The following is a 72,089-nucleotide window of genomic DNA, read 5'->3' as shown; positions in this document are numbered from 1 at the left end:
GCCTTGAGCACGTCAATCAGCTGTGGCTTGTTTGCTTATATCGGGGATTTCACGTTGATCGACCCAAAGTCGCACAATCTCGGTGGCCAGTGAGTAAAGTAGCGAAGTTCTCGAAATTCTCAACTATTAAGTTAATTTTTTTCCGTGAAGTATGGCAAGTGGCATGTCTGGGTGACAAATAGTTTGTTATCATCATCAGATGTCAGCCACCAAAGCTTAAGTGAGCGACAACTTAGGCCCACAATGAACAAAGGCACATGGCTCAATTATATTACTGATCAGAACCCAAAATATTTATTTATTTGTAATTTATTTTTTATTTATTTTTTATTTATTTTGTGGCAATTATTGTTTTTAAGTATTAATTTATTGTAAAATAATTAAAGGTCCCGGTACCAATTGGCAGCGTGGCTTGCACACACTAACCGCCCTGGTGAGGCCCAAGGCAAATCTAAACCTTTGCCGTTCTATGAGTTCCGACACCCAGGGGGCGCAATGCAACTCCACATCAGACGAAAGTTTACCCGCGCTTTAGGTATTAACCACAGCCTCCACTAAAACCTTCCCGAAGGGCCATGCCCAAGAAAAGGTCAGAGCAAATTCTGAGTGATCTTGTTCTCCATGGTACCGAGATTAAGTCTTTGGTCTAACCTTGTACCCAAAGATACTACCAATTGAGCTTCGATACTGCTCAGGGACTGGTAACCCTAGATTTTAGACGCATTTTACGGCAGACATAATTTACTTCGGTCAAATTCTAGCCTCTGACCCGCTGGGCGACCAATGAGGTCCATAAGTCAGGGCCGATAATATTACTGCACATCCGCACCAAACCGTGACTTTTCAGGAATATAAATGCACCTTATAAATCTGCCGCAGATTTTTGTCGCTCTACATCTGAGATTAAGGTTTTTCGATAAATTGGATAGTCATAGCTCTGCCATTACGGGCATTGCACTACATCAAAAGCTTGAGCACACCTATTGGAAACCTTTGAATTTTTAGTGATATAATTTTGTTCAAGAAATTATACACTTCTCACAAAAATTGAGGGAGCAGTAAAATTTCTTAAATTTCTTAGTGATTTTTGAAAAGCTATATCTCGGTGAAAAATGGTTTCTAGTTTTAAGATCTTTAAGCAAAATGTTTTTTATTTAACTGTTATTTTGTCGGTTAAAGGGCGACGCAAAAATTTTCCTTCTTTTTTTTTTTTGATTGCCCGGGCTTGGAAAAATTTGTCCTTTTAACACTATCCATACAGTCAACTAGCTTGATAATTTAGCTTCAATTTGTTTTTTTTTTCATTCTCGCCACGATCATTTCTCTCTGAGATATCCATCATTTTACAAAAAACGACCATTTTATATTTGGTCATTAATAGCTTAACAACTAATAACCCCACAATAAATCGAACAATGGAAAGTGGAATAAATTTCCTATAAGATCCTAATTTAATTTATTCAGAAGAGAAACAATTTTTTTTTACCCTTAACGTTGGTTTGAAGTGAACACAAAAAAACGCCTTTTTTCGGTTTTTCGGAAAATCTGTCGCTCACTTACAAATATTAATGCGGAAACTCATGTTTTCAGGGATTTCTACAGTTTAATACTCCACTAATAACCCTGTGCATTTTTATATCGATCCATCAAGCCGTTTTTCCGGACCGATTGATCAAAATTTTACAAAAGAATTATAGGTGCATTGTTTTTAAATATTGGCTAAACATTTTTGCATAAAATTGAAAAACATTTTTTTTTTACTTTTTCGCATTTTTGAATTAGTATCTTATTAAATTAAAAAAAAAAATTCAAATACAGCTTTTCAAAAATCACCATTCGGAACTCACAGAGAGATAGTTGGTTCGAATCTCGGTAAAAGCAAAATTAATAAAAACATTTTTCTAAAGCGGTCGCCCCTCGGTAGGCAATGTCAAATCTCCGAGTGTATTTCTGCCATGAAAAAGCTCCTCATAAAAATATCTGCCGTTCGGAGTCGGCTTAAAACTGTAGGCCCCTCCATTTGTGGAACAACATCACACCACAAATAGGAGGAGGAGCTCGGCCAAACACCTAACAGAAGTGTACGCGCCAACTATTTATTTATTTTTTTTACCCATACAAGCTGATACTGTATCAAATACTTTCACCGCCCGAGAAAAATTATATAAACTCAACGAGAGTTGTTTTTCGTAATGTTTTATTTGATGACCAAAGAAACTTCGCCTTGTCCTCGTTTGCTATCATATCCCTTCGCTTCGCTTCTTTGTCTAGCTTAGAGTTTACCTTTGGAGCTTATAGCCTATAGAACTTTAACCCCTTGCCGTGCTATTTCGCTCGACGAAACTTGAGTCCAAGTGTTACGCGTCAACGCGTGGTAAACAGATCAGACTGATGCGCGAGATGATGTAACAGCAATTATGAGACTCGTGAATAACTCTGGTAGCGTACAGATAGAAACTAATATTCAATCACGACCTCGACTAGTGATATTTACGTTTGGCCCAACGATCTATTCACGAGCCTGGCTCGTCATATTCATGGTTGGGCCAAAATTTTCATCACGAGTCAGATTCGTTAAAGCACGGCAAGGGGTTAGAATAATAAAAGGTAAATTTAAAGTTAATTAAAATCCCAGTTGATTGTGTACGATTTTTTTTTTCTTTGTTGGCGTTGTTGAGTTTTTCTTGTGTGTATGAAATACCGAGCACTTCGGAGGACGTCAGCAAATAAAGAGTATGATGGAGCTAACATATTTTTTCAAAGCATGAGGAGGTTTAAAATGCCGAATGCATAATCAAAGCTGCCATCGCAACAATGATTTGTCCGGAAACTAAAACACTCCTCCTCTTTTGGAACCCTCACCCACCTTGCAACTGCTTTCGCATTACTTCAAAGAGGCGCTCCATCTTTCTCTTTACGAGAGTTATGCTTTTTGACTGCGTTCAGATCCCAATTTTTCTTTGGGAAAAATCTTTCCTCGAAACCATTGTTAAGTTTCTAAGCTTCCTCGCTGTTTAGCAACTTGTTGACTACATTTTCAGTGGTTTTGTTACCGACTGCATTCTCCAACGTTCGACGTTCTTGGTCTCAACTCTTGCATTAGAAAAAGGTATGTTCCGCGTCATCTTCGGCTGTGTCACCGTATATGCATGAATGGTGTTCGCTTTTAACTAAATAATTTGAACTGGTATTTTTGGAAATAACTGTGCCTTGAAAGCACTTTGGTTGTATAAAAATTGACATCACCAAAGATCCTGTTGTACCAAGTAGTAACGTCTCTTATTAGCCTGACCGTCCATCTGCATGCTTTGTCGTTTCAGCGGATTTGTTTCTCCATAGTCTTATAGTTTAATTTTTTATTTTGCACGCTGCAAGTTTACTTACTCCTTCTTCCATCCTCTCGTTCTTTAATACTTGCAACTTTTTCCTCTCAAAGGCAAGTAAATCGATCGGTATTGAACCACTTGTATCTTGAAGAACTGGAACTGAAAAAGTTTCAGAGCTGCTGTTCGTTGTTCCAATTCTAGGCCCTTTCACCGGTGGTTTGCCTTTAGCGTATTTACCCACAGTTCAGCTGCGTATAAGAGAGCGGCGAGGGCGGTAGTCATCATTATTTCTCATTTCCTTTGGATTGGTCACCCTATGTTTGCCAAAAGTCTACTGAGCAAGAATGCCATCTTGGCGGCTTTCTCTGCTGCGTGTTTTATTTGGGTCCCAGAAAGTTGGTCTTTAGTCCACTACCTAGGCACTTTAGAACCTTTTTTATGGTTAGCCTATTTTAGCAAGTTTTCATGCTTAATTCTAACGGGATGTGCTTTTTGGTTAGAATTTGTAGTTCCGTTTTCGCTGTGACTAATTTCAGACCACGTGAAACCACGTTTGTGTCCGTATCATGGCTTGCTTAAGGGGCACCTCTTATCAGTGGGCTTCAAAAAATCGATTTTTTTACTGCAATCGATAGATATATTATAGTAGAATATGCCCTCAAAATTGTATAGTGGAATTCAAAGTGATTTCGGAGTTACAGGTCTGTGTACCGTCCCTCGTGTGAGTATACTGCCTACCTTCTGAAAACTTTGAAACACTTTTTCTCAAAACCATGTTTTTGAAAATGGCGTGTAAAATTTAAAAAAAACGATAATCTATATAAAAATAATTAAAATCCGCAAATAATTAACTAAAAAAATACAAAAAAAAAATTAATTGTTTCCAAAAAAAATAGCGAAAAAAACACTTGTTTTCAATAATTAATTCTGTGTTCATTTTTTCACATTTTTATACAGAGTAGTCTATTATATGCGGGAGAGCCTTCTGAATAAGGTAATATTTTTCTTTTGTGTTTCATGTAAAGACTACGTCCGCAATCTTACACGCCGTTTTACTAGCGCGCAACGAGAAGCTGTGCGAGATCCCTCATATGTTCGCCATTTTGTTTTTTTATTTATGTTAAAAAATTGTTTATTACTCTTCAATCATGCCTTCAAATAAATGCAAAAGATTATTCCTGTGTATCGCTTTTTCCGCCTCGAAAAAAAAAAATTGAGAAGAAACACCTGTTTTTGAAGCTATTAAGGGGTTATATACCTTGTGTTTTTCAAAAAAATCAAAATAAATTTTATTTCTTTATCGTAAAGTACAATCCCTTGAGAACATTTTCCAAAAATTTCATAGAGATCTGAGCAATAGATCGAAAGTTACAGCGTTTTAAATTGTGCGTCGTCACGTCCTGAGCGTACGGCCTCATGCGGCGCTTGAAACTTTAAACGCGATTATCTCAAAAACGTGTTTTTCCAAAAACGCTTTTGCGGTGGACGCGATTGCAAAAAAAGTATTCAACCGATTTTTATAATTTTTTTTTTAAATTGTTCGTAATTGATGTCGCCTCTTAGTGAACGATCAACTTTTTATGTATAAATTTTTATTTTGCAGATATGAATTTTTTAATGCCAATTTTAGGACTGTAGAAGTGGAGTTTTTTAAAAACATGTTCCTATTTTCACAAAAATCAAAATATTTAATATATTGATCGTTCACTAAGAAGATATAACCCTATACTAATGAAATCTTTTGGATTTTTTGATTTCAGTTGACTTGGTGGACTTGAATCGCGTCCACCGCAAGCCTCTTCCAAAAAAAGGGTCTTGGGGGAAAACGCCATAACTCCGCCATTTTTAAATATTTTTACACAAACAAAGCCTTTTTTTTTTCTTTAAACTAATATAATATCCAATAATAAAAACTTTTATACAATAAAATTATTGCTACATATCTTTAAAAAAAACCCAACTTTCGCTCATTTCACCGGACCACAAGGTATATAACCCCTTAATAGGAGGCTCCCCTTAAATTTTCAACGAACTCCTTTAAGTTTTTCTGCTGTGGGTATAAGTCAATCCCATTTTTCCGTATTCGTTTTTTCAGTGATATCAAATCTAGCCATCGCGTGATATGCTCAACTTTTTTCATTCAATCGAATGTGGGTTAAAAATAGGCAAAGGGGAAATGGGGTCTTTTGATTCTTTAGTGTGTATAGGTTCTTGTCAATGTGAATTTTTACTTATTTTCAGCGTTTTTTGGAATATATTAGCAACGGTTGATAAAGTCCAATCAATACGCAAGTCGTGAGCTCCAGTTTTTCACATTATACACTCGGTAGGAACTTTTATGCTATGCTTAGAAGACAAACCTCTTAACACGTTGAAGAACATAGAAACAGGCAGCTAATTCGCGATCTGTAAACAACTGCATACTGACACAGAAAAATTAATATTAACTCTACTAAAAATGTATTTTGTGTTACATTTTTTACCCTTCTTCCCTTTAAGCACTTATGTGCCTAACTGCCTTCAAATACTAAATTCAAAATGTGGCACATTAATCAAATGCAGGTCAACGTACTTTGGGTTCCACCAAATAACGAAAACCAGAAAAGCTGAGTTATCTCAAAGCAGCGAAATAGATCTAACTAAAATGCTAAGCACAAAGTTCAGTTGTTTAGGGGATTCTTCTAAAAATTAAAATTAAGCAACGCAAAAAAAATTACAATACCAAAAATAAAAATAATACGCATTTGGTGAAAACGCGCAATAATTCACGCCGAGGTTGCTAAAAAAGCAGCCAAATAAATACCACCACCACAAAATGCGGTGAAATTTGTAGCAACAGTTTTTGCAGAAGCCCTCAATTTCACTGAAATTAAAGCGGAAACGCTTAAGAGTGACAACGATTTTTATGTACTGACAACAGTAGCCACCATTGGTGGCATGTTTGACAAAAGCAAGAACAGCATGGAATTTTATCGTAATTGGTTGCGGAAACCACCAAGCGTACATGGTTATATTCATATGTAATATATATGTATATGTGTGTGTGCATGTGTGCTGAAGCCAATAAATTTCAAAATCAAGGCAAGCTAAAAATCCCTTTTCTATTTTTTATTAATTTTTTTTTTTTCAAAAAGTTTGCCAACTTAGAAATGTAGATTTCCTCCCAACCAGCTGGTTGAAAATATTTATTGCAACATGTGGCAGAAGCATGTAACGCATTACTCAACACGCGTACCAGCCAATTGACTAGCGCAAAGGTGCTGCTTTCGACTAGCTCATTAACACTTCTCCACAAGCAAACTTCACAGCCAACAAATGGTGAAGTTTGGTATACGAAAAAACAACTGTTTACAAGTAGAAAAGTAGTTCTTAAAACGATCGTAACTAGTGAAGTATACACATGCATATGCATATATACATTTCTTCTCCTCTATATGCCCTTCTTTACGCCACCTCACATAGTCTTTCTTCTACTCGTACCTCACTTTGAAATGCAAATTAGTTGTTGGCTTTTATTGCCCTGAACACAAACATTCTGGTTCGGCATTACTCTTTCTACGCTTAAAATTTGTATCCATCCCTTTTCGTCTGCTGCTTTTCTGCTGTTTCCTGCTTTGCCCAATGTCTGCCACAAATCGCGACAACATAATTAAATTTCATTAAGTATTTTGTTCATAATAAATTGTTGTCGATTAGTTTAATTTGCTTGCCGGTCGAAATGCATTCGAAGCAGGCCTGCTTAAGCCCATCTCAACTTACTTTACTTCAGCGCGCGTCACCACTCTTTCATCCCCTTTGGTACCCTCAGAAGTGCTCCATTTTTTTACGCTGCTCATACGATTTATCATTGCATTTGTTCTTGTTTCGGTCTTGGCTTTTGCCGCCTATTTATTTATGGCTATTGTGGTATTTGTCGCCTAAATTGTTAATGTCTGTCGGTTTTTCTGCCTGCTTGCCTGCCTGCCTGCTTACTTTTTCTGTCATTTCGCTCAGCATTTTGTTGCTTTATCAGTCAAGCTTTCCCTGCATCTGCATAAGCAGCAGCCATTGCCATCGAAATTATCGCCACTTACAGGAAATAAAGTTATCGTCGCATTTAATGTGGCACATTCTTATTATTTGTAGCTCGCAACGTGGACAAGAATAAAAAGTTAAAAATTTATTTACCCAGTCTGCGCTGTGTAAAAAATTTCATCCATTCCGCAAATTAATAACCATCGATTAATCAAGTCATATTTAAACAAAAGACTTCAGACACAAACGCGTTTGGCCGCATTCGAGATGCATTTATTAAGTTGTTCACGGCAAGAGAACTGAAATATTATTATTATCGTTTTTTTTTTGTTTTTTTTTTGTTTTATTTTTTGAATAAAGTAAATTTACACATTTTTCAAAGGATGAGTATGCATTTGAATACAAATTAATGTGGAATATGCTATGCAGTTTTCTTGACACTAATTCACTCAATCTCTGTTGCCTTTTGCCTAAGTAGGGATATGCAATAGTGTTTTTATGAAAATAATTATATATTTAATAAAAGTAAATGTTGAGTGAAATTCGTATTAAATAAGTCAAAATGCAAGTCGAATGTTTGCAAATATTTTCAGAAATATTTTTTTACGAATTTTTATTATTTCTTCGGGCTTTTAACTTCTCTGAAGTTGTTATTTATGGAAGCACATGTTCGAGTTTTTTTCAGTTAAGCGTAGGCTACTAAGCACACTATTGCTAGGTATGAACACTTTTTATTGAATTTCCTATAGGCAGTTCTTAAAAAAAAAAAAAAAGCGTTCGATTTCTTTCAAATGTTTTTGCACGATGGGCTTGAACATGAGATAAGTTTGAATAAATGTCATACAACTTGGCCAAAGGGGAATCGTTACTGGCTATTTATAAATGTGAAATAAATTGAGTTTGAAATTCTATATGCAGCTAAACTCAAAAGGTCTCAATTTTTGTGAAAAAACGGAAAATGTCCAATATTTCGTACTGATTCAAATTAAAAATAATTTATATTGACAGGATTTTAAAGGAATAATAAAAGTATTCCCTTATCATTACTTCTTTTATCATAAGTCACTATATAATGAGCCATTTTATTATTATTCTTTCAACTTAAGGGGTTAGGGGTAGTCATAGGCCCGAAGAAATGATTATTTTCAATCTTTTTTTTTTTGCTAGTCAATTGCTTTATTTTACAAAAATAAAAACATAGCATTAATACTTGACTTTAGACAAATTTCAAAAAAAAAAAAAAAAGAATTGTAAAAGTTATCGCTGTTTGTGTGGAGCCCGTTTCTCCATAAGTCCCTTGCGGTGATCCTGACAAGTCCTTGGAAATTCATCTAAAATCAATCGGACAAGAGAAATTAGTTTTATTAATAGATATTCTTGTGCCTGATCGAAGCTGTTTTGACAATTAACAATATGATGGCTTCAGGAAAAAATTTTAAGATTTTCGAGAAAAAAAACCAACAAATAATCGAATTAAAAAAAATCCTTCGATTAGGCACTAGTTTTTTATGTTTTTGAAAAGCAATATACATTTTATTGAAATATACCAAGCGGTTTTTAAGTTCCAGTGATCACCAGTACAAAAAACCTAGTTTTGAGAAAATCGTAATTAAAAATTAATCCGGAATAACTCTAAAAGGGTTTTTCAGAATCACTTCACATTTTCACACAATATTTTTAAGATATTGTGATTTAAGAAAATGCAAAAAATCCAATTTTTTGCAAATTCTAATTACCCCCAACCACCTAACTTCCTAATTCTACTCTATTTGCCTTCACCCGTCTAATAAAAGTCTTATGAAACGAACTCGAATGGCAATGGCTTATCGCAGCAACTTCTTTCTTAGGTCACTGAATTATTAATATGAACTATGGAACAAACTCAAATATTAAGCCAGCAAAGCACGCCACATACACAAATACACAAAACGAACTGATTTACACAAGTAAAAGTCGCTGAAAAAAAGGTATAGCAGATTTGGTAAATAATAAAGCGCGTGCGGTGCCTGCATTTGTTTTGCTTGCACTCTCTTTCACTTTGTGTTCGTGCTGGAGTGTGCACTTAACTAATATAGCATTGCCTTGTTTTCAATATGTTCGAACTTAATTAGTTTTTAATTATTTACAACATGCGGCTCGTACTAATAAAATCATGTAAAATTATGGCAGTTTTAAAGTAAATTTCGTGCACAAGCTAAACTTTTTTGTTTTGTTTTTTTTCCTTAACTATTTTTTAATAATTGGTTTTTACTTTAAACGCATCTACATTGCTTACATTAGAAATAAGCTTGCAATCTATATTTCTTGTGTGTGCTTTTGTAGACTAAACAAATTGGATTTGGAGCGCAAAGGCGCTCGGGTTGAAGCGAACACTGGCGCCCTACTTGCACGCTGTTTCCACCCACCATTTGAAGCAATACGCTTCCTTGAACTTTATTGCTCTTGTGGATAGTCGCTTGCAGTATTTGTTGTTGGTGATGTTCTTGTTATTGTTATGCATTCGCTGCCTTTGCACTGACAAGCCGTGACCCTGTGTTTAGTTCGCTTCGTTTATAGGCCTATTTAATGTCGTGCACCATAGAGTTTTATAACCATTACTTAATTTTTTTGTTTTTTTTTTGACTGAAGCGCAAATGTAGTGAAGCTAACTAATTTCTTTATGTAAGCTATTTTCGTTAACAACTAATAAAAATTAAATGAACAATGCAGGAAAAATAACTTACTCGCAAGCGCATATATTAAAGATGGAAAAGTATGAAGAACTCATACACACATGCACACATTCATATATGACCTTTAAGGGGGAGTTTTAGGAACCACCGAATAGCAGCCACAACGGGTATTAATTTTTCTAATACTTTTGCATAATAATTTGTGTATTCCGGTACGAATATTCGCATCGTTTGGTGCCTACTAATCATGCAGTTCGATATCTGGTGGCTCGGCATGCATAGTCAACCAAGAGCATCCAAGTTGGAAGTGAAAATGTGCAAGAGAGCAAAAATGGACGGTAACAGAAACGAGTAAAGTAGTTGGTCATTTCTCGACGGATCCTTTGAAGATTTTCGACCAACGATTTGAAGCTTATTCTGTACAAAATTCGGATGGTTCAACAGCGTGCCAACTCCGTTGAACCACCTCTGTTCAAATTTGAACAGTAAGCCTCTTAATTTTGGTAGCCCATTTTTTAATATTTACACGAATTGAGTTGTTGTTGTTGTAGTTGTAGAAGTGGTTGAGTATTTCTACTGAAATAATCCTAGTTAGCAACCAGCTCCTGCTTCTTTTTGTTTGTTTGTCAAATCCTTCTTCTAAGTCAGATCCATTTGGCGAGAGCCAAGTATAGCAACAAATTCTTTATATAGATGTCTGAGATCTCATTAATTTCCTGTAAGAAAGGCTTACCGAAAGAGCGGAGTCGTGCCCTAGCTAGCCCTGGACATTCACATAAGTACTGGTAGAGACTTTCCTTCCCCCCTTCCGCTTAGCAGCTTCTGCAGATGGGATTGAAGGGGAGGTTGAGTCTGGCTGCATGATCTCCTACCTTCCAATGGCCTGTAAGGGTTGCAGTGATGCGTGAAATGTTTGGTCGAGAACATCCTGACAGGTGATTCGTCGCATGAATGGAGTAGTTATTTAATTTTCTGCAAAAATTTTTACAAAAATGTTGCCATAAACTTTTAACTGACTTTTGACTACTGAGCTAAATATCTAATTCTGTTAATGATTCTATCTTTACATTCCATTCCTCGTTACACCCATTCTCGGCCATGAACATGAAGTTTTCAGAAAAAACAACAAAAAGTATAACATCAAACTGATTAAATTTACGCTAAAAGAAAGCCATCAACACTTATACTTGTTATGTTTACCTAGGTTTTGCCAAGCTATTATCAAAACAACTGCTGAAGATATCATAATTTTTGTCTCATCCCTCTCAACTATGTGCTTTCGGTCTTCACAACTGTTCTTAAATCTAAGGAAGTTATATCGACCCGATCAGTCAAAGTGCTAATAAGTCTCAATCTCTTCATTTCTCTTAAAGCTCCGCATCTGTAACACAAACATCGTAAATTTTTAAATCCACCACGAAGAGGTTTTTGAAGTGAAACTTCTTAGGCGTCGATGGACGAGTGAGAATGGAGAGTAGAATTTCAAGGCCATGCAACGTTTTGGGTATTTTCGTTCCGCGAGAGAGAAAAAAGATATAACGTAGAGGAAAAGGAGAGAGAGAGCCTTATCTTACAATATATATCACTTAGATACACTTTAGGCTATTTTTCCTGAGTTTTTCCTTGTGGTTGCCAATTTCTAATGAGAAATAACACTGCCTACTTTTTGGCTCTTGTTTGTTGGTGTACCCTTGTAGGAAATATATTTTTGGTGCCTACTTTTTGGCGTTATATTTCCTTGGTGCCTCCTATTTGGGGCGTTTTTTGGTCCCAATTTTTTTGACGTTTTTTTGCTGCCTAGTTTTTGGCGCTTATTTCTGTTTCCTGGCTAGTGCTTGTGCGTACTATAAAGTGCTATCCATTCGTCGGCGTCGAATTTATTGGTATTGCCTTATGGTAGTTTGAGCCGTTGCTGCAGTTCTGGAATCGCTGCGTTTTTGCGCGTGATAAACGCTCGGAGTAGTGCGCGTTGTTGCCATGGTCTGTGTCCGGCGTTTACCTACACCGGTCGACCCGTCTCCCTTTTTTTATAAATTTTGTCTATTTGTATTCTTTGCAAATGTTGCGAATTTATTTAGATATGTATTTTCTTTCTCTTTCTCTCTCTCTCAGACTCTCTCGGGTCTCTCCCTCTTTCTTTGTCTAGCTTGAAAGTTTCACTTCTGTTATGTGTTCTACGCTGCACCCACTTTTTTTTTAATTTAATATCCCTGAAATTTCTATGGCGTGTTAATAGTTCTTTTTATATATTTATTGTACTTGCAGAAAAATGCATTTAAATGCACTTTGGAGAGTGAATTAGAGACTGTGCCCCGTTCATGCCTAGCGTGGCTCTGTGCTCAGTAAAAATCATTAATTTTCCAGTGTTAAAGGTATTAATTAAAAACTTCCGTATTTCGTTACAGTGCTGCCACTTTGACTACTTTACAACTTAGAAACAAATAACAACAAAGAAAAAAAAATAACGGTACAAATATAGTACCAGTATATAAATAAAGGCACGCAACATAAGAAAGCAGCAGTAACAAACATTAATAACAAACCGAGAAAAAAAGTTCAAACGTCGACCCGTGAATCTCAGCAATCGAGCTGCTAAGCATGTAACCCGAGCTTGTACAGCTAATTAAGTAGAAATTGGAGGAAGGTAAGCGCCCAGTCAGCCTAGTGCCACTCACCCAAGGTGAGCAGTTTCACACAGCAGCAGGAGTAGCTGCAGTGGCGGAGTGCTGATTTTTTTTTTAATTTTAGTTCGAGTCGGGGCTTAGCGCCTACGTCGCAAGCCGGTGACGTTGGCTGTCCAGCGTCAAATATCAAAGTGCATAGAATGCACTAATGCATGTAAGGGAAACCTAAATATAATTAACTCGAAAACCTAATTGCTTAACGCACACTTGCATATACCTAAGTAGTTGCATGGATGCTTACACACCAGCACACGTGTGCACATATAAAGTTGAAGGCAGCTCCACTTGTATGTGCATATGTACACAACAAATTTGTAGTGTTTCATTACAAATACACAAATACACATATATCTCTATATATATCCCTATGCTCAACTGGCCACCAGCCACTACAACCTCACCGCAACGCAATTCTACCTGCCCACCTGTTCCGCTGTAACAGACACTCCCAGACGATCATCGCCAGAAGCGCTTTGAGTTTTTTCGCTTCACTCCACCTTTTCCCCCCTCCATTCGCACATCTTTGTTTCGCTTTGAGCGGCTCTGAAAAATTTAATTTTCAATAAATCACACGCATACAACAAAATGACTGTGGCGTAAAGAGTTGGCAACGCCACTGAGTGACTCGTGCAAGCAGCGGTGGGTCTATTCTGTTCGGTACGCACGCAAACTACACCAATGCACGCTGACAACGATTTACAGTTTAAAATATATGCGTACTTGTGTACTTCAGCGCTCAAAGCATAAAACACATACATACACACATATTTATATATATATAAATATATATAAAATTACATATGTTTTGAGCGAATTGCTGGTGGCAGTTAGTATTAAGCCTGCAACGGCGGTAAAATTAAACCATTTACGGTACAAATGAGTTGCATTAAGTTTTGCCAAAAGCATTTTACATATCCCACTTGTTGTTGTTGTTGTTTATATCGCGTGTTGTTTATTAATAGGTAGGTGATTTCGTTTGGGATGCATTTTGAGGTTTTGTTCTACTTATTGATGCCTCTGGTAGCAGAGCTGAGATTAGCCTTTTTTTGGGAAAACTGTATCATATGGATTAGTGATGTAACTTATAAAGGGTTTTTCAATTGGCGCGGGTCGATTTTGACGCCCTGTGGCAGCCATTTTGTTTTGGTGACATCTGTCAAATCTTTTGTTTATTATTCAGTTGTTTATGCCAAATCATCATGGCAAGTTACACGATTGAACAGCACGTTCAAATGATTAAACTTTATTATCAAAATGAGTTGCCATTAACGCAAACGTTGCGCGCATTGCGCCCATTTTTCGGTAGACGTGGTGGCCCTTCAAAGTCGACTCTTCAACGTTTGGTGGCCAAATTTGAGACGACCGGGTCAGTAAACAATCAGCCAACACTCGTACGTTCAAGGAACGCAAGATCAGCCGAGAACATTGCCGCGGTCCGTGAAAGTGTACAGCAGAACCCGAGGCAGTCTATTCCTCGCCGTGCAAAAGAACTTGGCCTTTCGCAGACTTCAACTTGGCGAATTTTGCGTCGGGACTTGGGCCCGTACAAGATCCAACTGAGGCAGGAGCTCAAAGTTGATGACCATAGACAACACCGTTTGTTCGCTGACTGGGCTTCGAATCGTTTGGAAGATAACCCCAGTTTTGGGCGAAAAATCATCTTTAGTGACGAGGCGCATTTTTGGATGAATGGCTGTGTTAACAAACAAAATTGCCGTATATGGGACGACACCAATCCACACGAGGTTCACCAAGTGATAATGCATCCTCAAAAAGTTACCGTTTGGTGTGGATTTTGGGCCTGCGGCGTCATTGGTCCGTACTTTTTTGAAAACGACGTTGGTGAGGCGGTCACCGTCAACAGCGAGCGCTACACGACGATGATAACCAATTTCTTATGGCCCCTATTGAACCATATGGACCTAGACGACATGTGGTTCCAGCAGGACGGCGCTACGTGGCACACAGCAAACGCCATTTTATTCCATTTCAACATCTACCCGCCCTTATTGAAAAACCCAATGGCCTAAAATATTCTTAAGAATAAGCTATTGACAAAAAAATTAGTCAGCTCTATTTTTCATTTTTCTCAAAGCATTAGTTAAGGGGTTAAACATAGTTAGAATTTTCAAAAAATTGATTTTTTTTTATTTTTTGTTCTTAATGTGCATATATTTAGGAATACACACAGAAAATTTAATATCGTTCCGGTGAATATTTTCGAAGTTACACGCAAATTTCTAAAAGCGTTTCAGAGTGCTTTGCAAACTTTAAGCGCGTTTTTCTCAAAATGGAGTGACCAACATTACTCGAAAACACCTAATCGGTTTAGTCTCGAATTTCAACACGAGCTTCGTAAATACGTATTTTTAGTAATTAATCCAAGTTTTTTTCTCACCGATACCTTTTTTTTTTATAAACAGTTTAAGTCCAAAATTTTGGTCAAAAATCGATTTTTTTGGTTTGAGAAACAGCCAGTTTGTTAAAAAAATTTATTTAGCTTATTCCTTCGATTAATTACCAGATTTAAGATCACTTTAACGAAATCTGTTTTGGTTTTATATTTCAGAGGATCCTGTTCAGAGTTTAGTGGGCACCGCAAAACGTCTTTTTTGAGAGGAGCTCTCGGAGATCAGCTGTAACTCCTTTCCAATACATATTTTTACGAATATGTATACAAATTTTTAGATCAATAAAAGTTTTCGTAGAAAAAATGCTGAAAATTTTGGCCTTCTAACCCCTTAATTATTAGTTTGGAGAAAAAGAAATCCATTATTTTTGAGCAAATCCAAATTTTTGCGCAAGTGGTTTAAAACTGTTTTGTGCTCAATCTGTAGCTCCTGGGCGATGCTACGACTACTAACGTGCTGATCAACTTTCTGTGATTATTTTTGTGATTTTATCATCATTTTTGACGACGGGCCTGTCAGTGCGAGGCGCTTCTTTAACACCAAAAATGCCTGAATGGAATCGACGAAGCCGAAATTGCACGTAATATTTTGTTACAGTAACGACACCATAGACACCATTCACAATTTCAGCGGCCTGGCTTACATTTTCGCTTTTATCAAGGAGGAACTATAAATTATACCGAGTTTTCTCTTTGTTGACTTCCGTTGTTAACACCCTGTAATCCACAACTGAATGGAACAAACAAAAAACAGCAAACGAGTTTATTTAGGTGACTATTTTTCTTTCCTACTCAGAAGGTGCAATTTTTTTTTATTTTGTTAGGCAAATGACTAGCTTGAGTCACTAATTAGTTTGAAAGCGGAAGGATTTTGTTTTCAGAAAACTATATTTAAGTCAGATGCGATGCCAAAGAATTGTAAAGATAAGTACAATAATATTTATCTGACAAAGATTGACTCAGAAAGTAATTTTTTTTAAATATACAGCGGTCTCCTTTTAAGAGCGCTGGATTATTAACAATAAAAACTTGGTAAAGCTACAGAACTACCTAATTAGTCTTGGTATTTAGCCATAAAATGTTGCATGATCCAACAAAATTTGAGCATCACTTCCTTTGCGCTTTCCAAAATGTATCTACTTCGGAAATAATTTTGGATGATGTGGCTCATTTTGGCTTAAGTGGCTTTGTGATCAAACAAAATTACCAGATTTGGGGTGACAAAATCCCCGGGAGGTCCATTTACACTCCGAAATACTCGTTGATTAATGTGGATTTTGGTCCAAAACTAAAAAAAAACAAAAAACAAAATAAAACTTAGATACACAGTTTTATAGCCCATCAAATTTTATAGTTTTTTTTTTTTTTTTTTTTTGTCGGTACAACTAGCAAGTATATCACCCAGACACAATTAAGTCCATTTTACGGCATTTGGGTTCTCTTTTAATTTTCTTTAAAACTACCCGACCTCGGAAGAAATCTGAGTAGATCTTGTGGTGCCAAGGAGTCGAGGTGGTCGCTTCTTAACACATCAGTGCCAAAGAGCTCAAGCCTGATTCGAGCGAAGGCGGGGCAGAAACATAGAAAGTGGTCCGCCCTCTCATCTTCCTCTCTACAAGCTGGGCAGAGTGCACTATCTGAGATGCCTACCTTTTCCATGTGCTTTGCCCATAGAAAATGGCCCGTCATCAGTCCACTCAGCTGCCTACAGTTCCTTCTGAGTCAGTTGGACATGACAGGTAACATTAGTTTTGTTCATCTGCAGCCTCTCTCAGCCTGCCAAGCTCATTTGTGGGTAAGAGTAACCCGTTTGCTAACCATGGCTTTGATGGCTGCATAAGGGAGTGGCAGAATGGGCCCCGGACCAAAAAAGTTGGCCTCAGAGCCCATCCTGGCTAAGGAGTCAGAAGTCTCGTTACCCACGATACTCACGTGTCCCGGGACCCATATTAGCATCAGGCTATTATGTCTACCGATATAGTTCAGCCTGGATTTACAGTACTCATTTACCCCTGATGTGGTTGGGGGGCTGCCTAAGGCCATGAGCGCAGCTTGGCTGTCGCTATAGACACACATAGATCTGCGTCTCTAACTGTTGCCTACAACAAAGTTCATCGTTTCTTGTACAGCATACACCTCCGCTTGAAGCACAGATGCATGCATTGCAAGAGCAAAGTGTAGTTTTATTCCGCTGGATTTCTTGTAGCCACCAGAGCCGGAGCCGTGCTCGAGCCATCCGTAAAAATGTGAAAACATCCGTAAAAATGCCAAAAAAGATTTTATAGTACTGAACTACACACTTGAAGTGGTTAATATTCTCATTGATTTTTGTTAATTTTGCTTCCAAATGGTGTTGAGTATTTTCTTCATATCCAAAACAGTCATGCATTTGTGATATGGAGAAACTGTTCAGCATCATCGAGAGAAAAATTGTAAAAAATTACGATATTTTTAGCAAATTTAAATTCACCATTTGCTTTTACACAAGCCTTCAACTATTGAAGCGCGCACGGTTTCTAAGATTGTTTGGGACACTCGAAATTTTTGTAAGATCTTCGACAGGCCATGTTTTCCAATTCTGACCACAAACTGTAGTCCAATGGGTTCAAAACTGGACTTGTAGACGGTCAATCTTCTGCCGCTATGAACCAAGAAATATTGTTTTTAGCCGCTGCTGGGTGGTTTTTGCCTTGTGGACTGGAGCGAAATTTAGAGCTGAAAGGTCCAACGCTTTCCATTGAAGAGAGTACTGATCAACTGCTTCTACACGCCTTCTAAGACATCCTCTCGGAACACTTTTGCCCCGGTCTTGACCCCTTTTTCGCAGAAACGAAGAGATGTCACGCCTTTATAAGACACTCTCCACCAAACCATTACGGAGGCTGAATGGTGGCCCCACTGAATCATTGGAACACATTTTTTGCATCTTTAGAAGTTTCAGCATAGATTTTGTCGTTTTGCTTATTAACAATTTTTTCAACAGTTAAGATTTTCTCATCTGTGAAAAAAATACTTTCATGGCTATTGACCGCGTGCCACCGAAGAAGATGCTTGCATCTGTCAAGTCTAATTTTCTTCAAGCGCGTTGTCAAATGTGGAGATCATCTCGAATTAGACTTGACATGGATCTGGTCGACACATTCAAAAACCTGAACAAGATTTTCAGCTTTCTAAGAGAATTTCTGCGAATTCTTTTTGCGTTTATGCATTTTTCTTAAAAAATTAAATAAATAATCGAAATTGGTTACCTGGTCGTTTTAGAAAGTTGCACAATTAAACTTGAAAAATATAATTTGAATAAAAAAAATTAAAATCAGGTGAAGATAAATGTTCTATGAAATTGAGTCGCATATATGTAAACGGCAGAAAATCCCGGCTATGTAACAAAAAAGTATGCACTTTTATTATATTTCTAGTCATAACTGATACTTTAATGGGAAAATTCGAAATTAAATAGTAAATACGAGGAAAGCAGAGAAATATTTTATGTATTTGTATGCTTCAAAAATCAGTAGTGCTACATCTACGTTGATCCCCGTCTTCTGCTTCGCGCCCCTTTTCACCCCACTACTCATAGGATTTTTGTTTTCTTGTTGTCCTACAAAAAATAGGTGTTGTCTGCGGCGCAACTTCATATGAAAAACTAATCGAATTGGTCATCAAATGACCAGCCAAATAAAGCAGGCGTAGCAGTGAAAATTGGAAAAATTGGCAAAGGAAAAAGTCGAGAAAAATATACTTATATTTACAAAGCGACAAGCCGAATGTTAGCAGTCCGTCCGTATCAGCTAGCCTCCCAACTGCCTTGCAGCCAACGCAGTTTACCCAACTGTCCACCGCCACTTTAGATGCGCTTGGTGGCCTGCTTGCTGCCTTTGAACTCTCCACACACAGAGTCAACGGCTGAGGCACAGCTCGTATCGTCGATGTTGCCTAGCGATGGATGCGATGACGCTGATGTTGGCGACTGATACCTGTGTTGACGACAAACGCTATAGCAGCGACAACAGTAATAACAACAACAAATACAACAACAACAACACTAAGCTTAGACTATTGACTATAGCTGAAGCTAAATTGACCGTTGCTTTGCTGATCGTTGGTCATTGATGGCTTTTGGCGCGGTTTGCATTGACAGCGCCAAAACGACGAACTGAGACGCAAAAGGAACGAAAGGCACTGGTGTACCTAGCCCCAGCCTCAGCCTAGCCTAGGTGAGGGCGATCAGTGCAATTCACCTGTCGCACAATTTTGTTGATTTTACGCAAATGCAATAGCAAAAAGTAGTATACAAATAGTGGAGAAGAATGGTCGAAAAACAGCAACAGCGAATTCCATTGAATTTTTGCCCATTTTTGTGGCGCAGCAATTTTTGTATTGGCAATGGTTGGGGCGTTCGAACGCAGCTAAATACATGAAACAACAGTAAAAATAACAAGCAATAACAACAGCAGCAACAAGTCGCAATTTCATGGCGAACGGTAAGTGCGCATGCGCATGCGCGTACACAGCCAGCCTCATCTCAGCCAGTCAAGCAGCCACGCCGACTATGCGCGTTCGGCCACTTTTTGGCGTGCCACACCAATGCACAAGGCAGTGCAAAGCAATGCAAAATATGGTCATAGGGGTCACAAACCACACGTGACCTAATGTGCAGAGTACTGTGTACTAACGCGCACGCGCACACGCACACATGCATGTGTGCAAAAAAAAACAAAAACAACACAGAGCTGCATGCTTGGGCACATGTGGTATTGGTATGCACTTGCTCATGTCAATATGTGCGCTGCCGCCCCTTTGCCAACTGACTGGCGAACTGTCGAACTGTCCAACTGTTGGACTGTTGCACTGTGAGGATGTGAGGCTGTGAGACGGTGAGACTGTCGTACGACGGCTGCGCGTGGCCTTACGAAAATTGCATTGTCGCAATAATGTGGTTGTTGCTATTGCATTGCATTAGTTTGCTTTGTTTTTGTCCTGGCATATTGATATTTCTTCGTCTGCTGTTATTTGCAATGGTTATTGCACATTAGCTCGACCAACTGAAGATGCGCTGCAGTGTGTGAAGAGCTTTTCTGCGCTGCTGATCGATCGATTGATCTTTCGCTCGCCCGTTACTTGTTTCGATCAATTTTGTTGTCTGCATATTTTTTTCTAATTTTTTTTTGTTTTGCTTCTGTCTTTGTTTTCATTTGTGGTCATTTGGGCTGGACGTTGTTATGTTGCAATATTTTGTATGCGCAATATTGCATGTCTATTCATATGTTATTTTGATATTCGATTTTGGGGTGGATGCAATTGACATGTGCAACATTCCGCAGAACGGTAAAATTGAAGTTGTATAAGCGAATAGCGACAATCTTTGTACACATTTTTCAATGTACTTATACATAAATCTATTCGCATATCAAACCGAAATTCGAAAAGGTACTAATTATGTACGACAAGTAGTATTAAAAAAAAAACAATAAATTTGGTAGCGAAGGACCGAGGGGCACTCAAAGCTAACAAATCTTTCGTACATGAATAATAATTTTCAAAAATCATCTACTGCTTTGGTCAGCTTCAAAATACGAACAGTCGTTTTTAATTTCTTACTGAAACAGTTTTTCTCAGCTCAGAGGTCTTTGCCTTTTAAGGGCCATAGACAGCTAGCATGTAGACAGATTTTGGAGCTGAAGCATTCAAGTGCATTCCCACTGGATCGAGGTCTTGAATCTATTAAGGCTATGTTTCGCCTTCTTAATTGGCATTACAACCAATTAAGCAATAATGGCCGAATCCAACAAGGAAATCTAGTAATTTCTTATATTATTTTTCGGCTTACATTCAAATACTCACAAAGAATCAGTTAAAAATACTGCTCTTGCAGAATGCTAGCATCCATAGTTATATATTGCGGCCTTTTTGCAAGTCAATCGAAGCTTCGCTACGCGCATTAGTAAGCAGATAACCGCTTTTTTTTAACTGGTTCGTAGGACGTCGTAAAATATAATTATTCTTATTATTAAATTTGTATGCTGAAGATGCCCATGCATTGCTCGATTCTTAGTTGAATATAATTCGGAAAGTTATGGGAGTCCCATTATGACGTGTTTGAAAATTGTACTGAGGGAAGACCAAGGCGGATTCATTAAAGGTGGTGTTCTGTACGTTTGATTGTCAAAGCAAAGTATTGAGAAACTAGAAAACAAGTAATGAATTCGCCTTGTTTCATTCTGAGCTGACAGCCACATGGACACGGCGAAAGATAAAAAAACAACTCAGCTGATTTACCAACACCTTACCATTTTCCTTAGCAAAGAGTCGGCTATTAATAAAAAAAATAGGAAACACAGTTTCAGGTGAGGGGTTTTTAAAAATGATAAAAACTAAAAACTCAAAAATTTGGAATAAACAAATTTACCCCAAAAACTTTGAGCAAAAAAAAAGTTTTCCCAAAAATATCAAACATAAAAATAAATTTTTTGGGCAACATTTTTACCAAAAATAGAATTTTTCGCCAAAACTTTTGAATAAAAAACTCAATTTTTCCCCCGAAACTTTTCAACAAAAAAAAACATTGTTTCCCAAAAATTTTGAATAAAAAATTGACATAAAAAATGACAAAAATTTTGTAGAACAAAATATACTTATATTAAAAAAGTATATTTTTTTATTTATTTGAATTATATGAAAAAACCAATTTTTTGGTGAATTTTTTTTAAATAAATTTTCTTTTTATTCAAAATTTTTTAGAAACAATTTTTTTTTAGTTTTTTTGTTCAAAAGTTATGGGCAAATTTAATAAACATAGAACCAAGAAATTCATAAAAAAAAATTGTTTAATATTTCAGAACAAAATATGTATGCTTTAACAATTTTTCATTTCTTTCTAATTTTTTTTAAATTATATGAAAAATAATTTTCTTTGGTGATTTTTTTTTAATGAAAAAAATTTTTTATTTTTTGAGATACAATTTTTTTTTTAATTTTTTGAGAAACAATGTATTTGTTTGGTGAAAATTTTCGTAAAAAATTCAAATTCAAATTCAAAAATTCAAGAAACTAAAAAAAATGCATATATTTTGTTATATTGTATATTTTGTTTTAAAAAATTTTAATTATGTTAAAAAGCATCGAAGAAAAAAATTTTTTTTTAAGATTAAATTTTTTAAATAAAATATCTTCGTTTTTTTTAATTCTGTTGTAATTATATGAAAACAAACTTTTTTTGAATTTTTTTTTTTTAAATAAAAGAAAAGTTATTTCTCAAAGTTTTTAAGAAACAATGTTTTTTTTTGTTGTAATTTTTTATATTTTAAATGTTTTGGGCAAACTTAAAAAAGTCGTATACATAATTTAAAATTTTTAAAAGAAAAAAAATTTTAAGTATATTGCGTTCTAAAAAATTTTAATAATATTAAAAGGCATGAAAAAAAAAGTTTATTTATTCCAATTTTTTAAATTTAATATCTTCGATTTTGGTTTTAATTTTTTTGTAATTTTATGAAAAAAAACTTTTTTTGCGATTTTTTTTTAAATGAAAGAAAAGTTTTTTTCTCAAAATTTTTTAGAAACAATTTTTTTTTTTTTTTTGTGAAATTTTTTTTAGTTAAAAGTTTTGGGGAAACTTAAAAAAATCATATAATTTGAAATATTAAAAAGATAAAGAAATTTAAGTATATTTTGTTCTAAACAATTTTAATAATGTTAAAAAGCATCGAAGATATTTCACTTTAAAAAATTATATAAAACTTTTAAATTGATTGAATAAAAAATTTATTATACTTGTTTCAATTTTGTTTTTTATTAAATTTGTGGATGTAGTGACGACCAGACGACAACGGAGTTACTGTTACATGCTGCCGATGAAGTTAATCAGATTGCTAATATGAAGGTCTGCTATATCAGCAGGCGTAGGGAGGAAATGAGAGCGCAGATGCCTAAGTTTTAACACTGCAAAAATGAGACTACTAAGAAGATGAGTCCACCGCACCCACCATGCAGCTGACGCAGTAAGGACTCGAAACAATACCGACTTTCCCTGCATGCATACTTCATGAACACGGACATATTCTATAAGGGCACCCACAAAATATGAAAAGTATTAGGAATATTTAAAAATCTCGCGTGGCTAGCAGCATCTCGCCATCTTACAAATTTGCGTACTTACCCAGCGCTCGTTCAGTTGACGCGAACCGCCCACTTTTTCAGGAGTAGACCACAGGTATCTAAGGCGATCCTAATCCTCTCCTTCCGCGGAGATAACTATTACTACTTTAGATATCTTAAAAAACAATTTTTGTATGGGAAGATGGCTATACTATTCATTTCCTGTACCACAAATAAGAGAAGGAGCTCGGTCAACACCCAAAAAGAGTGTACGAGTATTTTATATTCCGAAATTCCAAAAATGTTTTAGCATTTCTTTATCGAAATTACTCAGTAGGAGACTGTTCACTTTTTAACTGGTTATAGATGGATACTTTTTTGTTATTAATTTTTTCATTTATTAAAACAACCTTCAATATTTAATAATTTATATCAAATTTATTATATTTGGGTACTAGCGCAATTTCGAATACGCTAAAAATTCAAAAACAGTACCATTTTTCTAGTGGCACGCAATTTTTGAAGAACCAACGACTATAAATAAGCAAAAATCCTATAAAACAAGAAACATCAAAAAATAGACTAATACAAAGTGAATAAGTGGAAAACAATTGCTTGTAGCAACATCGAGCCCAATATTCGGAGACGATGGTATCAGGTGCGAATTGCATACCCAAAGGATTTGCTACGCGGCAGCTAAGTGGCGAACCAGAAAAGTAAGAATTTCAATAAGAAATTCCACCAAACAAGAAGAAGTAACCATCACATTTTTGGCAACAACTATGCAGAGAGCATGAGTGCGACTAAGTGTGTGTGTGTGTGTGTGTGCGAAAAATTTGTTATTCTAAAACACGAAAGATCAACGAGCGGTGCCAATTGCGGTGCCGCCGAGACTGTCGACGATGCTGCGCTCCTTTTGGATTGCTGGAAGCGGCGCGCGCAATTGCCTTGGCAAAGATCTTCATTTGCGCCACACGCACGCACACAATTAAAACGGTGATCAATTGTGTGACGCAGTATACCCTAAAAGGATTACTAAGGTAACAACAAAAGCAATAGCAAATACGCCAGCGTTCTCCACTTTGGCGAATACTTAACTCGCATTGCACATCGCGTTGCGCCACGCTACACTTTATCCATTTATGGGGCACGCGCTGGCTTTGCGCTTGCACGCCACACGCATCCACGCTTTAACAGCTGACTTTTGCACTACGTTGAATACGAATATGCGCGCGCCTATTGCAATTTGCGCAAGCGTTCTGCACAAGATGCGTGCGTGAAGCTGAATGTGTTAAATGCAAGCGGAATCGCCTGCCTGCTTTGAACGTTCAGTTGATTTTTGCGATTTTGTTGTTGCACTGTTGTTTGGTTTTGCTATTGTGTGTGCTTTTTACGCTGCTAGTTTCGTGCGTTGCTGGCGACTTGCCTTTTGGGAGTCCGAGTGTTAATTAGTGCCAACAGCTAATTGCTGTGCGCGCTCTCGCATACGCTCGCAACATCACGGCGAGCACCATATACCAAATTCAATATACCACTACATACATAAGTAAAATATATATGTGTGTAAAATGTTAGTGGCACATAGTTAAGTGGTTTTCCTGCTGATTTGCGGTTTGCCGTCAATTCCTTGTATTTAATTGCCATTCGGTATTAAATGTGGACGATTGAAATCTAAAGACTTAAGCTGCGAACTCGATGCATACGAGTGAAGTGGGAATCAATAAATGTCATCAACGCAATATGCCCAGGGTGGTCTGCCAATTTTTTCGTTTACTATTATATATCAATATAAATATGTTTCTTAGTAAGCCAAATTTGTTACATATAATGTAAATTTTAGGGGTGCACCTAGAAAAAAAAAAGATTTTACCTAAATCTACTAATTTCACCAACGGTCATTTTGAAATAAAACGAAAAATCGCTAAGTGGTTTAGGTCGCCTGCTATAATCTTTAATGTATGTAAACCAAAATTTTTTCTGATTCACGTCATCTCGTGGTTCTTGTCGATTGGGTGTTTTCTTCCATATAAAACATTTCAAGCACTCGTTATTAGGAGAAGACCGCCACCAAAAAAAACTAAAGTTTAAAACTGCATACTCGAAATTTTTCTTCCACTTCCAGCTTCCGCTTTTGGGAGAAAGAGGATAGACTATTGTTCAAAAAGGGAAAAAGTAACGTCATTGATTGAACTCAAAAGCAAATTAAGGCGTATTTACGTCATAATTTCACATTTTTCAAAGTGAGTTGCTTTAAGGGAGGAGCCAAAAAAATCATTTTTTTTCGTTTTAAGCGATTCCTTATATATTTCAGAATATTCACACAAAGTTACAGAGCCTAATTCTCAATATTTCCGTAGATACAAATCCAAAAGTAGGCGAGCGTTAGGTAGTTACAGTGTGACCGGACAGCTATAGTACAAACTTTATCTTCTTTTCTCGACTTTTCATTTTTATAATTTCTTTGAATTGGCGTACATGAATGAAAAAAACTAATGAACCTTTTGTAATGAATCATAGCTTGTTCCCTTCAGTATTAAATTCTCTTCTAATTGAACTATCAAAATAGATAAAAACAAAATTTCAAGTTTTTTATACCAAGTTGAAGTGAATTTTTTTTTATAGAAAGGCATTTTTTTCTTTAAAACCTCCAAAAAGTTGAAATTTTGGAATTTCTCTCAGTTTTCTTAGTTCATCTAGAATAAAAAATCATGATAATTAGAAATTCTATAATTTTTTTGCTTTAGATAATAATTACGAGCTGTATCTTGTACGCCAGTTGAAAACTCCAGCGTTGCAGCGCTCTACTAATTTCTATGTTAAACATTTTTTTCAACTTATTTTAACCAGTACAAAAATTGTGTATACTTTTTAAATGTTCATTAAAAGATAGAAAAAACTTTGCAGTGCTAAATTAATTTTTTCCTTAAAAAAAAATCGCAAAGAGATGCAATTTTTAGACCTCATAAACCAGGCCCCCTCTCTTAATTGGCCGCAAAAAACTAAAGGAGATTTAAAAAATTAATGGAGCAACAATTAATGCAGAAGTAGCTCTAAAAGTAGCTTTGTGCAAATGAAAATTAATAGAAGGGAATCCACATTATCAAAAACTGTCATAAGCCAAAAACTAAAATAAAATAAACTCCGGGAGTTTTTTCGATAAAGCTGCGTTTATTGGACTAAAGCAAGTATTATGATTAATTTTATAATATTTTCTTTAGTACTTCGATGATTTTTTGTATTTTATTTTATTTTTTCTAACAGCTGCAAACTATAAAGTACTATATTTTCTTTTTTTATAATAGTTTTTTCAACGATGGCATAACGTCGTATTGGACGTCTTGTTCCCAACGAATTATAAAAAATATGTTTAAACCATAAAAGCATTTTCCAAATTTTAGCAATGTGAACTGGCTTCTACAAGTAAATCAGCATAAACGCTTACATTTTTAAAGTACAAGAATAATTTTTAGGTAGTACTTCTGCTTGCCTTATTTGTTTAGAGCTAAAATTTATATATGGAAGCGATTCCATGTCAAATAATGAGGGCATTTCGTACATTGTTGTAATTTTTTCTGGAATTCGATTTACTTGTAGGCTTAGGTTAGGTTAGCCTGGTTGGCAACAAGCCACGCATAGACCTTTTGGTCCCTAGCGATACCAGATGGAGACCGACCTCTATGAATACCGAAAGTAGACATCATGTAGGATATCAGCGCTTTTGGCAAATCTAAGCAGAGCTGGGAGATCCGCTTTTGTAACGTCTTCCAGACCCTCAAACAATGGGGCTCCCAGGCATTTTAAACGCGTTTTTAATAATGCCGGACAGATGCACAGATGGTGTTCTAAAGTTTCCTCAACAGCCTCTCTACATTTTCTGCATTTGTCCGTGTTAGCAATCCCTATCTTGTACGCATGAGTAGCCAATAGATTATGACCTGTCAGCATACCTATGATAGTCCTGCACTCCTTTCGCGAGATCGTAAGTACGAATTGATTCGGTTTTTGTCGTTAGTTCTACACATAACTTTTGCTGTTTTGCATGTGGTCAAGTTAGTCCACCTAGCTTCCTTTTCATGTAGTCGTCCATTTCATTGTATACAGTATTTAGCGGTTTTGGTATGTCGTTCTCTTGTTCAAAAGGTGGTCTAACAGCAGTTTTTGCTATCTCATCTACTATTTGAAGTCTTTTGGTAAGTGTAATAAAAAGTAATTGGAAGAATTTAAAAAAATATATCGTGTTATCACTATTTGTTTTAATTTTTTTAATAATAATAAGTATTGAGAAAAAACATAGATAAAATATTTGAGAAGAAAAAAATTTTAAGAAAAAAACGGTTAACAAATTTTGAAAAAAAGGTTCAAAAATGTTGAAAAAAAACCAAATTAAAAAAGTTTTGAGAAAAACGCATAGCTAAAAACATTTTGAGAAAAAAACAAAGGCTCAAAAACGTTGAAAAAAAACCAAATTAAAAAAGTTTTGAGAAAAAAACATAGCTAAAAAAATTTTGAGAAAAAAAAACAAAGTTAAAAAATTTTGTAAAAAAAACATGGTTAAAAGAATTTTGAGAAAAAAAATGTTTTGGAAAAAAAATTTCAGAAAATACATAGTTAAAAAGGTTTTGAGAAAAAAAGTTAAAAAAAATTTGAGAAAAAAAATTTAGAGAAAAAAGATTTGAGAAAAAACATATTGTAGTTAAAAAATTAAAAAAAAAAAAATTAAAAAAATTTTAAGAAAAAACAAATTTGAGAGAAAAACATTGTTAAAAAAATTTTGAGAAGAAAAAAATTTGAGAAAAAAAATTTTGAGAAAACAAAGTTAAAAAAATTTTGAGAAAAAACATTTAAGACAAAAGAAATTGGAGAAAAAACATAGTTAAAAAAGTTTTGAGAAAAAAAGTTAAAAAAATTTCAGAAAAAACAAAGTTAAAAAATTTTGAGAAAAAAAAGTTAAAAAAATTTTACACAAAAACTAATTTGAGAAAAAAACATTGTTAAAAAAATTTTGAGAAGAAAAAAATTTGAGAAAACAAAATTAAAAAAGTTTTGAGAAAAAACAAATTTGAGAAAAAAAATTTTGGGGAAAAAAACATTTAAGACAAAACAAATAGGAGAAAAAATCAAAGTTAAAAAAGTTTTGAGAAAAACAGTTAAAAAAAAATTGAGAAAAAAAAATTTTTGAGGGAAAATAATTTGAGAAAAAAAATTTTGAGAAAAAAACATAGTTAAAAAAGTTTTCAGAAAAAAAGTTAAAAAAATTTTCAGAAAAAAAAAAATTTTAGATAAAACAAAGTTAAAAAATTTTGAGAAAAAAAAGTTAAAAAAATTTTAAGCAAAAACAAATTTGGGAAAGAAACATTGTTAAAAAAATTTTGAGAAGAAAAAAATTTGGGAAAACAAAGTTAAAAAAATTTTGAGAAAAAAAATGTTGGAAAAAAAACATTTAAGACAAAACAAATTGGAGAAAAAAACATAGTTAAAAAAATTTTGAGAAGAAAATTTTGAGAAAAAAAGTTAAAAAAATGTTGAGAAATAAAAATTCAGAAAAAAAACTTTGAGAAAAAAAATTTTGGGGGAAAAACTTGTTTGGTGTTTTTGAAAACTAATTTTTTTCCATTAATAGTTGAGCGAGTTGATTTTTTGGAAAAAAATTTAAATTTCATGAACCTAAAATATCCAAAGTTTCCCTTTGTATTAACTACATACTTTTTATCTCTTCGCTGATTGCTTAGTCCAACTTTCCTATCTCCTTCGGGCGCTACAAGAATACCATACTTGCCACTCGTTGTATGAAGCATCTTCAAAAAAATTTTTTAAGAAAAAAATTTTTTTATTGACTGATTTTTTTTTTGTAAAAAATTTTTGGGTAAAAAAACTTGTTTGGAGTTTTTGAAAACTTATGTTTTCCCATTAATAGTTGATTGAGTTGAGTTTTTGGAAAGAAGCTCAAATTTCATGACCTCAAAATATTCTATTTCTATCTCAAAGTTTCCCTTTGCTAACTAAGCGAATAGCAAAATAGGAATAGTTATTCGGACACACGGCCTAACTTTTTTGTTATGCTAGTGGAGCTTGAACTCAACTACAGCGAAATTAAAAGCATAACTGATTAATTATATTTTTTATAAAATTCATAGTATTTTTCATGTTATTTTTTCATAGTATTTTTTTTAGCCATCAATAAACAACATTTATATTTCCATTTCCTTTTAGTTAGCAAAAATTGCGTGTTAAAAGCGGCACATAACCTCATTTACCGGCCCAAAAAGCGACTTAGCATAATTCGTGAGCGATTAAAATGCCATTAACAAACACTAAAAGCTCATAAAAAAAAAACAGATTTCTTTAATTTTGGCACTAACGATGCCCTCATCTGCCAAAAATTAGAGCCTTGCACGCAATGAAATACGAATTAAATAAAAACTCGCATAAATTGATTGACTTAAAGCGCGTTAAATAATAAAAATGATTCGAAAATGCTTGGCAACTATGCGTCTTTATATAAACATTAGCACGTGGCTTGCGTGAGCTAAAAAATTGCTGGCAGCCAATACGAAATATTTTCTTTTTATGATATTAGTCTTGATTTAAATAATTCGCTGGTACATATGAAGATATTTGCATGCTTCGAAAGTCAAATTTGAGTATTGGATTCACTGAAATGCAATGTAGAAAGAAGGTGGAAAAATATTTATCATACATATCATTACCTTAGTAAAAAAGAGACCCCTATTTTTACAAGCTCGGGGTTTTAAACCGACAATAAACATTTAAAAACAAATCGAAATTAAAAAAAAAATCCTTCGATTAGGCACTATTTTTTTATGTTTTTCAAAAGCAGTAAGAATTTTATTGAAATCTACCAAACGGTTTTTAAGTTACAGTTTTGAGAAAAACGCATTCAAAAGTTTTTCTTTGTTTTTGCCCGAACGCCCTTTGTTAATTGTTGAATAACTCGAAAAGTATTTGTCGGATTCACTTCAAATTTTCACACAATATTTTTAAGATATTATGCTTTAAGAAAATGCAAAACAAAAAACCCAATTTTTTGAAAATTCTGACTACTCCTAACCTCTTAAGGGACTTTGTTGTGTAACTTAATTCAAATAAAATTTTTTTTCCCTGATTACTCCTTGAGGAGCACAAGGTTGCTCCAATGTACGCGATTACTTGTTATCGTCTTAGCATTGATGAGGCTTGGGTTTATGGAAGATAAGTCATGTGGAATGGATCTTTTCCAGGTATTTTTTGGCCAGCCGCGGCTTCTGGTTCGCTGAGGATTCCAATCTAGAACACTTCTTGTGATTGTGTTGGGAAGTTTTCTAAGAGGGCGTCCTATCCAATTCCTGCATTTTAGCTGGCAGTTCTCCTATAAGATATTCTTGGACGGCCATTCTTGCGAGCAATTTGTGGATTCCAATCCAGTGCTGGACGAAAGATTTCATTTGCCTCCTTGCGAAGCGTATGCCCAATTCACCTCCACATTCGCAATTTTATCAAGTGTGCCAGGTTTCCGATCCATACAAGAGTACTGATAGTGCATTTGTCTTAAAGATCCGTAATTTTGTAAGTACGCTTAGGATGCTCGAAGACCAAATAGCTCGGGGTTGTGCATACGCGCCATTCGCTTTCTTTATTTGGCGATAACGTATAGTTTCGCATTGCCTTCAGCGTCAATGATATTACCCAAGTAGGTGAAGGTGTCAACGTTCTCAATTTGATCACTATTTAAGATGTACAGCTGGCTGCTAGTTGATCGAATTTTCATGGCTTTCGTTTTCTCGTGATTTATTTTTAACCCTGCATTGAATGCTGAAAATTACAACCAGCCAAAATCGTGTTGATTTTTTTAGTTTTTTTTCTTTTTTGCTGTTGGTATTGAATTTTCTTCCACTTAAAAAAAGCCAAGTATTTAGGCAGACGACAGCCCATATGAGCGCCAATAATGAGGATTGCATAAACTTAGGCGCACAAAGTTTCTACTTCCAAGTAATTTATGTAACTTTGCACAAATTTCAAATATTATATTCAATATTAAATATACTTTGCATAGACACTGGCATTAAAATTAATATTGCATGCGTTGAGAAAAGTTTTACAGATTAGATTAATTGAATTTAGATTAATTGATTGCTGTTGGAGTTTTATTGGAAAAATATCTGTATATCTAAAATGAATTCAACCAGTTTATAGAAAAAAAAAATTAACTTATGTAAAAATTATTTGACTGTATGTACTAAAATACTACAACTGCTTATGCTTTTTGTATTGCTCATGCAAGCGCCTTTGCATATGCAACGTCCATTGATACCCACTAATGGACACCTTTAATGCTCCAAAATAGGAAATATTTTATAATAGGAAATATTTTATAATATTATATCATAGTATGACATGATTTAAGTCCCAATTTGTCATTTACAGATGGTTTAAAATACAGAAGATTTAAAATTTGTGCAAAAGATTTAAAATTTTTGACACTATTGAATAAAACAGCTGCAGTATACAAACAGACAAGCAATGGAGCACGTAATGGTAATGGTTGTACGGGTTAGACTAAGACCTTTATGCACTGCGACCAGATTGATCTATTGTGCGCCCCTAATTACTTAATTATAATTATTTAGTATACCGAGCAATCGAACCATCTCCTTAGGAGGGAGCAGTTGTAGGTCTTCCTCCTCTAGTAGGTAGGAGCCCAGGATTATGTGTCTCTTGTGGCCTAATGACTTACAGTTGGTGATTAATTGTTCCATAGACTCCTCTTCATCACAGCAGAACCTGAATGATCTTGTAGTGAAGATAATCCCATTGTGTTAAAGTGTTTATTACAGGCAAAGTGACCTGTAAGTACTTCACAGAGAAATTTGAGGTCCTTTTCATCTAGGAAATTTTGCTCTGTTGGCATTCAAGTTCAAAAACTTTTTCTTGTGATTAAGGCCGCTTGTGCTGTTTCAGTGTTCCCTGATTCTAGTTTGAATCCATTTATGGGTTTCCTTTTTTATATTATTTTTGTTAAAGCCGAAGAATTGGGTTGGTCCAACAAATAACCCTTCTGCCCCTTTTTTTGCATAAAAGTCTGCCTTCTCGTTTCCTTCGTGTCCCTCATGTCCTGGTACCCAAATCAGTGAGACCTGATTATAAGTGGCCAATTTGTTGAGTGCATCCCTTTACTCCATTAGGACTTTTGACTTGAATGTGAAGCTATTCAAGGCTTTGAGAAAGTATTTTGATTGGCTGTCCGAAAGTATTTTAATTTTTACTTTCTCGAACCCTCTTTTGGATATGATTTCCACTATTTCCATTATGGCATTGAAAATTGTAGTATTTGGACTTAAGGTTAGGGACTCTAGACCCCACTATTCCTGCTCCTACTACTTGGAGCGTTTTGGAACCATCTGTGTACCATTTTGTGAGTCATCATTTAGCCATGTTGAGTTAGTGTTCCACTCTTCCCTAGGCGGGAAGATATCTCTTTATAAAATTGAGTATTGGTTCCGTGTGGTAATTTGCCTGGGTTATGTATACAGCATGTTGAACTCTCTTCAAGATATTGAGGTGTCCAGTAAAATCTCCTGGTTTAAGTTTTTCTTTTATATGATAAGAGAGTGCTTGCATAGTAGCTTCCTCTTGTATTGCTAAATGTAGTGCGGCAGCTGGGGTAGTTCTCATGGCCTCTGTTACGCTTAGGCACGACAGCCTTTGTAGTTTACACACTTTTGATATGGCAGTAGTTTGATTTGTTTTAATCCACCATATTAAAGCTCCATTTAGTTCGATAGGTCTTACCATTTGGGTGTAGATCCAGAAGGTCATTTTAGGTTACAGGCTCCAAAATTTTCCCAAGAGTTGTTTTTTTTTCGTTGCCTTTTTTATTACTGAGTTGGGGTGGGCCTCCCAAGTAAGTTTTTTATCCACGATATATCCTAGATATTCCCATTCGGAATTCACAGAGAGGTCGTTGGTTCGAATCTCGGTGAAAGCAAAATTAATAAAAAAAAGAAACAAAAAAAACATTTTTCTAATAGCGGTCGCCCCTCGGTAGGCAATGGCAAACTCCAAGTGTATTTCTGCCATGAAAAGGCTCCTCATAAAAATATCTGCCGTTCGGAGTCGGCTTGAAACTGTAGGTCCCTCCATTTGTGGAACAACATCAAACCGCACACCACAAATAGGAGGAGGAGCTCGGCCAAACACCTAACAGAAGTGTACGCGCCAATTATTTATTTTTTTTTCCTAGATTTAATTCCTAGATATTTAACCTCTTCCTTTAGAGGTACGTCTATTATATTTATTCACAGAGTGAGAATATTTAGAACCCTTTTCCTGGTAAATGGAATAATAGTAGTTTCGGAAGGGTTAATTGATAATCCCTTGGAAGGGTTGATTGATAATCCCTCTTTTCTACATCACTCCCAGGTTATATTTAAGGCATCCTGCATTAAGTCCTTTATGGTCCTTTCGTGGTTGCCTTTAATTATTACAGAGATGTCATCTGCATACCCTATGGAGCACGTAAAAATCGAAGTAAAGATTTCCATCACTCAAAATATTTTTTTAGTCAAAAAGCTATTAAAAAAATGGATAATTAATTTTGCGCCACCTTATACATCTAAGCCATTTGGTAACTCAATATTGAGCTCTTTATCTGCATTTTTAGGTATTCCGCAGAAAAGTATCGAAAAGTAAATAAACACAAATTCGATACATATTTTATTATACAAACACAGACTAAATTAAATCTTTATTAATATGAAATAGAACGGCTTAATGTCAACGGTTCCGTATAAAGTAAAATATGCTTTTTGAATAAAGTGGAAAACCCCAAGCTAAGAAAATTAACAAATCCACAAATAATGTCCTCCCAATTAAACAACCCAGCCACGCTAACAGCCGCTTTCCCAATAATAATTTAAAATTTTTCATAAATACTCGTCCACAGTTGAGCCGCCGCAACCGCGCACATTTTTTTTTTTAGCCAATATTTCGCGGCACTTTGCAAATTTGATTGCATTGCAGTCAAAAGCGGTTTTTAATGCGCGTAAATAAATCGTCACATATCGAAATGGTTGTAACGGTTTTTTTCCAATAGTAACTAATAGTTCGAGATGTGCACGCCGATGCTTACATACAAATGTACATATGTGCGATATGGAAGTGCGCCCGTATGCTAGCTGCTTGTGTGTGCGTATGCAGGTATGTGCGTATGTATGCGAATATATTTGTTTCCATATCATGCAGCAGCGGCTTAGCGTATTAATTTCGCATATTGTCGGTCATATAATTGCATATTTGTGCGAAAATTTCACCCGTTTGTGGGTAATAAATTTGAAAATGACCGCAAACAAAAGATTTAAGCGACAAACGTGAGTTAAGCTGCAGGTTGCAGCTGCACAAATGCCCGTACATACACACACCTATACATATATATTTAGGTAGAGGTGAAAGAAATCTTTGACAGTTGAATTGATAGTTTAATTTTGTATTTTTTGTTTCTTTTTCTTCTTTGAGGCGAAGTAGATTATTATATATTATAGATTTATTGTTGCTTAAAAATTTATATGAAAATATTATTGTGACATATTTTAATGGGGCAAGCTCAATAAAGCTAAATTCCACGTAGAAATATATTAAAGAATACTTTTGGGGTAATTAAGGCAAACCAAACGCTGAAGATGAACTATCCTTCGCCATGATAATGCGAGGTCTCACTTATCAGCTCACACAAGAGAGTTTTGGAGCACTCAAAAAATCGGAACCTTTTTTTTGTTTTTTTCCGGGATGACCCCCATGAAGAAGAAACTCTCATGAGTACTGCTATACTGGCATATCAGTATGCACGACTTGTAGCCTCACAGCTACACCTACGTACTAAACACTCACCCACAATCAACCACTCTCCCCGCATTACAGTCCAAAAAAGGAGTTACCTCACGGCGCTGGTTAGCTCATAGGCTGCTAGTTATTTCGTCTACGAACCTCCACGCGTCTTAAATCATTGTGGATATGTTTTACATGCGCGCTGAATCGCTTCCAGTTATCACCCGGTTTTAGTATAAAATCTATAATATTCTCTCCGTTTAATAAGCTACAGCTTTCGGGAGCATAGCGTGGGCATTGAAACAAGATGTAATCAGCGTCTTCTCCCCTCTCCTTGCAGATTGGACTATTTGGTGAACTATCATAGCCGAATCTATGGAGGTATTTTCGAAACACTCCGTGCCCTGAAAGGAATTGGGTTAGATAGAAGTTTGTTACACCATAGTTCATTTCTAACCATGTCGCAACAATGGATATTAACCCATGCGTCCATCTACATTTCTGTGATCTGTTTCACCGGTCTTGCCAGTGGGCGATCGAACGACGCCTTTCTTCTTCTGCAATATTTTTACGCCTTGCTCTACCGTCGGACTCGGATAGCCTTAAAAACACTCTCTGCATTTCTTTCACCAAAATGTCTACGGGGACTAGACCGGCTATAACGAAGGAAGCATCGTCCGAAATTGTACGGAAGCCGCAGATAGTTCGCAAAGCACTTAGCCCATAGACGGCTATAATTTGTTTTGTGTAGCTATTTTGTTTCAGTGCATCAGCCCAGATTGATGTGGCATATAAGAGAACCGAGCTGACTCCCACTCGTCTAACACCCCTCTCCCCCTGGACCCAACCTGTCGAAACAGGTAGTTTCCTGGGCCTACCGTTAGATGGGTTAGACGAAGACGACCGGTGATTACACTACACTGACTGGGCAAAGTTATTGCTACAACAAGAACCGAGCTGACTACCTTGCTATATATGTAGTATTGTTTTGCTGTGGCTAGGACCGCCATGTTTGTTTGGCATGATTCGCGACAGACAGTACTGCACACTCGATGCCTTCTTCGCAGCATACTCCAGCTGCGTTTTGAAATTTAAGCGACGGTCATTCATCACTCCTCGGTATTTTATAGCGGGGTTTGAACTAATGGTTACAGACCCAACATTTACATTTATAGTTTCTACTACCTTCCTGCTGCTTATTAGGACCACATCGGTCTTATGCTCAGCTAATTCCAACTTCATAGACGTCAGGCGATCCTTCCAATTTTGTCGGTTTGCTTTGCCACCATTACCACCGCGATGTCATTCTCGAATCCAATGGCTTCTAGGGGGCATATCCAAACTTAGAACCCCGTCATACACTAAATTCCATAGTAGTGGACCCAGAACTGATCCCTGAGAAACCCCTGCTGTCACGATATAGTCCTCAGCGCCTTTGTCACTTCTAAACCGCAGTTTACAGTCCGTAAAATAGCTCTCAATTATATTGATAATATAACTACACGACCCTATTTTTGCTAGGGTTTACAGTATACGTTGCCAGCTAGCTGTGTTAAAAGCGTTTCTAACGTCCAAAGTTACCACAGCGCAGTACTCTTTGTTCCTGCCACGCCATCTCTTGCCTTCAATGGTTTTTGTTGCTAAATCTACCACGCATTTGATAGCGTCCACTGCTGAGCGGGATTTCCTGAAGCCAAACTGGTATGTGGATAGAATACCTTTATCTTCAGCGAAAGATGGCAATCTGACGCAAATAATACTCCCGAGAATTTTTCCCATTGTGTCTAGTAGACACCTGATGATTTCATTTTGTTCTCGAACATTAAAAAAAAAAACGAGAGGTCAACGTTTTTCAACGCCTAAAGAATATATGAACCCACTTTCCACTTTCCACTTTTTGTTTTCTTTTGCAAACTAAGTCTTTTTACGAATTTTTTTCTACAGCTGGCCTAAAAGGTTTCAATAATATTCAGAGTTTTTTTGATTACTAATCAGGTGGCGGCCACAAAAAATCGCCTGAGTTAGAATTGAAATATTCAAAAAGCTAATTAAATTGCACCAGCAATTCTCGAGATAATAAATACGATAAAGTCTCTAAAAAACTGCAAAGCTCCTGGGTCGGATAACATCAAACCGGAACTACTAAAAGCTGACGCCAAGATAAGCGTTCCGATCCTTTTTCCCTTATTGAAAAACATCTAGAACTCTGATAGAATACCATCTGAATTAAAAGAGGAGATTATCACCCTTCTCCCGAAGAAAGGTAACCTATCTGAGTGCAAAAATTGGTGAAGAATCACGTTGCTAGGCATGGTGAACAAAGTAATAGTACAAGTAATTCACAAAAAGCTTATCAACTCATTGAATCAGGGACTACGGATAGAACAAGCAGGCTTTCGTCCCCACTGCTCTTGCGTCGATCATCCTAAACTCCTTGAGAGTGATCGAGGAGCAGTCGGTTGAGTGGGGCTCGCCGTTTTACTTCTGCTTCATCGACTTCGAGAAAGTGCTTGATACTCTCATGAAGCAATCTGGATGTGTATTATCGCCCCTCTTGTTCAGACTAGTCCTGGAACTAGCAATGCGACAAGCGTGTGCGGTCAGCAGGGGCATTTCGTGGGGTTTATGCGGCCGGCTTGAGGACCTAGACCCATGCGGACGACATTTGTTTACTATGGCACAAATAATCACATGCATCAGCTTAACTACAAGCGGTATGTCCTGCAGTAGCACCAACACAAACGAAATTTAACATTGCAAGGACCAAAGTAATGCGGATTAACACCACCGAAACGCAAGCCCTTCAAATTGCCGACATGCCGCTTGAAGATGTAGATGAATTTTGCTACTTTGGGAGCATAATTTCAAAAAAACGGCGGATCAACAACTGACATATGCAACCGCATATCTACTGGTCGCGTTGCATTTGGACTGCTTGACAAGGTTTGGAGATCAACCCACATCTCCAGTAACACACAAAACCGAAAATATTTGATGCCAACGTGAAGTCGGTAGATCTGTATGGATGTGAAATATGGAACTTAACAACTAGCATTTCAGAATCATTGCAATCCTTCCTAAACCGTTGCCTACGAAAGATAATGTGGATATTCTGGCCTGATATTAGAAACAATCTTTGATCTTTGGGCGGCTACCGAGCCAATCCAAGTTCACACAGAAATTATGCGTCGCAAGTGGAAATGAATCGAGCACACACTGCGCAAACCACGGGACGACATCGCAAGAACAGCGCTAGACTGGAATGCCCAAGGAACCCATAGGTGTCGGAGACCAGTCAACACATGGAGGCGACATGTAGCAGCAGAGGCGAACAGAGCAGGCCGTTCCTGGAGTCAAATTAAGCATCGAGCTCTAAACAAACGATGTTATAACTTGTTTATTGAGGCCCTATGTTTCATCTAGGAACTATATATATATATAACAATTCTTATTAAAAAAAAATGTTAACGAAATTTTAAAATTATTAAAAAAAATGTTTGACGATTTTTTTTTTAAGTTTTTTATCGACTAACATTTTTTTTTATTTTTATGTTCATTTCCACAACAGGGGACTATTTTTGTATGAAATATGCGAAAATAAAACCATTCCGTACATATTTTTTTAAGTAATTTGGCCCACCTAAATTGTTGAAATATCGTAAAATCGAAATCTCCGCAAAAAAATATGGTCAAAAATCAACGCGAATTTTGAGCCACTTCAAACTTTCAGTTTATTATTACAAAACTGAATGGCCTGTAAAACTGCATACTCTAAATTGTTCTAGAAATTCCAATATTTTTGTTCCTTGTTCAGTCCTCTCGGGAGCATAGGACCTCGACAAGACTTGCGTTGGTTACATTAATCTATTTCGCTTTCTGGCAGGGTAGGTCATTAGCCTGACGCTAAATTCCAATTAAAAACTTTGCATTAGCTTTCATTTATATAGTTTTTGTCGAAGAATGAACTGCATGTTCATACAAAAATTATTAAAATTAAATAAGAAACAAATTAATTGTAAAAACTTGCCAATAAATCTCTGTACCATAGCTATTCAAGCTATGACATACCCGAGAAACAGCTATTATACCAGGTTGTGCAATAAGTTTTGCGGTTCGATAAGGAAAACAGAATTATATGGTTTGAAATACACTTTATTATTTACTATAGTCTCCCTGAACATATAATACAACGAGACTCCAATTTATGAATTCCATCGCTGAGAACCTTTAAAGGTTGCAAAATACGGCCTCGTCATGTAATGAAAAACGCTTTCCACGCATGAAGTTTTTTAGGTGTGGAAACACATGAAAATCACTAAGGGTCAAATACGGTGAATGCTTCAACAATTCGAACTTGAATTCATGTATTTCAGCCATTGTCAAAATGCTCTTGTGACGCGGTGCATTGTCCTGATGAAAATTTTTTTTGCGTTTTCAAACTAAATCTCTTTTTACGAATTTTTTCTTACGCTGGACTAAAAAATTACAATAATATTCGGAGTTTATTGTTTTACCAATTTGCAAGTAATCTATTCCTTTCGCATCCCAAAAACTGATGCTAACACTTTCTTGACCGATTTCTGAACACGAACTCGTTTCGGAGCCAAAGAACTAGCTTCACACCACTCTTTAGCCTTAGTTTTTGACTTAGCATCATAGTGATACTCGACCTCCGAAGAAATCTGACTAGATCTTGTGGTGCTAAGGAGCCAAGGTGGTCGCTTCTTAACACATCAGTGCCAAAGATCTCAAGCCTGATTCGAGCGAAGGCTGGGCAAACGCACAGAAAGTGGTTCGCCGTCTCATCCTCCTCTTCACATGCTGAGCAGAACGCACTGTCTCAGATGTCAGAAGTGACCACGCACTCGAGGCTAAGCTGTACATCAAATATCTTCGGGTAATGATTGACCACAAGTTGAGCTTTAAACAGCACCTAACATACGCCAGCGATAAAGCAGCGAAGGCTGTAACTGCATTGACACGTATTATGATGAATACGAGAGGACCTAAGCAGGCTTCTAGGAAGTTGCTTAGCAGTGTAGTATCGTCTATCTTGCTATATGCGGTACCAGCCTGGATCGAAGCAGCAAGCTGCAGCACATACATGAAAGGCATTAAATCGGTCTACCGATTATGTGCCCTCAGGGTGTGCTGCGCATTCCGCACAGTATCGGAGGATGCTGTATTTGACCTCGCGGGTATGCTACGAGTTAAGCTGATTGCACTCGAATTCGCCGAAATTAAAAAAACATCGAGCGGATCCAGCACAGCTGACTAGTCGATGGACTGAACGGGAGCGAAGCATCCGTACTTGGCAGGAGGAATAGAGGAAATCCATGAATGGACGATGGACATATTTCGTTTGATTCCGAATATCACCAGATGGATAAATCGAAAGCATGGACAGATAGATTTCTACCTGACCCAAGTACTTAGTGGGCATGGATGCTATAAGGATTATCTGCATAGACTTAAGCACGAAGATGACCCGTACTGCACCATTTGCGACAGTCTAGTTGAAGATGCAGAGCATGTTTTCTTTGTCTGCCCTCGTTTTGAGCTGGAAAGGGAAGATTTGTGTGATAGGGTTGGGAAGCCAATAATGATTAGTAACCTAGTAGTTATCATGCTTGACTCAGAAGAATATTGGACCGGTGTCAGTAACACGACAAGAATAGTAATTACCAAACTGCGTTGAGCTGGACAACAGCGCAGATTTTTATGTAGAGGCAATAGGCCGCGGAAACTAGTCTCCATAGTTCCTAATTTGACTCCAGGAACCGAATTGCTCGCTTTCAATATGTACCATCACACGTCATCTTTACGTAACGTCTGGTGGACGTCAGAGGCATTTGTGTAGGAAAACTTTCCAAGTTTCTGATCTATACAAGAGAACCTTCAAATTAAAGAGCTATTTTGCTCCTTCGATTCTGTTGTTGTTTTACAACCGATTTTCATTAGTTGTACCTGGTTGGAAAGTCTGGAACCTAAGCTATCGTCCAATGAAAGCTCCAAGGCAATCGGAGCCAAAATGAGTGAGTTATGGGCACTTTTACTGAAAGAGAATATTCAGGGCAATTTCAAATTAGAGAGCGCTTTACTCTTTACTTCCAATTGTGGACCTTATGCCAACCTTAAGCACTCCCGCAGAATTATCAATATTTCAGCATACAAATTAAGTATATTTTCTAAACAAATCCTATTTGCTTTTGCTCTAATCAACGGCCAGCGCCGGCTTACTTCCAACTTTCCTCGAGTTTGTTGCTTAAGTCTTTCGATTTGACTGCATGCCAGCCATTTAGTGAGGTGTAACATAGCAAAGGAAAACATTTTTGCGCTCAAATTGCTCGATGCTTGGCACAACAAATTAAATTAAGCCATAAATTGTCACCTGCCGCTCTACGGCGGCAACTAAAGCAACTTAACAACAACAACAGCAGCAGCAGCAGCAACTATAATCACAAAACGTTGGTAGACAGCCCACAGACGAACAACTAACAAAACATTTTTCGAAACATATCTACATACAAATGTCCGTTTGCTAGTGTATTCCTGCTGCTTGCCATCTTCTCACTTAACATGCAACAATATGTTACATACTGTTGTGCTTGTTGTTGTTGCAATCCGCTTGCCATTTGTTGGCTTGCATTTTTATGTGTCTCGCGTATTTAACACCTGATTCAGTTGTAAGTTGCAAATCACCGGCAACAAAAAACACCTACAGTTGACAGGCAAACGCGCGGAAAGGTAGTGAAAAAGTTGCTAGCCCAAAAAACGCAACAAAAACAACACTATCAGCAGGACATCCTACAAGTGCGGCGCGCAAAGTGTTGTCGCGTGTCCTTTGCGCATAACTTTAAATGGAAAATTTGTGTCTCAACACGGCAGCGACATTTGCTGTTATGCAGCCGACAAAATGCATGCGCATGTGCATACATACATATGCCTACACACATATTCTCATGCATACATACATACACAATCACTTTTTTTTTTAACTTTTGAAACTATGTAGCCCGCCAGTCAGCGACGACAGTTGCCGCTTTTGTTGTGCTACATTAAATTCTCCTCGTTTTTTGTGACTCTTTTTCGTTGTTGCAGTTGTTTGGGGAATTGAGATTTGTTGCTGCCACTGTTGACACATGTTGCGGCGGACTTTCGGCAGCATTGCTGTTGACATGTAAACGTGGTTGCATTTATTGCTTCCTCTTCTTGTTTGCATAAGAGGCAGGAATTTGGTCAAAGCATTTATCCAGTGAGCTGCAAGAGAAGACCGGCCAGCAAGCCAGCAATTGTTAACGCTAGACAGTTTGTTGTTGTTGTAGCAGGCTTGTAGCTTCTTTAAGTTCTGCCGAGATCGGTTTGTTCATCAGTTTTCGTCGTCGATGTCGTCTCATGGTAGTCACTAGAAATGTGGTCTTTGGACGAAGGCGGAGCAGGGGAAAAGAGATGTTGGATAACTAAGGCTGGGCATATTTTTTGTTACGTAAAATTACCAGTGTTTACCTATAATGAATCAAGAAAGATTTGTTTCAGGTTGAAGAAGGCCTCTTACTGAAGTACGCGACTCTCAGGCTCAGTGAAGTGAGAGAATAGCAGCACATTTACTTAGACTCGGTATGCGATTTCCCATCCTCTATTAAAAAAAACTACTTTTTTAGATGTGAATAACCTTGAAAAATGCATATAAGTCCGCTGAGCTCAGGTCCGTCGGGCAACCAAAGAAGCGAAAGAAGTAGTACTGCAAGTAGAGGCCTTCTTGTCCTCGCCAAAGCAGAACAATAACAGAAATAGTGTTCGACGCATTCGATTCCTTCCACTTTCCTCGTCACGGCACCTGTGGCAAAGCTCTTTTACGTATCCATTAGACAGCAATCACTCGATGGAGCACCACTTGATGGAGAGAGCGCTCAAGGGCGTGAGAACGCCAAACACTTCTTGACGACTTTAGGCCAAGCAAGCAGAACTTTCCTGCTAATCGGTTATACCGATCATCTTTTGTATGTTCGTGGAAGTAATTTCTAAGCCGGTATTCCCAATAACCTAGCAACACGCCCTGACGTTGTATGTGTAGCGAGATTCCCTGTTTTGTGTATAGTAGTAGTTTTGAGTAGTAGACACTCAGTTACCAGATAAGCCCCTCTAAGTGGCCTTCCATCCACACTCATTCAGAGCTTGTCCACACTAACCACTGTTCTCGATGAGACTTCGCAAAAATCAAGTGCTTTAGGGGACATCCAATTATAGACGTCAGGGTACAGAACGAGTACACTTTTTATTCAAATACTAAATTCGAAAAGGGTATGATTTTTTTATAAAAAAAAAATCTTAACTCTTGAATAACACTAGCTAGTGTAGTAGTTCAGCATCATCGAACTCATCTAACGGTATGCCGAGAAGGTGTGCTGTTTCGACAGGTTGGGTCCAGAGTGAGAGGGGTGTTAGGTGAGTGGGTTTGAGTGGCCATGCGAATAGGTGGTTAGAATCATGTGCGGGTGCCTTCGCATGCCAGACATATACTGAGTATGTCGGGTCGATTCGGTATAATTAGAAGTTTAATCTGTTACAATGTCCAGACCATAATTGAGCCAATGTTACACAGTCTTACGAGGTAGTTTCTTTTTTTTTTTTGTTTTTGGAAGGAGGTTTAGATCTAAATTTCAGAAGCATCATTGAAGGCGCCGTCGCACCAGTGGTATGCGGGGCATGCTCCCACCAATACTATAACAATCTTCCACCTAGGCTAAATTCCACTCTGAGATCTAAAGATATTTCATCAGAGTGGAGCCACGTTTATCTCTGCTGACACAACAGGTACCTGCGCCCAGGTGTCTCTCCTGTAGGCGTATGGAGACTCTACACCTTCGATAATATCCATTTCATCGGAACACGTTTTTGGAGTAAATGGCATATTGGAAATTTTGGGATAGTGTGAAACTTACAAGCTATCGTCTCGTCATCTATCTAATGCTGTAATGAGTGCTTATCTCAAATGCCTGTTTGGCTGTTTGTTTGTATAGCGCAACTCGTTTCCGGTGGTATCCTGCTGCCATTGTCGCCACTGAGTTTTCCTTTTCCAATCAATTTGATGCAGCTTCGTCATGATTGATATCACAGCCACTCTTACTGCTTCCGTTTTCACGCTGGATGAACACATGCCCTGCACAAGTCCGATCTCCGTTGGCGGGTACTCTAAGATCCTCGCCAGCAAAACCCGATCTCTGCTTAAGCGAATGCAGTGAAAAGCCACATGGTCTGCGCTGTCTTATGAATTGGCGCAGTAGCCGCTGTCCGTAAGTTGGAAGCAATATAGTTATTTTTACAAGGTAGCTAAAGCTCTTCGCATGCAATGGGTGGTGATCGGATTCAGAATTCAGGGATCGAGAATTTAGGAAGGTGGTGCGAGCCTCCCAACGAATATCGTTCAATGACTGTCTATATACTGGCCGATCCAGTAGTTGCAGGCATGTTTGGTTCTTGATATCGTCGACATAATCGAAAAGATGCCTCCTGACACGCCTGCGAGGTGACTCAGACTCTAGCAAATGTCTGCAGGGGTGATTCTTGCGGTAAAACCCAAGCAGAAATGGCTTACTCAGCATTTTATTGTGCTCCTTGAGCGATAGCATGAAGTATGTTGCAGGGGAGACATGTGGAAGCATCCCTAACCCTCTTAATAACGGAAGAGTATTCAAGAGTATGCGTAGTGAAGAAGTTCACGAGTCGTGAGATAACCATTTATTTTAATATTATTATTGATTGACTGTTTGTGCACTGCGACCTGAAGAGATCTATTGTGCAGCCATGAAGCCTATTAAACAGTTTTAGGCTGTTAATAAATCCTAAAACTGCTGTCGGCTTTATTTCTACCAGGAGGTTTGGATCTACAGCCCTATTTCCCAGGCAATTTAGCCTGCGTCGTGCCACTGCTGGGCAGTCACATAGAATAAGTTCTGCGATTTCTTGTGTCTCGTTGCAGAGTCTACAGGAATCCTTTTCTATCGCACCTATCTTTTTCATGTGAAAATTAAGTTTACAGTGTCCTGGTAGTAGTTCAGTGGAAAGTTTTATGTCCTTTCTGCTTAGGTTAAGGATTGCTTCTGCCTTTATCCGTTCTGGATCAATGAGTCTTTGGATTGCCTCTTGGACTCTCCAGTAATCGATTAGGCCTCGTCGTTCCTGCTCACGCAGAAAGGCACTTTTGAAGCTGTTATTTACCCCGCAGAAAGGCTTAGGACCTATGAAGGGAGTGTTTGCCCCCTTTTTCGCTAGTGTCCGCAATTCCATTGCCTTCGTGCCCTCATGTTAGGATTGGGATTGTTTACTGTCGGAATTGCTGAGTCATCGACTTTTACCGTGAGAGGCAGTTTGACCTCATTTACCCAGGTGGAATGGCTGATAGTGTCGAAAGCCTTCTTCAAGTCCAATGCTACTAGGACGGTCCTCTCGCAGAGGGAGTTTTGGTTAAGCCCTCGGTTTATCTGGGCTTTTATGACGATGAGTGCTGTGATGGTGCTATACACTCGTCGGAAGCCATGCTGATGTGGGGCTGGGGCCAGGTGTTTCGTGAAGAGTGGGAGTAGGAAGGCCTCCCCTTTGAGGAAAAGAAAGTTATCGGCCGCTAAGATTCCCCCTTGGTGGGCGGGTGTCCCAGGTTTCAGTAGTGGGACCACTCTCCCTGCTTTCCACTTGTCAGGGATAATGAGAGTGGCCAAGGACAGATTGAAGGCCCTTGTGAGGAATTCTTCCCCCAAAGGTCCCAGGTGCTTCAGCGTTAGTGTGGTCAGTCCGTCAGGGCCAAAGGCTTATTTTCCAGTCTCTCTGTTTAGCTTCCGATATAATGGGAAATTACTCTGTGCACTGTCCTTGCTTTCTATCTATGTTTTCACCACTTAAATCGAATATGTAAAATAAAAATTAATACTTTAAAATTAAATTGAACAAAGGAATTAAAAAAAAAATGAACTGTAAATAAACTCGAATGTTTCCAGCAGTTTTAAAAGTAGCATCACAAAGCAACATAGTATGAACGAGTCATTAAGCTGCAGAGATACTAGTGGAAGAGTATACAAGTAAACCGTTCCGTTATTATTCTTTCTTTTTTTCAAACACAAAGACATCAAAAAGGCACTAAAACAAGTTTCTGCAACACAAATGGAGGATATAAACAATGAAATGGACATAAAAGCATAATTATAAAAATTCATAGTACTACAAAATCTCAAAAAAATCGTATCCAATCAATATCTTTCATATTTCGGTTTGTGCATGGCGCTCACAACACCACCACTATTAGCACCCACACCGCCAGCATTGCCACCGCCACCAACGTTTGGCGACATATTAGCGCTACTGTTGTTGTTGTTGCCACTGCTATTATAAGATGTACTATTGCTGTTGTTACTGTTATTGCCATTATTGCCTGAGACACTATTATTGTTACTATTGTTGCTGCCATTACCAGTGCCACCGCCGCCGACCACTCCTACGCTTCCGCCGCCGCCACCACCAGCCGTTGTGGTTGTGGACAAAGTATAAACCTCATAGTCGACAACCGTAAAATTGTAATCACCAAAGAGTGTCATATAAGCGGCGTTTGGACCATCATATGAATGCGGTAAATTTGAATAGGAATCCATATTCGTATTGGAATTATTGGCGATGAGCAGATCAGCGCCAGCACCAAAAATCGGGCCGCAACTATTAGGTGGGATGAGAGAAAATCAATAAACATAAAACACAATACTTTCTTTGTTCAAGTAAATAATGCAATTTGGCGTTAATCTTTTGATTGTGTACGCCACCACTTACTCTGGGTGATAGCAGATGGCATAAGGCTTCTTGATTATATCAAACTTTACGGGTGGATCACCGCTATCGGGATTGAGTGCAAAAAGGAAAGCACGCTCGGAATGAATGTAGCCGCCTTTGCGACTTGTTTTTGCCCATGCAACATCTGTGTAGCCACCGCTTAGCTCACCACGCGAACCCTACAATGGGTAGAGATGATTAATTTTTGTATATATATTTTATATTTTCATACACTTACAATACCAATAACAAAGCAAGGTGCCACACCATCACAATAGCGATGAAAAGCATTCGATGAGTAGCCATGTGTTGATGCACGATAGACCAAACGCCAAGATTGTTTTGGCATGCCGTACCTAAGGGGAGTATACAGCTATTATTATACTATACATTTTTAATAGATTTCAGTGTTTGCTTAAAAATCAGCAGATAGCGTAATTCTCTTTCTTACCATCCATTTAGCACGCTCTGCAAATGCAATTTATCATTCCGCAACAGCTGTGAGCCTGGAAACATATTGACAGTTAAGCGCGGTTGCAAACGCTTGTCGTCTTCACTCATGCCCGGTATAGATGGCAGCATTTGCCCACCGCTTACGCCACCTCCACTGCCACCTCCTTTATTCGAATGCAATGCTGCATAGCGGTAACGTTCCAATGACAATTCCATAGGCACAGCACCGGTAGGTTCCACTTCCTCTGCGAATACTTGACTATCGATTAACAGCAAACGCACATGGCACATTACACCAGACAGATGTTGACAAACGCGTGCACGTTCTTCTTCAGTCCAATGTGCGGTGGGCTGGGTGACACCCGCTTGATTCTTAGCCCAGGCAAGCACACAACGCCAGACATCCTCCTCTTCGAGGCAAAACTAATAAGAGGAAAGAGTTAAAAAAGCATTCAAATTATTGATATTGTATTAATGCAATGAATAAATTAGTTTACTCACGTAATCTGACGAGATTAGTTTAACCAACGCATCCTTGGTCAAATTTAGAAAAGCATTGGTCTTAGCACACTCGCTGGCGTTTTCACCTATGTAAATTATGCACCGCTCCATAAACGAGGCAGCGCATTTGGCACCTGGAAAATAATTTAGCAATTTCATTAGCGACTGTTTTAGTAAAAAAGTTTATACACTGTTTTTTTTGTCATTTGTACAAAAATTTTCAACTACTTCGAAGTCAATGCTGTAACCACAAACTTCCATGAACCCAACTCTTTAATTAACACTTGTTTATTTGCTTTTTAAAATATTTCACATTTATTTTTCACTTTCATTGGAATTAGAGCGAACTTAAAATTCAATTACAATTCGTTTTTTAAACTAACTTAATTTCTAGTATGATAGAAATACATGCATTTGCTTTGCACCACGCAGCCACCTGAGTTATGATTCGGGCATGATAAAAAAATAAACAATTCATATAGAGTTAAAGTTATTATAGTAATGAATTTGTGGTTTTTCATTAATTCAATGCTTGTTTAAAATGTTGTCGTTCCTCAAGTCGTCTGCGCCTGGAAATCGCGCCATTTCAGTAGCAGTAGCACATAACCTCACTTTTATGTTTTCCTCTTCAACATCATCCACTTAGTCCTTGGACGGGCTCACATTCTGTATCAATGTTATGTTGTCGCCTTTGAGCATGATGCGTCCTAAATTTTTGCGTGTACGTGTTTTCACCCACACTTCTTCGGCATCGTCCAACACCAAATTCATGTATTCATCGAAGCCAACAATGTGTCCCTCGATGCGCAAAGAAACATTTTCATACAGCCAAACTTGCACCCGCGATCGATTTTGTAGATAACGAAAGATCAGATTGATGGGCTGCACCATCACCTTCTGCACCTTCGTATTGCCTTTAAAAGACATTTTGAAGATGATTTTTATGCACTATATTTAAATTTTTAACACAAAATTGAAAACGTTCACTGCCTAAACGTTTGCCGGCGTTGGTTGCTTGCAAAATTTTTGACAGCACCACGCATAAATGTCAAATTGGGAAAAAGTGTTGTAGTTCAAATGAGAAGTGAAGAAGCACAATAACAGGGTTGCATGAGAGACACTTGCGCAACGAAAAACTCGCTAGACGTGGATACAATTTTCAATGATTAAAAGTAATATGCATTAAATACATAATATAAAATAAATAAATCCACAAAATTAATCTACCGTTCACATATGGCAGATTACCTGCAAAATTGATAATCAGCTGTCAATACTGTTGGGAAGGGTTTTCCTTCATAGAAAATATTTTCGTGGAATATTTCGGTGTTTTTGGTTTGTTTAATTGTTATGAACGATAGCTAATTTAGAAGTAGAAGGAATAGCTAATTTAAATGCGCAATTGGTTGCTAATAATCTACAGTTGGAGTACATCCGTAACCGACGTTTACTGAGGTTTCAAGAAATAATGGCAAAAATTGGTATTCGAAATTCGACATAACATTTTATAATAAGTAATACGAGGGCAAAGCGTTTATGGACATACGCTTTTTTTTTGCTATATAAATACATAGTTACTAATACCTAACAGGCGGCCGCCGTAGCCGAATGGGTTGGTGCGTGACTACCATTCGGAATTCACAGAGAGACCGTAAAATCTCGGTGAAATACCAATTTAAGAAAAACATTTTTCTAATAGCGGTCGCCCTTCGGCAGGCAATGGCAAACCTTCGAGTGTATTTCTGCCATGAAAAAAGCTCCTCATAAAAATATGTGCCGTTCGGAGCCGGCTTGAAACTGTAGGTCCCTCCATTTGTGGAACAACATCAAGACGCGCACCTCAAATAGGAGGAGGAGCTCGGCGAAACACCCAAAAAGGGTGGGCGCGCCAATTATATATATATATAATTTAGAAGGCGAAGGAAAAGCTAATTTAATCGCGCAATTAGTTGCTAATAATGACCAGTTGGGGGAAATCCGTAAACGACGTTTGCTGAGGTTTCAAAAAATGATGGCAAAAATACGCACTCGAAATTCGATATAACATTTTATGATAAGTAATAAGAGGACAAAGCGTTTATGGACACACGCTTTTTTCTTTTATATTAATACATTTTATTAGAATTATGTCTAAAATCTGTTTTCTTTGCCGGCATCTAATTCATTTAGTTTTTATTTTGATGTTTCTCCTTACATTCGTAATAATAAGTATGGTAATAATCTAGGATTATTTCATAATCTCAGATTTTGGGAGAGAAATTTTGTATGGGAAATCTAGCTTTTTAATTACGGATTGGGAGTTAAGCGCGAAAAAATAGATAATCTACTTCTGTATATATGAACGTATTATAAGAGAAGCTTTAACACGAATTTTTAATTTAAACTAAAAAAAGACATGTTTGGAAAATTAAAATGCGTGCTGGAATATTTTTTCTGCTGCTAATTTTTATAGCAAAAGAGCTAGAAAAACAAATTTATTTATTCTGCTGCTTTGTCCAACGAAATTATTTTTCTTCAATATTTTTGTCACCCTGTGAAAATATTCAAGTGATGTTACACTCTCTAACCTAAAACAGTACCAATAAAAATCACACGGCAGATGACGCCCAGAAGGAGACGAAAGATGTAACAGAAATAAAATACCTTAGCTACGATTTCAACCAGCCGATATGTTGCCGCGCTAAATTCATTTGAGTATTTTAAAATTATTAAATTTAAATATCTAAATATAAGCAATCATATATAATTTTTTTATGTATTATTTAATGTTCTGTAATAAAAGATTTTTTATAACTTAAAAATGTATACTTCAACTTTAAGTACAATCAATTCTGCTGTATAGATAAGTTGTGATAAATGTAAGTTTTGAGCTGTTGGGGGTTGAGTAAAAGTGTGATAGTATAATAGAATATTGTATCCTGAAAACATTTTATGCTCATTATAACAGCATTATTATATCTTTTTTCCGTTAATGAAAGATTGAGGAGATATCGATGGTCAAAGACACATTTTTTTCTTCATTTTTATAACTGTAATATCTCAAAAATTACTTCACTGCTAACAAAATGAAGTACATCATTGAAAAAGTAGTTGAGGTATTTCTTTTAATGTAATGGTAATAGTAATAGTTGTACGGGTTAGGCTTGAAAAATGTGCCCGATTAACATAAGGTAAATATCATAGACCTTTGATATCTCTTTCAATCTTAATTGAGCGAAAAAACTCTTCAACTCAAAGTTATCGGTATAAAAACCGCATAAAATTTCTTATGGTTGATTTTTTTTCTAACGAAAAGCTTCGTATTCCTCACTCATATAAAAACCGTTCCGAATGCCTCTAAAAGGTGCCTCCTACACGAAGTGAGAAAAAGAGCGTAACTATACCGTGGGGAAAGTGTGAATGAAATGCACAGTGGAGAAAGCGACACTCGCGAACCGCTATCCTGCTCTCAGTGAATTCAACAGAATCTGCTTATTTGCTGACATAGTAATTGAATATTTCTATTAATTTTATTGCTTTACTGGATTTAACTGTTATTGTTTCTCAAGAGCAAATTTCCCCACTTACTACTCAGGTTCAGACTCATTTGGTGTATGAATTGAATTGAAAAACATGAAGATTGAAAGGAAATATTTTCGTTGCGGACTCTTTTGTGGAATAATGGTCATATACTACAGGGTGAACGATATAAGTGTTACCTATTCAAAACACCATAACTTTTTTGTGTGAAATTAGTTTTTATTGATTTCAAAGACAAAATTGTTCAAAAATGATTACAATTGGGGTATTTTAGTCCATTCTCGTATAATCGCTTTTTTCAGCGCATCCATACTGGCATATTTTTTAGTCCTCACCTTGCTCTCCAAAATGGACCAGATGGAATAGTCCATCGGATTTGCGTCTGGCGAATTCGAAAGCCATTGTGTGGACGAAATGAAGTGTGGAACATGATTTTTTAACCATTCTTGGTTCACACGAGCTTTATTCGACAGTGCCAAGTCCTGTTGGAACGTCCATGGTCTACGACCGAAATGTTTGCGTGTCCACGGCTCTAAAGCAGTTTTTCAAACATTTTCCGATAATAAGTCGCATTCACTTTGCCACCAGGCTCGATAAAAACGATTGGAGAGCGTCCATCAGCGGTCACTGCGGCCCAAACCATTACTTGCGATGGGAAATTGCTTCGAGTGGCCATACGTAGGCTCAAATTCTCGTATGAGCGTTCGGTCAAGTAAACACGATCGTTTTGAGTGTTTATGAACTGCTCAATTGGGAAATTTTTTTCATCAGAAAACACAATGTTAGGAAATTCGCCACGTTCGTGCAAGCGCAACAACTCCTTTGCTCTTTCGCACCGAACTTTTTTTTGCTGGGGTGAAAGATCGTGTGTTTTATGGAACTTGTAAGCCTTGACCTTGAGCTCATTTTTCAATATGCGTCGAATGCTGTCCTGCGAAATTTTCAGTTCTTTGGCCATTTTTCTTCTACTTCGACGTGGATTTCGTTAAAGTCGAGCCTTCACTTTCCCAAGCATTTCTGGCGTTGTTGCGGCTTTTTTTGGTCCACCTCCATAGCGTTTGGCAATGATACCAGTATCATTGTAACGTTTTATAGTGCGATACACAAACATTTTATTCACTTTGAGGTGACTGAGCTCACGAACAATGGCTGGTTGTGATTTACCAGCCAAATATAACCCAATAGTGTGTGTGTAATAGTGTGATTACGTTTGAATTCCATCACAGAAAAAAAAATTCAACAAAACTGAGACGCAAATGCTTTTGATGGCTTATAAACAATATATTGAACTGTCATTAGAACAATTTTGACGTTGATGCTGACGTGAGTTGTTTTACAGATACAAGTAGTGTTCATATCGTTCACCCTGTATTAAAAACAAAGCTTCATATGTGCCTCTCTAAGGAGTCGTATGCACGTATGAGGTCAGTCAGAGTCATATATGACACATACTCAGACTCATTTGGTTTATCAATGGAAGCTAATATAAGTGGACTTCATAAAGAGGAATCCTCAATAACTTTCCATATTCTTGTTCATACTCATGTATATATTTCTATACCTACTTAAATATTTGAATCGCACCACTTCTTTTTTTTTATTTTACATAAGAACAAGTGAAGCTAAAGATTTATTATCATACCTGCTTTCTCGTGTATTTCCATTACAGATGTGAGAAAAGTGCACGCATTGTCCACTGATAGAGTTGAGATCACATGATCTTCACAGGCCGCACGCAGCTCCTCAACACCCATGTCTTGCGCTAGAGTCATCATTTCAAAAACACGCGAATCTTGCAGCATAATCTGAAAGCAAAAACGGCACAGCGCAAGTTGAAAGAGAAATCTGCTGATACGAGTAGTTGAAGTTGCCACAACAGAGTGAAATGCTTTATTAATAACAGCAAAACATTCATTTTTGCATGGATTGCATTGTAACTCTTACTTTTATTTAGATGCCAATAAAAAATATTTCATTACCTTCGCTGTGTAGACGTAAACGATGAATTGGCGAAAGACATCCGGATTTATGTGCGGCAGTCGTACCGGTGTGGGTGTACCTGGCGCTGCAGGTGACACTGAGCAGCCGGGGATGCGACAGATTTCACCACGCTTTGCCATCTTAAAGCTCTTGCAGCTGCAACGGGCCAAAAAAACAACAACAATTTAATGCAGCAATAATTTAATACAGGCATTTAAAAGACCACAAATCGATTTCGCGATTTTCTCATAAATTTATTGCAAGCGTAATTATATTTGTCAATTTGGTGACACCACGCCGAGTGCCGCTTTCGCATGTAAAAACATTTGTAATTATTTACACATAAGCAAGTTTTAAATGAAGCGGCAAGCGAGTGCATATTAAAATATTGTAGTAATAAAAAGGGGGAAAAGAACAAAATGTAAAACAATGTAATAATTTTTTTTTTAATACGAATTACACTAGTTTACAATGATTTTGAGCTGTGGCATTTAACTAATATTTCTAATAAAAAAACGAATATGAAGTCAGATATTAGAAATGGCAATGTGGGGAACTTGTAACCCCTACAGAGCGCGTCCCCAGGTGGCGGATAGGGTATCCCTCTCTGGTATAGTTAGGAGGGTAGAGGGAAATGAAATACTTCTCGCGGACCAACAAGTCGACCAGACAAGGTCGTTAAAAAATTAAAACTGGTATTACTACCTGCAGCGCACGGGTAGAAAATAGACTTCATATGATTCCTAATCAGTCGTTAGGCTAGCTGGTGGCGACACCAGTAAATTGGTCCGCCCTTTGGGGTAATGAGGCTATCAGTAGGACCGATAGCCCCTTTTCAGTACGGTCAGGTCTCTGCTGGTTTTTTGGTTGCCGATAGACGGGCGTGGGAGAAGAAACTACCAGGGGGGCGGAGTCCAAGTACCTACACCTTAAAAACCTTAAAAAAAAATCCCAAAACTGACGGTGGAACAGCTGTGCCGGTGAGCTTATTTGACTCTACCCCGTCAAGCTTAATAGCGAACTCCGTACAAGATCTGGGGAACCTACGGTTTCAATTAGCCTTCCCATGGGTGACAAAACGGCAATGTTAAATTCAAAAACAAATTATATGGATAGTTTTGAAAAAAAAAAACCGGACTGCACACCATCAAATGTACATATTTTAGCCACTACTGGCGAGCAACAATCACTGGCTGAGGAGGCAGTTGGTCTCATCTCCAGTAAGAAAATGGGCATCGACTTGCGGGGAGGAGAACTTGGACCCTCTACCGAAGAGCCGGAGGAGATAGACACTCTGCTTAGGCAGGAGTGGGCCGGAATGTCCATCTCATCGGAACAGGAGAGAACTCTCCTAGCAACTGGTTAAAAAAAAAATGTGTATAAAACTAAAAAGACTCATGGAAACAGGGTGAACTATCCGGAGCTGGACGCAGGAGACTAAAAACCTTAGTCGTCGAGGGCATACCGCTAGAAACAGCCCACTTCATGGCGATGAGGCCGTCGAATGCACCTGGCACGAACAGACAGCCTCTAAAAGACCCCGTTCTGATGGCTCCACACCCACATCGAGTTCTAGGCCAACGAAGCGATTTGTACCAGCTGGCAGCGAAAATGTTGGCGACTCGTCCACATTGCCCGCAACCTCTCCGTCGGCTTGCAACTTGATGGACGGAGTGGAGACCTCAGCCAAGTGCAATCCTTATCCTGGAGAGCAGGCTACACAGTGCACTGCCACGGAAGTTCTTTGCTCAGTGCCTACTCTGGCAGAGGCAGTCAAACAATTGGGATCATACCGCATCATTTTCTGGAGGGCATTTGGTCCACGGAGGAAACAACAAAGGTACAGAGATGCATCCTCGATAGGATGTATGAAAATCGGAAAGTGCAGGAACCACGAGGCCTAATCGAGTACTGGAGAACTCAATCGGGATTGCGGCAATCGAAAAGACTCATAGATCCCGAACGGCTAAAGGCAGAAGCAATCGTTAACCTAAGCTGAAAGGACATACAACTGTACACTGAACTACTAACAGGGCATTCTAAACTTAATTACCACATGAAAAAGTGAGGTGCGATAGAAAACGATTCCTGTAGACTCTGCAAAGAGGAACAAGAAACAGAGGAACACGTCCTATGCGACTGCCCAGCGGTGGCACGACGTAGACTAAATTACCTGGGAAATAGGATCATAGATCCAAACCTCCTGTTAAACAAGTTATAAACGCTTAAGCATAAATGCAGAAATTAAATGCTTATGATTTATTTACCATGTAGTAATAACGGGTGTTTTTTTAGCTACATCGATATCGATAACTATGATTTGACAGGTGAGTATGGCAAACTGATATTTCTGTTCAGTAAGTTTGGGTAATTCGTGATGAATCGTTTAACGCCAGAACAACGTTTTCAAATTGTGGAAATTTACTTCGAAAAAAAAAAATTTGAATGAGAATGACGCTACTATTATGGTGAAAGCTGAGCGCTATTGAGCTTTTGTTTCCAAAAATTAATCAGCTAAATAACGAGGACATTTGGTTCCCACAAGACGGCGGAGCTTGTCATACAGCGAGCTCAACAATCGAGTTATTGCAATATTCAAGCCACCATTGACGCCATAGGGCCGAATTTGCTATAACAGGTAGTAAAAAAGAGGACTGATCGAATAGATCATGCAACTCGTAGCAGCGGCGGAGATATGCCGGTGTCGAATTAAAAGAAAAAAAAAATTCTTAAATCCATGAAGTTATCAATCAGATTATTAGAATTATCTATTTTGTATTGTCATTTTAAGTTCTCAAGCTCTTAAAAAAACACCCGATATATATTTTATATAGTTTAAAGTTGAATTAAGATTTCAATATCAAGTTCAATCATCAATTTTTTCTGACTTTTTTTATTTATTTGTATATTTCTGAAGTAAGAATGCATCATCATCAAGTTTTCATAATTTGTTTAAACTAAGACTTAATAAAAAAATAAGAAATATCGATCCTCACTAATACTCAGAGTTGCATGTGTTTGCAAGGTACAGCCGTTGGAAAATACTTAAGAACGTTGCGTTGGCAACCATATACATGCATCTTTTAGCGAGTACGGTGCCGTTTTTTTTACGAGTTGTAAAAGCAATCGAAAGCCTTAGTCAATGTGAGACTTTAACGCCACTAAAAACACCTCAAGTTAAACGGTTCCTCCTACAGGTAAACCGATTTGATAAGTCTGGAGGTCCGCGCATAGATAACTAGATGTGAAACTTATTCATTTTGAGAGAGAGCGCGCCCATGAGGATGTTTCAAAACTTGGCATCATTCACACATTATGGGATTTTGAACAGCTGATAGGCGAAATGGCAGACTGCCAGAAGAAACGCGCCAAAAATAACAGACGAAAACAGTTCGTTTTTGCTTAATGGAGAAATGACGTGTTGAAATGTTTATAATTATTGGTCTTAAAATTAATTCAATTGAAATGTAATAATTTGAATTTAAGTGAGTTTGTAGAATCCAAAGCTCGTTATATCCTTTTCGACTTCTACTTTTAATTAGTCTTACGTACATAATGTAATTTTATTGAAAACTGTGTGTTGGTTTATGTAAATTTGTATATACGTAAATATTCTATGGTTGAAAAGCGTACAAAAATTAAAGGTAATCTGCTTTAACTTATTCTGTTCGTTGTTTGAGAATTTTTTTTTTGTTACCCAATTTCTGTGTTATATTAAAAAATCGCAATAAGTCATGTTTTTAATTATAACTTATGTTTTTCGCGTTTCATTTACATATACATTTTTTGCTTATTTATGTACATATTTCATACGGATTGTGCTTATTTTTAGTATATGTAGGTGTTTACGAGTGATATAAGGCTTTTGGGCAACCGCAGACTAAATACTAACCTCAATGGTGGTGTGGAAACTAAAAATTCCAGACCTTTGGTTCAAAAATACCCAATTCATGTTTCTACCGCTGTGGCAATATTGGAAAATTTAAAAAAAAAATGCACATTTTTCAGCGCTCTCACGAGAAAAAGAGTTTCACATCTAGTCATCTATGGGTCCGCGTGAGCAATAACCTCAATCGACAGTTACAATTGTCTGCTGTTCGTCTTGCTGTAGTTTATCCATGATGGAAAGAATAATGAGATGGCGCCCATCGTGATACCGTTACTTTGCTCTCAGCGAATTTGACAATGAGTTACGTGGTTTTAGCACCAGTATGGCAGATTACCATTTTCGTAACTTGATTTAGCATTTTTTTTTTGTTATTTAGTCTCGGAGTTTTAGTTCTTTCATCATGACATTTTTCTAGCCTGCTCTAATTAAAAGTAATGTTTATAATTTTGTAAATACAGATTTTTTAAAAATTAGATCAATTATTCACTCAGTTTTATTTAGCTTTACTTATTTTAACATTTGGTCGCATTGCCCGCGATTGCATTTGATGTTGGTGTTCTTCTGCTTTCAGCAGTCAAATCTCTCTCTCACTACTGCAGCGTTGTCTAACTTTGGATATAAAAACGCACTCAAATGGCAACTTAAAGAAAATAAAATATCAAATTTTTATTGAATTACTTAAAGAACTTTGTGTGCGTGATAAATTATCTTGAAAATGAGCGTTTTTTTTAAACAAATGTGTTATGGATATTTTTTTTAATTTTTTTAATTTATAAGTTTTTTGTTGAAAGAAACTCCCTTTGTTAAGGGAACGACTTATTTTCTATATTTCAGGTTATGTAACAGGATAAGGAACTTTTTTTGTAAAAATGTCATTATGGTTTCTTTAGTATTTTCTGGTATTTTTTTTCTTATTTTTACTATGAATACACCTCTTGATGCCCTATGTCCCACTAAGGACTGAAGTCCGGAAGCACCGATTATATCTTTATGGTTTTAATTCGCATTCAGTAAATTCGCTGTTTAATATGTGTACAAAGGTTTTCTATGTTAAGAAGAGTTGAGAGAGAAACATTTGATATTCTTGCATTAACTCAAAAGGAGCAAAAAATTAAATTTGCACTTTCAAAATATCAAACTTTATAAGAATCAACAAATTTGCATTAGCACTAAAATCTTCTCAGAGTGACCTTTTTAACCTTCATTTGTTTAATAATACAGTTTTTTTATAACTTACAGTTTCGCTACCTTTGAAATAAAAAAAAAGAAATAAACACGAAACTTAAAAATTTTCAAATTTTGGGTATAAAAAAGCACTAAATTTATTGCGAAGAGCAAATGTGCAACACTGCACAACTCGGCAAACGTGACGTCACACACTCTCTGATGGGCGCAATCTTGTTTCTATCATTATTGCATTTTATAAATACGGCAGTTGTTCTGCGTTCTTCTAACATCATCCCATCGCCTCCAATCAATGATGCGCAGTTCCAGAATAATTCGTTACAGAGGCTTGCACCGCCCTTTGCTCTTCATCCGACTGAAGCATTTATGGGACTTGTGGTGTGGGTGTTACAAACACACAAGTTTTGTTTGCTAGGTAGTCGCGTTCTTTATCGAACCTACTGCAATAAAGGCCACATGTTCGGCAGTTTCCACTTCGTCCAAGCATTCTGGGCAATAAAAACTAATAGTCAAGTTATGGCGATGCAGATGTCTCCGTATTTCCGACAGATCAATTGTTAATCCGTGGGATCAACCTATGCGACCACCGGCCTTTTGGTGACTGGTCCCTTTATTTATTTCCTTTTTTTAAGACGCTATGCAGCAGTAACAAAGCAAAAAGTATTTTCGACAAAATATGAATGCATATTTTTTCCCTTCGCTTGCTTTTTTTACGATTTTATTATTATTTTGTTTCGTTCTTAAGTAGTTTTCGAATTATATCAATTTTTGTAAACGAAGTAAAAAAAATTATGTTTTTCTTACGTAAAAAAACTGCTACAGTTTGAAAACATTTTAAATATATTTAATATTTTATAAAATAAAAACTAATATGCAAAACATTTAAGTGATTTTATTCAAAAAAGTCTTATATGGAGGGAATTGGGAATCGTTCTTAAGTATTTTTCAGCGGCTGTATCTATACGAAATGTATAGAAACTAGCTTGGACAGAGCTTCCTTGCGCACTCTCCTTAACCCGTACGAATTCTTCGCTTTCAGTGACCCCCAATAGAATTGTCTGCTTAAAATTCTGTGGAACAATTTAACCCTCTAACTGCCTAGCTTAATGAACTTTCATTATACTTGTTTTGAGCAAGTGTCAAAAATGGGCATTCAGGTGGAAGATTTAAAGAGAGGTTTAAAATGTGCTATAAAAAATCCTCGTCGAGTTTTATTCTAGAAGTTTTTGGACAGAAATTATATTTGTAGTCCTTTTACAAGTACAATTTTCACTAAACTATTTGCATTTTCGCTTAAGATTATGAAATCTTAAACCTCTCTCTTGAAGAAACTGTGACCTTCTAGACCATTAGTGCCATCGGCAACCATGATTCTCGAGATATTATTTTTAATTCTTATTCGAGTTTGGAGTGGTTGAAAGATAAGTCGCGATGCAAAGCAGCGGTCAAGATCTGCGACCGACTTGGTGGCATGGCCAATCTGACGCAAGCAGAAGCGGGAAGACAAGACAGGCATGGGCTAGGGAGGAAGTAGAAAAGGACCGGCACGTGCTGGATGTGCCGTATCGAACTCAAAGTTCGTCAACAAGGTAGAACAGCAAATGGCCGTAAAGAGGCAGCGATCTACAGAAAGCGAAGGGAAGATGCACAACACAAAAAGAAAATGTAAAGGCGACGCTGTAAAGCCAATCGCGAAGCACTCAATCAGAGTCGGTGAAAAGCCATCAACATCTAAAGTAGCGGCGGCAATCAGTGAGGTGAGCCAAGAAGTACTTGGCTGTGCGTACTGATCGCAATAACCCGTTGGGAAAAATACGCAGGAGCAATGGAAGGTAGTTGAGATAAAACTACTGGAGGCTCTGTTCGCAAAAATTGACGCTGATCTGAGCGCAACAATGCGTACATTTGATGGAGCAGGTTGTTTCAGCGGCGTAAAGATAATAAAATGTAAAGATGATCCCACGCTCATATGGGTTAAGGAAGCGGTGAAAAAACTTCAAGGCCTATGGGAAGGGGCATCTCTTGAAATCGGGGATCGGAGTTGTATACCAACGAGACCGAAAGTTAAGGTGCTGATACCGCGCACCGTAAATCCTGAGTATGTCTGAATGCTCCTGCAACGAGAAAATACGGATGTTTCTACCGATGATTGGAAGGTGGCTAAATCAGCAAATGCAGATGGAGGCCAAAACTACATCATCCAAATTAAGAAAATAGCGGAGGACATCTTATATGCAAGGTTTGGGAAAATGGCGTGGGGTATTAGTAACGAGTACTTCGCCTCAATAAACGCAGCCCAATAGATAATAATCAAAACACGCTGGAAACTGGGGAGCAGGAGAAGGATCTCGACATAGAAGACGTCCTCGAAACCGCCCTTAATCTACAAGGCGAGCGAAGGAGGGTGAGCTGGAGCAGGAAAGGAACCGAAACCTGATGCTGAAGGTCCTTTAAATAAATCTTCACAAAAGTAAGGAAGCCTCAGTTGAGCTCCTACACAATCTAGAAGAGGCCAACTACGATGTGGCTCTGGTCCAGAAACCATGGATTGGTTCGGGAAACCTGAAGGTTGGTTCGGGAATCTGAACTAGACTCACTAAACTACTATACACACTTCCCGATTGCTACAAATAGGGTACGAGCAGTGATACTTGTTAATACTAATCTCTCCACAGATGACTTGACAGTTGTGACAATCCAGGACTGCAAGAATGAAGCATTACTTCTTAGGTCCTGCTAAATGTCAGACGAAAAGGATACACCGCCGGACGAGCTTCACAGACTGGTCAAGGAAGCCGAGTGAAGGAAGCTAGCGCTTGTCGTAGGCTCCAATGGAAACTCACATTATACCATCTGGGTCAGCTCTGACATAAACGATAGAGGTGAGTCCCTATTCAATTTTATTTTACGAAGTAGCCTAGAAGTAGCAAACCGTGGTGAGGAACCAACATATATTGGGCCTACCTCGAGAAATGTTCTAAGGACCAATAGGTCTATGTGATGGCCAGATCAACCTAACCTAACCTATTCGAGTTTGTTCGTGTTGCAAACCAATGTTGAACAGTGTAATTGCCAATCAGCAAAGAAAACAAGCATAAATGCAAATGAGTAAAACATTCACCGCATTAAGGGCAACAACAAGCAGTTACGCAAAAATTGAAATTTATAAACGTTATATATTACAACAACAACAATACATCAGTTGACGAATAATTAAAAAATTACATCACGCATTGGAGGTATAGCAAAAAAACAACAACAACAAAACGAAAAAACCACAAGCATGCAACAGATCGTATTACAGCATTTTGCAACGGAAGCCGCAGATGCACAAGCGCATACGTATTTAACACACCATCCACCCTTCGCAACCGTAAAACGCCTACTTACCGCGCCATCAACAAAATACGATGGGCATAGATCCGCTCCTCTTCGCGTCCACAAATGAATACCAAATCGGCGCTCTCCTGATCCTCGGACAGACGTTGCAAGTCGGTGATGAGTTGTGGCAGGCCAGCCATGGCGGCCTGATCGAAGTGCAGTGGTGTGGGGCAAGGTGGGGGAACACGTGTGCCCATTGTAGTAACACCGCACTGAGTGACAAACTGAGAGCGAGTCTTCTCAGTTTGTTGTTTCTGTTGTTGCTGTTACTGCTGTCGGTTGATTGTTGTTGTTAATTTATGCCAGTTAATTAATGTTGCAACCAGGTAGCGACGTGCCTCGTCCGCTTATATACTCGACACCGACACACTCACTGGTCTGGCTGTTTTAAGAGTTTTTTGCTTTTTTGTTTGTCTTTCTCTCTGCGCGTTAGTCGCTTAAGTCTTTCGTTTGTGTTTCTGGTTTACTACTTGGTTATTTCTTTTTGTTTTGGTTTTCTGGTGCGTTTGTTTGCCTGATGGCTTGTCAACAGCGGCGGCAGCCAATCATTTGTTGTACGATCGCGTTTGTCACTTGAGTCTTTTTCATGCAACTATGCAGTTGAAAGCACGTGCTGCGTATAATTGTTGTTGGTAGTGGTGTTAGTGTTTTTATTTTGTATTGCACTTCGCTTTTAATTGAACGACGACTTGATATCCAGCAGGATCAATTAAATTCCTAAGGCGACAAATAATTTTTTATGCACTCAAAACTTTTTTAATTTGTGACTATATTTTGAGATATGTTTTTTTTTAGTTTAAACCCCTTCGAATTAGGCAGCGAACCAATTTCATTGAAATTAAATTTAATTATTTTTTTTTAGTATTAATTTACTGATGTAAAACAAGCTAATCTTATTTTGTGATTAGGCTTAAAAAAAATATTTCGCACTTATTTTTTTAATTCATAAAATATTCACTTTAATTTATTTATATTAAATTTACAAATTTATATATGCATGCCTTTATGAGAGTTCATCTTATGTAGTACTCTGAGTAATTTTGTCCTCTCCAAGGACCAATCACCTGTTAGGATGCTCTCGACCAAACATTTCACCCATCACTGCAACCCTTACAGGTCATTGGAAGGTAGACGATCATGCAGCCAGACTCAACCGCCCCTTCAATCTCATCTGCAGAGGCTGCCAAGCGGAAGGGGTGAAGGCTAGCTACGACTTCGCTGTTTCGGTAAGCCTTTCTTACAGCAAATTAATAAGATCTCAGACATCGAGAAAAAGAATTTGCTGTTATATTTAGACCTCACTAAATGGATCTCACTTAGAAGGAACAAAAAAAAAACAAGACATCATAACACGAGGACGGTGGTAGTAAAACGGTGCTGGTCGCTAATTAGGATTAGTTCAGTAGAAATACTCAACCACTTCAACAACAATAACAACAACAACCCTTAGTAATTTTCGGCCACCGTAGCCGAATGGGTTGGTGTCATTGCCATATTCGGATAGAAGAAGTTTTTTCTAATGACGGTTGCCCCTCGGCAGGTAATAATGGCAAACATCCGAGGTAACGATTTGCCGTTCAGAGTCGATACCTTCTAAAAATTATTGTGTTATGGTGTAATGATAAAAAGATGGCATTTACGCAGTACGCAGACTTCGAAGTTATACAGAATCTTTTTTTTCTTCATTCAACGTCCTTCTTCATAAGTTACTTTCAAAAATGACAATAAGGAAATGTGCGTAGATCAAAGTTTTCTGGCACACTTTATATTGTTTATATGTGTTTGTAGCGATAGCAAAGCTGCGCTCATGGCCTTAGACAGCCCTCCAACCACTTCAAGGGTAGTTGAGTACTGTAAATCTAGGTTAAACTATGTCGGCATACATAATAGTCTAATGCTAACATGGGTCCTGGGACACGCGGGTATCGTGGGTAACGAGATCTATGACTCTTTAGCCAGAATGAGCTCTGAGGCCACCTTCCTTCTGCCACGCTCTTCTGCAGCCATCAAAGCCATGATTAGCAAACGAGTTACTCTAACCCACAAGCGAGCTTGGCAAGCTGAGAGAAGCTGCAGATGGACAAAACTGATGTTACGTGTCATGTCCGACCGACTGTCGTAGTTCCTTCTATCACTAAGCAGAAGCGACTGTAGGAGGCTGGTTGGACTGATGACGGTCTTTTTCTATGGGAAAATCACATGGAAAAGGTAGGCATATCAGACAGCGCACTCTGCCCAGCTTGTGGAGAAGAGGATGAGATGGCGTATCACTTTCTGTGCATCTGCCTAGCCTTCGCTCGAATCAGGCTTGAGGTTTCTGGCACTGGGCCCTTGGAACCACAAGATCTACTCAGATTTCTTCGGAGGTCGAGTAAATTTAAAGAAAATTAAAAAGGTAACCCGAGTGCAGTACAATGGACTTAAATGTGTCTGTGTGCTGTACTTGCAAGTCTGTCCCGACAAACAAAAAAATATATTATTACTTAAAGCATTTTATTTTATTTAGTTGTAATTTTTTTCTGCTCATTTTGTTTTGGTTTATTTATTTAATTTTTCCTTAACTAATTTTCCGTCTTATTTTATTTTATTTATGTTTTGTGATTTATTTTCCATTTCATTCATTTTATTTAATGAATTTTATATCTTTTCGTTAAATGTTTTTTTTTTTCTTAATTTAGCCGTTTTTATTTATGGTTTATTATTTCATTTTTAATATTATATTTATATATATTTATAATATATTTTTAGTTTTTTTTTATTTCATCTCATTATGTAAAATAGTAAACAAATATTTTCAATTTAACTAATTTTTTTTTGCTGCATTTTGTTTAACTTCTTTTTATTTAACTAATTTCTTATTTAACTTATTAACTTATTTTATTTAACTTATTTTATTTCACATCATTTTTGTTTTATTTTATTCCTTAAAAATTGAAATTAATTTTGTTTCATTTCTATTTTATTTTAATTTGGTTAATTTGCATCATTTTCGCTTAACTAATTTAAATTTTACTTTATTTTATTTATGTTTTCTGATTTATTTTATATTTCATTTATTTTATTTTGCTTAATTTAATCTCATTTCGTTAAATATTGTTTTTATTTAAATTTTTTTCTTAACTTACTCTTATTTTAGCCCCATAAATAAATATTTCATTTAAAATTAATTTTGTTTTGCTTTATTTCATTTGATTTCGTCTCATCATTTTATATATTTCATTTAGTAGTAAAAATATTATTAATTTAATTGATTTGTTTTTAATTAGTCCATTTTAATTTCATTAAATTATTTTGTTACATACTTCATATTAATAAATTTATTATTTTCTTTTTTGGTGTTATTTTATTTTAAATTTTTTTTGTTTTCTTTCATTCCATAAAAATTTAAATTAATTTTACTCCATTTCCATTTTATTTTATTCCATAAAAAATTAAATTTATTGTACTTTCCTGCATTTTTATATTTCCTAAAAATTTAAGCTATTTTTGTTTAATTTTTATTTCATTTTATTCAATAAAGCCTGAAATTAATTTTCTTTAATTTTGTTTTTTTATTTTACTCCCTAAAAATCTAAATTAATTTTTCCTCATTTTTATTTTATATTTTATTCCAATAAAATTTAAATTAATTTTGCTTAGTTTTTATTTTTTATTTCATTCCCTAAAAATCTGAATTAATTTTTCTTCAGTTTTATTTTTTATTTTATTCCAATAAATTTTAAATTAATTTTGCTTAATTTTTATTTTTTATTTCATTCCCTAAAAATCTAAATTAAATTTTCCTCATTTTTATTTTTTATTTTATTCCAATAAAATTTAAATTAATTTTGTTTAATTTTTATTTTTTATTTCATTCCCTAGAAATCTAAATTAATTTTCCTTAATTTTTATTTACTATTTTAATCCCTAAAAATCTGAATTAATTTTTCTTCAATTTTATTTTTTATTTTACTCCAATAAATTTTAAATTAATTTTGCTTAATTTTTATTTTTTATTTCATTCCTTAAAAATCTAAATTAATTTTTCTTCAATTTTATTTTTTATTTTACTCCAAAAAAATTTAAGTTAATTTTGCTTCATTTTTAGTTTTTATTTCATTCTAAAAAAAATTAAGTTAATTTGCTTCATTTTTATTTTATTTTATTCCCTAATAATTTAAGTTAGTTTGGTTTCATTTTTATTTTATTTTATTCCATAAAAATTCAAAATATTTTTAATTTTTTATTTTATCCCCTAAAAATCTAAACTAATTTTGTTTCTTTTTTATTTTATTTTACTCCTTACAAATTGAAATTAATTTTGCTTCATTTTATTTTGCCCTAAAAAGAAATTAATTGATTTTTCATCATTTTTATTTTATTCCATAAGTTTAAATTAAATTTGCTGTATTTCTATTTTCTTTTATTCCCTAAAAATCTCAATTAATTTTGCTTAATTTTTATTTTTTATTTTACTCCATAAAAGATTTAAATTCATTTTTATTTTATTTCACCACAGTTAATTAATTTTATTTTTCGTCTATGATTTTATATTTTTTAAATTTTTGTTTTTGAAAACTTTTTCTGTTTTGATGCTTGTAAATATGTATGCGCGTATTCATGTATCTACATATCCGCAGACATACTTTGATTGTGTGCTCTAACATACATACATACTGACATACATACATACTTTCATATATTTTATATATATTTCCATGTAATTTCTTTTCCCCTCCAATCTTCTGCTATTTTCTATTTTCCATTATCCAATTCTGCTATTTTACCTCAACATCGGAAAATTGTAAACAAAACCCCTCTATCGTCACTTCAGTCTTTAAAATGCGATCAAAGCGTGTGCGCATGCGTGCGCGCACTTTTCAAAAACCAGTTTTTCAATGATTTCGGCATTTTATTACACTCAAAGTGAAGCTCAACCTTACACAAAGAAGAAAATATCAAACGGGCAGCCAATCATGCGGTCTGCTACCACAAAATTTAATACCAAAAAAAAAAAAATGCCGAAAAGTCTTTATAATTACGAATTGTAAATCAAATAATCATCATTCACCACTGAAAGCCACTTTTTTCCACAATTTCATAGCAAAATCTTTCACTTTTCACAAATTCCTTCAGCACACATTAAGGCAAATTGTTTTTGTCTGCGCTGCCACACACCGCAACACAAAGTACATTTGGTACTCCGTTTAGCCCTTTATGTATCTCAGTATTTTGGCTTTTTTCGCGCTTCGCCATTCACTCCGTCTTAACGCGTTCACGTTGCGCTCACTCTCGCGAATCCGCTGCGACTGAGTATCTTTGCCTTCATTTCGGCGGCCCAATGCGCTAATTGCGGTTCGTTCTGTCTGCTGATCGCACCGCCAACACCGTCTCAATCTCGTCTTTAGGTGTCTCTCAAGTCTTGCCGCCGGTCCATGCACAGGTAGCGAAAAAATCGTAACGTGCACTCAATGCAGACTTATTTTATTTGGTTTTTGTATCTGCTTTATTATTTGTACTCATTGCTGCTAAGATTTTTGTTGGTTGTTTTTTCTTGTTTATTTGGTGATTATTTTTTCTTACCTGCATGATCGGCAGAGTGTTGAGATCAATTGAAATTGCTGTGGAAAATATAGTATACTTTTAGGCGTGATCAAGGAATGGTAGTACGCAACAAGATCAGCGCAGTGAATAGTGAATAAAATTTTGCGGTTAATGCCATTCTCTGGTAGATATATTTTTTCGCTTAATCATAATGCGTCGACGTTTGGAAGCTCCAAATTGTCAGAGGTAACTAAATCGGTATGCTTGTGGGCCTTATAGATCAGGTTATTGTTTATTACAATGAAAATTGCGTGCAAAATCAGTTCAGGAAAGACAAATGTTTAGAGAACATTGAAACAGAAATTTGTTGCTGTTTTGGCGGCTGACCTCGCCGACCGGCGCTTATGCCTACCTACCACTCGATTGGTGTCGGTGTTAATGTCTGTTGAGTATAAAAAATTCAGTTATTTTGAAATTGAAATGTTTTGAATTTCTGATTGTAAATGCGATTAAATTTTGCATTTGGCAACGCGTTGAAATTTTGTGGGCTATTAGGGCTATTTAGGGCTAAAAAAATATTTAATTTTTTTAATCCTCAAATTAGTTTTTTTATTTATTTTATTCCTTAAATGCTGATGACTTTGAGTCTGTTAAGTCAAATTTTATTTTATTGAACGAAACATTTTATTTGTACCCCGCAAAACCCCTGCGTGCAAATAAGAAAATATTCGCCCTGATTAGATTTGCTCGCAATTTAACGAATTTTCGCACACCACAGCACACCTCCACCTGCATATGTATGTGTGTGTGAGTGTAAACACATATACACCACCTCAATCACACAACTGCCTATGCGCCTGCATATCTGACTATTACCCCTACCACCCTAGTGCCCGTTGCGTCGTGTGTCGACAAATATTTATTTAGCCAAATATGAGTTGTTGTGCGTGGAGTGGTGATGCTGCGCTCGCTAAAAAGGAAAGTGCAAAGCTGCAAGCGACGAAGAAACGATAAAAATCAATTTAAATTCACTTTGCTGCTGATAATTTAAAGTGATTTTTGAAGGGGAATCTCACTGCAGCAACGCACTAGAAAATGAGATGAAGTTGACGTTGATTGTGGCGCCATTTTGATTTGTGTAATTTCGATGGTGTGCCTGTGCGTGTACTTGTGTATACGCTACACTAACTGCCTACAAATTGCTGATGGTGTCCTTTCTCATTAAGCTTATAAAACTTTGCTGGAACAGCACAGCCTTTGCTTTGCTCCTGCCACATCTTCCTCAACACCAACTCACTTGTGGCCTAACCTACTCAACGGCCTAAGCAAATACGAGTAATAGCTTAACACAAAGATCGCCATTCTCCCACGGCATTTTAGTCTTTAGAAAATATAAAACATTTCCTAAGCAAATATGACACAAAGTGAAGCAGAAGTAGAACTGTTAACTAAACGCCCGAACATCGTCTGTTGGCTGTTGGCTTTCAACGCCACATTTTCTGTCGAGTTGAGTCGCCCTTAGCATCGACGCAAACGTTTTCTTACATCTACTGATAAAACACCAAAGAAAGTGTTGAGCGCAAATGAGTGCTAAGCCAAGCGTCCCGCCTACCCCTGTGTACTCCACCCGCATCGTAGGAATAGTTTGAACGCTGCACATTAAATGTAAACTGAATGGCAAAGGAAAGTGACTGAAAAAAAGGAATAAATCGTTGGCAAGCAAGTAATTTCGCTTGGCTGCCTGGCAAACTGGCGGCTGGTGGTGGGGTAGAGAAAAGCATTTACTGTATAAAATGAGGTGACGCGCAGAGATTTTTATTTATGTTGTTGCTGATGGAATAGTGGTATGTTTCACTCGGTGTTTAATGAAAGTCGGCAAAGGCAAATACAACAACAGCAGTGGCTTACTGACAGCAGCGATATTGTTGTTGAAAGGTAGCCATTAAAATTATGACTTCACACGAAGTAGGTTAGACAGCAGCAACAACAAGAACAAAAGCCTAAAAAAATAGTAACTGCAAGTGCAACTACCAGCATTTAATGCGCGACTCTAACTATCGTCTAAATGTGTATGTGTGTATATGCATGTAGTCGATTTACGTAACTACAGTGGCAAGCACAACTGAGTGCATTATACTTTTTTTTAAACATTTAAAATGTATTTTGAGTTCACATTTTTTTGTTTTTACTTAAAATTTCTTTTTCCTATTTAAAAAATGATGATTTCCTTTAAAATTTACAATGTTTTTTAAGTTAAAATTTTTTTATAAATAAAATTTTTGATTTAATTTAAAAAAAAATTTCTTGTTTAAAAAATTATGATATTTTTAACATTTACAAAAACTGATGATTTTTTTAAATTTACATTATTTTTTGAGTTAACATCTTTTTGTTTTTATTTAAAAAAAATTTCCAGTTAAAAAAATGAAGATTTTTTTTACATTTACAATGTGTTTTGAGTTAAAATTTTTTTTATTTATGAAATTATGATTTTTTTGACAATTACAATGTTTTTTGAGTTAACTTTTTTTCTAATTTTTTATTTTTGTTTAAATTTTTTTTTATTTAAAAAATGATGATTGTTTTTAGCATTTACAATGTTTTTTGAGTTAAAATTTTTTTGTTTTTATTTAAAAAAAATTTCCAATTAAAAAAATTAAGATTTGTTTCAACATGAACAATGTGTTTTGAGTTAAAAGTTTTTTGTAATTTTTTTTTATTAAAAAATGCTGAATTTTTTAACATTTACAATGTTTTCTGAGTTATTTTTTATATTATTTATAATATTTATTTTTTTATAACTTTTTTGTTTTTATTTAATTTTTTTTATTTATTAAAATTTTTTTGTAATTATTTTAATTGTAACTATAAACAATACTAAATGTTATATTTTATGACAGAAGGCATGTAATAAATGGAGTTAAAAAAAATACTAAAAAAATTATTAATTCTTTAATCAAAGGGCACATAATCTCGCTAAGATAATCTGCCCTATCAGAGCCCAATAACTCCGAACCGACAGTGCTACTCAACGGCAATATCAGCGACCCATTCACCACCAATGCATGCGTAAGGCAAGGTTGTCCTCTGTCGCCCCCTCTCTTCGTCATCGTCATAGACGACGTTAAGAGCCAATTGACACTGCAAAGAAAGGCATTGTATGGCCTCACCAGACATCTCGAGGATCTTGACTTCGCCGCTGACATCTGCCTCCTCTCTCACAAACTCACTGGCATGCAAGTGAAGGCGCAAGCGCAAGTTATAAAAACTGAAGTTGATATTTTTATTATTTTTTTGTGTAAACGGTCTTGCGGACTTGCACAAAAGCTTAGTCTTTAAAATAAGGTGTTAGAAGAAAAAAATTATTAAAAATCCAAGTACATTTTTGGCCGCTCAAAACTTGCACTTACTTTACTAAAATTTCTTGAGCCATGTTACTGCGTACTCGAAAATTGTATAAAGATTCATATTAAAAAGGTGAAAATTGGGGTAGAAATTTGTGGATTTTTTCGAAAAAAATACATGGAAGAAAAATTTTTGAATGTCCAATTTAATTGTTTTGGAAAAAAATTAAGAAAATTATATTTTATTTAATTATATTGTTTTGGTAAAAAAAAGTTAAGGAATTGAAAAATATGTTTTTAAAAAGTTTGAAAGCTTAATTTATATTGTTTTGCTTTAATAAAACTTAACAAAATTAAAAGAAATTTTTAAAATTCTAAAGTTCAATTTATATTGCTTTAGTTACAAAACAAAAACCTAAAAAATAAAAAAGTCTTAAAATTTTGAAAGTTGAATTTTTATTGTTTTGGTAAAAAAAATTAAAAAAATTTCGAAAAAAATTTCAAAGTTCAATTTATATTGTTTTGATTATAAAAAATTTTGAAAGTTGAAATTTCATTTTATATTGTTTTGATTAAAAAATAAAAATACAAAGAATAAACAAATTTTAAAAGGTTTGAAAAGTCAATTTATATCGTTTTGATTAATACAAAAGATTAAAAGAAATTTAAAAAATCTTAAATTTTAATTTATATTGTTTTAGTTAAAAAACAAAAAATTAAAAAAAAAATTAGTTAAAAAAAAAGAAATAAAAAAGTATTAAAATGTTGAAAGTTTAATTTATATTGTTTTGGTTAAAAAAATTAAGAAATTAAAAATAAATTTAAAAAAAGTTTGAAAGCTTAATTTATATTGCTTTGATGAAAAAAAGTTAAAAGAAATTTTAAAAATTTTTAAGTTGAATTTTTAAAATTAAAAAAAAAAAAAAATTTAAAAATTTTTCAATTATGAAAGTTCAATTTATATTGTTTTAGTTAAAAAAATCACACATTTTAAATTTTAGCTCAGTAAACTTCGTAAAAATTAAAGCGAAAGCCATATGCGCTCAGCTCTGCTCGCCACTGTACATACTTCCCTCCATATATACGTACATACCTACTTTACACATCTAAACTAAACATCGCCTCTTCCTTTTTTCCAAACATTCAACGTGTTTAGCACCATTGCTTTTTGTTTTTTCTGTTTTGCTGTTGGCAAATAAAAAATATGAACTCTCCCACAAAAGCAAAATGTTGTTGACAGTCATTGAATCAAGATGAAAGTGCAATTGGTTTTTTCACTATTTACCAGTTATATTTTTCGCTTTCTTTTCCTTGTCACTTTGTTTTTATGTCGCTGGCTTACACACATAATCAACACTGACACAAGCAAAGCTGTTAAGCGCGTTTAGTAATGTTGCGATGTCCTTAGAAATGTGTGCGTGAGAATGTGTGGTTGTAAAGTTACAAATACATACATACAACTTTTTTATATATCAATCATAAATGT

At 36.4% G+C, this 72,089-nt stretch overlaps 2 protein-coding genes across 2 annotated transcripts; both read right to left on the bottom strand.

The window, feature by feature from the left end:
- Positions 1-45,841: 45,841 nt before the first annotated feature.
- LOC128860139 (uncharacterized) lies at positions 45,842-62,407 on the bottom strand. The gene is made up of 8 exons (XM_054097416.1): positions 61,746-62,407; positions 53,281-53,437; positions 52,944-53,106; positions 47,783-47,916; positions 47,280-47,704; positions 47,067-47,184; positions 46,829-47,007; positions 45,842-46,717 (listed from the first exon to the last, which is right to left on the bottom strand). Exons 1-8 carry the CDS (start codon positions 61,931-61,933, stop codon positions 46,258-46,260), a joined length of 1,824 nt encoding a protein of 607 aa, XP_053953391.1. The 5' UTR covers positions 61,934-62,407; the 3' UTR covers positions 45,842-46,257.
- LOC128860140 (probable small nuclear ribonucleoprotein E) lies at positions 48,055-48,832 on the bottom strand. Its single transcript, XM_054097417.1, has one exon. The coding sequence runs from the start codon at positions 48,707-48,709 to the stop codon at positions 48,425-48,427; it is 285 nt and encodes a 94-aa protein (XP_053953392.1). The 5' UTR covers positions 48,710-48,832; the 3' UTR covers positions 48,055-48,424.
- Positions 62,408-72,089: the final 9,682 nt, after the last annotated feature.

Source organism: Anastrepha ludens, chromosome 4, assembly GCF_028408465.1.
Source record: "Anastrepha ludens isolate Willacy chromosome 4, idAnaLude1.1, whole genome shotgun sequence".
NCBI lineage: Eukaryota > Metazoa > Arthropoda > Insecta > Diptera > Tephritidae > Anastrepha > Anastrepha ludens.
Note: the sequence above shows the minus strand (reverse complement) of the source record. Positions and strands in the feature narration are given on the sequence as shown.

Coding starts and splice junctions, on each gene's coding strand:
- LOC128860140 (XM_054097417.1), bottom strand. CDS start 48,709: ATGTCTTTTAAAGGCAATACGAAGGTGCAGAAGGTGATGGTGCAGCCC.
- LOC128860139 (XM_054097416.1), bottom strand. CDS start 61,933: ATGGGCACACGTGTTCCCCCACCTTGCCCCACACCACTGCACTTCGAT. Junction 47,917..52,943: donor GGAAATACACGAGAAAGCAG/GTATGATAATAA, acceptor ATTATTTTCCAG/GTGCCAAATGCGCTGCCTCG. Junction 47,008..47,066: donor CTTGCTTTGTTATTGGTATT/GTAAGTGTATGA, acceptor TACCCATTGTAG/GGTTCGCGTGGTGAGCTAAG.